This window comes from Oryza brachyantha, chromosome 6 (assembly GCF_000231095.2).
Source record: "Oryza brachyantha chromosome 6, ObraRS2, whole genome shotgun sequence".
Taxonomy (NCBI): Eukaryota; Viridiplantae; Streptophyta; class Magnoliopsida; order Poales; family Poaceae; genus Oryza; species Oryza brachyantha.
The window spans coordinates 5,958,556-6,028,815 of NC_023168.2; the positions used below are offsets into that span (position 1 = coordinate 5,958,556).

General features: G+C 39.0%; 5 protein-coding genes and 1 long non-coding RNA gene across 9 annotated transcripts; 3 read left to right on the forward strand and 3 right to left on the reverse strand.

The window, feature by feature from the left end:
- Positions 1-8,485: 8,485 nt before the first annotated feature.
- On the reverse strand, positions 8,486-11,130 carry LOC121054798. Its single transcript, XM_040525549.1, has 3 exons — positions 11,104-11,130; positions 8,838-9,122; positions 8,486-8,721 (listed from the first exon to the last, which is right to left on the reverse strand). The coding sequence occupies exons 1-3, from the start codon at positions 11,117-11,119 to the stop codon at positions 8,666-8,668; spliced, it is 357 nt and encodes a 118-aa protein (XP_040381483.1). The 5' UTR covers positions 11,120-11,130; the 3' UTR covers positions 8,486-8,665.
- Positions 11,131-18,850: 7,720 nt separating this feature from the next.
- On the forward strand, positions 18,851-21,952 carry LOC102711893 (exocyst complex component EXO70A1-like). Of its 2 annotated transcripts, none has more exons than XM_006655914.3 (2): positions 18,851-19,153; positions 20,186-21,952. In XM_006655914.3, the coding sequence occupies exons 1-2, from the start codon at positions 18,914-18,916 to the stop codon at positions 21,710-21,712; spliced, it is 1,767 nt and encodes a 588-aa protein (XP_006655977.3). In that variant the 5' UTR covers positions 18,851-18,913; the 3' UTR covers positions 21,713-21,952. The 2 variants fall into 2 exon arrangements, with proteins under 2 accessions (XP_006655977.3, XP_015693785.1); XM_015838299.2 differs by lacking the exon at positions 18,851-19,153 and adding an exon at positions 19,872-19,927.
- A 3,380-nt stretch (positions 21,953-25,332) lies between these two features.
- LOC102721850 (condensin complex subunit 3) lies at positions 25,333-31,943 on the forward strand. Of its 2 annotated transcripts, XM_040524819.1 has the most exons (12): positions 25,333-25,739; positions 26,112-26,315; positions 26,406-26,551; positions 26,659-26,924; positions 27,311-27,399; positions 28,977-29,124; positions 29,214-29,653; positions 29,806-30,320; positions 30,397-30,457; positions 30,555-30,827; positions 30,984-31,245; positions 31,339-31,943. In XM_040524819.1, exons 1-12 carry the CDS (start codon positions 25,341-25,343, stop codon positions 31,686-31,688), a joined length of 3,153 nt encoding a protein of 1,050 aa, XP_040380753.1. In that variant the 5' UTR covers positions 25,333-25,340; the 3' UTR covers positions 31,689-31,943. The 2 variants fall into 2 exon arrangements, with proteins under 2 accessions (XP_040380753.1, XP_015694177.1); XM_015838691.2 differs by lacking the exon at positions 25,333-25,739 and having other exon boundaries at positions 26,174-26,315; positions 27,314-27,399; positions 31,339-31,938.
- Positions 26,918-30,624, reverse strand: LOC107304491. Of its 2 annotated transcripts, none has more exons than XR_001550567.1 (3): positions 30,540-30,624; positions 30,379-30,439; positions 26,918-27,015 (listed from the first exon to the last, which is right to left on the reverse strand). It is a non-coding gene; the product is annotated as an uncharacterized LOC107304491 (long non-coding RNA). The 2 variants fall into 2 exon arrangements; XR_001550568.1 differs by having other exon boundaries at positions 26,918-27,021.
- A 38-nt stretch (positions 31,944-31,981) lies between the features above and the next one.
- Positions 31,982-37,054, reverse strand: LOC102712176 (THO complex subunit 4D). The gene is made up of 7 exons (XM_006655915.3): positions 36,688-37,054; positions 35,347-35,623; positions 34,703-34,846; positions 34,529-34,597; positions 33,232-33,428; positions 33,068-33,124; positions 31,982-32,484 (listed from the first exon to the last, which is right to left on the reverse strand). The coding sequence occupies exons 2-7, from the start codon at positions 35,578-35,580 to the stop codon at positions 32,289-32,291; spliced, it is 897 nt and encodes a 298-aa protein (XP_006655978.1). The 5' UTR covers positions 35,581-35,623; positions 36,688-37,054; the 3' UTR covers positions 31,982-32,288.
- A 21,006-nt stretch (positions 37,055-58,060) lies between these two features.
- Positions 58,061-62,817, forward strand: LOC102722131. The gene is made up of 6 exons (XM_040525099.1): positions 58,061-58,590; positions 58,704-59,039; positions 59,648-59,706; positions 59,823-59,951; positions 60,658-60,793; positions 62,142-62,817. The coding sequence occupies exons 1-6, from the start codon at positions 58,222-58,224 to the stop codon at positions 62,469-62,471; spliced, it is 1,359 nt and encodes a 452-aa protein (XP_040381033.1). The 5' UTR covers positions 58,061-58,221; the 3' UTR covers positions 62,472-62,817.
- The last annotated feature ends 7,443 nt before the right edge of the window (positions 62,818-70,260 follow it).

Sequence of the window (70,260 nt, forward strand, 5' to 3'; positions counted from 1 at the left end):
AACTTTATAAGTAAATCTAACTTATTTAACTCTTAGGGACCTGAACTCACATGCCATTCACTTTATTTTCTTAGCTAAGTTTGGTATCATTTTATTTGCCACAAAAGTATGATAAAAGTAAAGTTTTAGTCAATAATGTATGTTAATATTAGCTCTAACCAAATAGTCCCTCGGTCATTATGGCATTGCCTACAATCTAGCTTAATTTATCCAACCCATTCCAACTGTTCCACATGCATAGTACCATTAATTCCCCACCTTCATATCCTCATGGATTGCATTGGTTTTCTCCACTTCATCATCTTTAGTCAGTATAAACCCTATATGACATCCTACTTCCTCTGAGCATAAACATTTCACATTTAGAACTTTTGAAATGTTGACAATCATTTTCATATTAGAACAAGTTTGTAAAATCTAATAAATTCATGATATTCTGATATTACCTTTTGAGGTAAATCTATATATACCATTGATTTATTTTAAATTAAACATTTGGAAAATTATTGACGTTAGATTTTAAAAGCTTGATCGAATCTTATTCTAAAAATTAAATATTTATGATATGATCGAGGGAGTAATAGATAGTCATACATAGGCATTTGGTGTCCGCTGTTTTGGACAATGCTAAATCTAAATTTTAAAGTTTGATTCTAAGAATATGAAGAAAGAATAAACTATGCTTTACATCACTGTCAATAACACAATGTTGTGAGTCAACCGGACACTCCAATTAACAAACTTAGATATGTGTGAGCTGTATTTGTTGCAGATGCCCTGGCTAGGACAAGCACAGAGCGTGGCCGGCAGGATTCTTGGTTGGGATAAAACGAGATCTAATGCCACATGCAGGCCCCAGCCTCCTGGAACTGCAATCCAACGGTGTACAGATCAGGCTGGACATTATTATTAGCTGCTTTTGTACTCGGTTAGACTGTAGCATGTACCAAATCGAGTACCGGCAGCACACATGAGCGAAAAGATGGGGACTATATGACAGCCGGCAAGAGCATCTAGCTAATGGCACTCTCGTGGCTCTGTCTTTCTCTTGTGAACAGGAGTCGAGCAGTTATTGCGGTTGCATGCATGATTGCATCTCATGTCATATCTTCTTCTCCATGTTTCTTTTTTTTTTTCCAGCACCTAGGGATGATTGAAAGCTACACGGGTATATTTATAAATAAAAAATAATTTATACATAAAATTGTTATATATATATATATTGATCTAAAAGTCAAAATTGAAAAAATAAGCTATGATAAAAAACCCTAAAACATATTTCAAATTTAAGGTCGTAATTTAATTTGTGGCTTATAAGCATAAACACAAGCGAAAAGATATGACTTATTTAAATTTTGGCTTATAAGCATAAACATATTTTTGGTGCGATGCGATGAAAATTATGAGTACATTTACCAACTCTATGCACAATTGAGTAATCCATGACTTGCCTGTAATAAATTGCTTGTGTTTGTCTTTTAATTTAAGGATGAATATATTGCTGTTGACTGAAGCGACAGCGTACCAACGCATTGTGGTAGCTCCTCCAATTCTAAGCCCATTGAATCGGAGGAACTTTAAAACATCGTGTACTGATCCAGATGATTTGGCATGTCGGCACCATTAATCAATCATGCATGCTGACTATCTATCGATGAATTCAATAAAAGCATATCTACATATCCAGAAGAAACGGAATGGGGGCAATTACATGCGTAGTCAATGTTCTAGATTGAGTACTCAAACCTGATGTCAAAATAAGTAGGCAGTTTCGGTCAAGCACCGTTGCCCTGATGTCAATTAGTACCGTTGCACTAATAATGTACCTCTGGAAGTAGATCATTAGTTCGATGACATCTGAACATATAACTGCATAGGTCTTTTTGATCTCTGAATCAACGACCGTACTATCGTGATAAGACGAATACTACTTTAGAAGTATTATAACACGACTAGTAATTGTTGTTTGCTGACTAATGAAGTGCTGGTAGTAGTTGTTTTCAGTTAGAAAGATCCAGAGCCTTCTTGCTTCGCTCATGTTTGAAAAACAGTTCTACTTATAATTTCCTGTTACTTCGCCCATTTTGGTTATAAATACTCTCGGTTCGATTGAGAACTTTTAAAACTTTAATTATTAATTATTTTTCAAAATAGCCTGATTTAAAATCGAGCATTTTTAACTGGAAGGGGCTTATGATTTATCATTATATGATCATCGTGTGTTTTTATAGTAGGTATGTCTATATAAAATTTGACAGAAAATGTATCGCAAAATCAATCAGATTTTTCTATCACACATGGTCTATGTTTAACAACTCCGATTAAATAATTCTAAAATGATAGTCAACACATACTGGGCTAACAGATCCAATTACAATTCAAATTTATAAATAATTACATTAATACAATTGTTATATTTGTTAATAAAATTTATATAATTATATAATATACGAATTATTTTAACCAACGGAGCAGATCCAATTACCATTCACCTCTATAATAGTTACATAAATAAAATTATTGAAAATGTCTAATAAAATTTATGTAGTTATATATTATATGAATTATTTTTTATTTGTTGATCAATTCTACTGGTCATGCATAACCTGCAATGCATAGATACATGAGCTACAGAGCCCAAAACAAAATCCAATATTAACCTTGAAGCATATCCGAAGGTTACAGATTTGACTGAAAACATAGTAAAAAATCTGTCACATGATATCTGGCAAATCTATTTTATTTAGTACACATGTGTATACCTAACTCCATAAACATCTTTAGGAATTGGACACACCAAATCTTAAAATTAACGAAGTCACTCTGCATTCGATACATATGTCGTTTAATATTGAATAAATAAGTAGATGTAAATATGATTATGATTATGTGTGCTAAGAGCAGCAGGCTATAAGCCAGTTGTAAGCATATTTTAAAAAGATAAGAGTAGAGAAGAGAAAAGAGAGGTGTGCTACTAATTTATAGCCAGCTGCACATGGGCTCTAAGATAAAATGTGTGTATGACATATGGCACATGTATTGATGTTTTATAGGTAATTATTATATAAATTGTCTATTAGATTGACTATAAATTAATTGGAGCCGGTAGTTGGCTATACTTGAACTTGCTCTAAACATAGTTTAAATCTAAGTGGACAGGTTATACCACAAGCATAAACAATTGAGTAGCGTGGATTGCTACTATTCCGCGCTTCTGGATCTTGGAACGTACCCAACCGTCGCGACTTGGAGCATGCACGACTCGGCCCGTACAGCGCTACCTGCTGCAGCCGCGATCGAGCACCGACCGACCGGCCGGGCGACTCGGTGACGGCGTGAAGCCTTGGCTGGAAACGATCGAGATGGATCGATGTGACACGCGACGGCGCCGACCTCTTGCGGCTTTAATTTGCCGGTGCCGCGCGCGCGAGCTGTACTTCGAGCCGGGAAATGCCCTGTTTCTGGTCGACGTGTTGTGCGTGTGTGGCTACTGGCTGGTGCGTTTGATAGGGCGGCGCACGCGACGCGGACTGATCAGTGGTGCTGGTCGAGGCCGGCTAGTTCTCAAGATTTTTCTCAAGATTTTTTCCCCAAAAACATCGAATCGAATCTTTGGACATCTAAATAAAACATTAGATATAAATAAAATAAAAAAATAATTATACAGTTAGAGTAATTTTACCATTCTTAAGAAGGTAACAGAAAATATCACTTTTTATATGTAAAATTTGGTATCTCTTGGTACTAGAAGGTACCAAATTTTATGTAGAAACAGTGGTACCTCGTATTACTCCTTAAGAATAGGATAAATGTTCATCCAGTTATGGGATAAATCTTTGGACACCTAAATAAAATATTAGATATATATAAAACAAAAAACTAATTATACAGTTATGAGCGAAATTGCAAGACGAATCTCTTGAGATTAATTACTCTATAATTAGCCATAAATGCTATAGTAACCCACATATGTTAATGATGGATTAATTAGGCTAAAAAAAATTTGTTTTATGGTTTCCATGCGAGCTATGAAATTCGTTTTTCTATTCATGTCTAAAAATCTCTTCCAACATCCGATCAAATATATTTAATATGATATTCAAAAATTTTCTTTTCCCCAGCTAAACGCCCCCTAAGCCACACGTACCCCGGGTAAAAGCGGTTTGACTCAGCCAGCTGTGCGTAGATTTTGGTTGGGTCTTGACTCAAATGAACAAAAAGATCGAACACGAGAGAATAACGATCTGCTGTTGCACTTACCGGGTGTAAATTTCCAGCTGACCAAGACACACGTTTTTTTTCTTTCAATTTCTGTCGACCGAATCATCTAGAAACGGTTAAAAATTATGAAAACAAATTTGTTGTTATACCGATCATTTCTTATTTTTCCATATTTTCTTCGAAAATAATGTTTCTATATGTAATTAATGTATTGCTAAATACCCCTTCGTCCATGCGTTTATTTGGAGAACGGTTTACGTTTATCAACTTTTCAACCAAATTATTAATTTGGGTACATGGCTAACGGAAAGTTATAGTTATAATGTATGTAGTGTAAGCTTGAATTCATATATAGCCATGTTAAGTGAAATATGCGATTTTGTTGTTCATATGTTTTCAACATTACTTACTTTTTTGTCGATACCAGCATGTTTCCGTTTATATTTTTCTTTTTTTATATATTTCATTTCTAGCTATACCGTCTCTGACCATGGATTCTATACTTAGTAACTTTCCTTTCTGTAATCCAAAATATCACTTATTAATTAGTAGTCTTAAAAGACGATATACATCTCCAAAATATCACTTGTTTATGACTAGAGTCTAAATGGAGTAACGACAAGAAGAAATTGTTAGATAATTTAATTCAATCATAAACAATAGATTACGAATTTAAACCCTAATCAGCACATGATCACCGATTAATTCATATGCGGAAAACTAAATAAACCTGCAGATGAAGCCATCTGATTCCCTTCTTTTCTTTTCTTCAATTCCGTCTTCTTTCCTTCGTCTCCGGCAAGATTAGGTCGCCGGTGATCTGATTTGAATCTCCGACCTTCGGGTCTCCAACGGCACTGTCCTGGAATCGCCGCACGAAACCCTTCCAGCGCGTCTCTGATCGGGAGAGCTTGATTTCGAATTTCTGGTTGAGAGAATAAGAGACACGAGCGTCCCCGTGGGCTCCTCTTCTTTTATATAGCACTGGTGGGCCTCGGGGGCTTTTCCTAATCCGATTCTGACCCGTAACCACCGATCGCAGTTACGGCCCATAAGGGTTACGAATTTCAGAGTTAGAGATGGATTACGGATAGGATTACGGTGGTTATATCATTTCCTAAATATCGGCTAACCGATAAATCAATCAACATTCTCCCCTTGATTTAGAGGTTAATTACGAGTCCATCATACAATACAGCTCCCTAAAGCAATGTGTCACAACAACATTTCGCATCATTGTGACGACAAGACTTATAGTTCACAATATCATACGAATAAACCTTTGATTAATTAAGCGGGTGTTGATCGAACTTAATTGCCCCGGTTTCCAGGATCTTCATTCAAGGTCATTACACAATCCCATATTGGCCACATGTTCTTTGAACAAGTTGGGAGGTAAGCCTTTAGTTAACGGATCCGCAAGCATTGATTTAGTGTTTATGTATTCAATTTTGATTGTTTGATCCTGTACTCTATCTTTCACAACATGGTATTTAATGTCAATGTGTTTGGCAGCTTCACTTGACTTGTTGTAACTCATATAGAAAACTGCGGCCTCATTGTCGCAGTATATAGTTAGTGGTCTTTCAATGCTGTCAACCACTCGTAATCCCGGGATAAAATTTTTAAGCCATACCGCCTGCCCCGTTGCGTGATAACATGCAACAAATTCTGCCTGCATTGTCGACGATGCAGTCAGTGTTTGTTTAGTACTTTTCCATGAAATGGCTCCCCCGCAAAAGTGAAGATATACCCAGAAGTAGATTTCTTGGTATCTAAACACCCTGCGAAGTCAGCATCCGAATAGCCTATAACTTCAAGCTTATCAGATTTTCTGTATGTGAGCATGTAATGTTTAGTTCCTTGCAAATAACGCAATACTTTCTTTACTGCCTTTCAGTGGTCCATACCTGGTTTAGACAAATATCTGCCAAGCATCCCGGTTACAAACGCCAAGTCTGGTCGCGTACAAACTTGAGCATACATTAAGCTTCCGACAGCTGAAGCATATGGTACCTTAGTCATTTCTTTTTCTTCCAATTCATTTCTCGGACTTTGGAATGAACCAAACTTGTCCCCTTTCATAATTGGAGCAGGTGATGTCGAGCATTTGCTCATATTATATCTTTCCAATACTCTAGAAATATATGATTTCTGTGATAAACCTAGCACCCCTTTGGACCTGTCTCGGTGAATCTCAATACTCAAAACATATGATGCATTACCGAGATCCTTCATATCAAATTTCGATGACAAAAATTCCTTGGTTTCTCGCAGCAGATTCTTGTCACTGCTTGCTAATAAAATGTCATCTACATAGAGTACTAGTATAATGAATTTCCCACCTTTAATTTTGGTATAAATGCAGTTGTCCACCTTATTTTCCTTAAATCTGAATTTCTTGATAATTTCATCAAACTTAAGGTTCCATTGCCTTGACGCCTGTTTATGTCCATAGATGGATTTCTTAAGTTTGCATCCCATATGGCTCTTTCCTTCCACAACAAAACCTTCCGGTTGAGCCATGTAAACATTTTCATTTAAGTCGCCGTTTAGGAATGCTGTTTTCACATCCATTTGATGGAGTTCTAAATCATAATGTGCCACTAGCGCCATGACAATTCTGAATGAGTCTTTCTTAGAGACAGGAAAGAATGTTTCATTGTAATCAATTTCTTCTCTCTGCGAAAAACCCTTCGCCACAAGCCTTGCTTTGAATCGTTCGATATTTCCTTTGGAGTCCAATTTAGTTTTGTAGACCCATTTGCAGCCTACTGTTTTTACTCCTTTAGGAATTTCTACTAGATCCCACACTTTATTTTGGCTCATTGATTTGAGTTCATCTTCCATGGCTTGAACCCACCTGGATGAATTTTTACTGCTTATGGCTTCTTTAAATGAGGTGGGGTCGTCTACCTTCCCAATATCTTCACCCATATAAATTTCATAATAATCAGGGATGGCAGATCTCCTGTTCCGTTGTGATCGTCTTAATTCTTGATTTTCATTATTGACCACAGACGGTTCAGGATCAGGTTGCGGAATTTCTTCTTCATTATGTATCACAGGACTCTGTTGAGGCTCATTATTTTCATGGGTTTCAATATTTTCCTCAGCAGTAGCCGTAGCGCCAACTGTGGGAACTACAGTTTGTGGTACATTATGAAAAATAGGGACATTATTCTCTTGGATTTCCAGAGGAGAAGAAACACTCACCCGAATTTCCTCAAGATTAATTTCCCTTTCCTGTGAGCTCCCCATTTCATAATTTTCCAAGAAGACAGCGTGTCTGGTTTCTACAAATTTAGTGACACGGTCTGGGCAGTAAAATCGATATCCCTAGAATGTGACGGGTAACCGATAAAATGACAGCTCACAGTCTTGGGGTCTAGTTTCTTTAATTAGGGGTTGAATAATTTTGCTTCTGCACGGCAGCCCCACACTTTCAAATAATTTAATGTCGGTTTTCTTCCGGTCCACAGTTCATACGGAGTTTTCGGCACGGACTTGCTTGGAACTCTGTTTAGTATGTGTGCCGCCGTTTTCAATGCCTCAATCCATAATTTATTTGATAAGTTGGAGTGACTAAGCATGCTCCGCACCATCTCCATGAGTGTGCGGTTGCGTCTTTCTGCCACTCCATTTTGTTGAGGCTCCCCAGGCATGGAATATTGTGCAATAATCCCATGAATCTGAAGATATTGAGCAAATGGACCAGGACTTTGCCCAAATGGAGCATGTTTCCCATAGTACTCACCACCACGGTCTGATCTCACTATTTTAATTTTCGCGTTGTGCTGGTTTTCAACTTCTGCTTTGAATATTTTTGAATTTTTTGAGAGATTCAGAACGATCGCTTATGGGGTAAATATATCCATAACGGGAGTAATCATCCGTAAATATAATGAATGAATCAAAACCATCTACAGATGTCACTGGGAACGGTCCACAAATATCAGTGTGAATTATTTCTAGTGGACTCGTGCTCCCAGTGGCTCCTTTCTTAATTGATTTAGCAAATTTTGCTTTAACGCAATCTATGCAATGATCAGCTTCAGAAAAATCTAAGGGGAGTAATAATTCTTCTTTAATGAGACGTTCGATTCTCTCCCTAGAAATGTGGCCTAAGCGACAGTGCTACAATTTCGATGAAGTCTCATTTTTATCATTGCAGGCATTTATGACATTCATCACAGTATGATCCAAAGAGAGCAAATAGAGTTTGTCTCGCACAAAGGCAAGACCAATTACTTTATTTTGATGCTTAATGTAACAAGTTCTCTTGAAAAAATAACAGTCATATCCTGATTCTGCTAGGACTCTAACTGAAATAAGATTTCTTTTAACGGAAGGAGCAACTAAGACATTATTAAGTATTAAATTGTAGCCACTGGGAAGCTTGAGTGCGAGGTCTCCAACAGCCTCCACTTCAATCTCCGCTCGATCAGCTACTCTTAGGATGTGCTCCCCCTTTCTTAGCGTCTGGACGCCATTCAATCCCTGTAATGAATTAGTGACATGCACGGTGGCACCTGAGTCAACCCACCAAGAATTCCGGGAAAACTCAACATATAGGGATTCATTAACGTTGGAAATTTCATTAATTTCATTTATACCTTTACGGGCCAACCACTCCTTGAAGCGGGGGCAGTCTTTGTGCCAATGTCCATCACTGTCACAGAAAGTGCAGTGAGGATTCTTGAATTTTGGCCCAGCTGAAGGTTGAGCAGTTGATTGAGCAGCCTTACTCCCTCCTTGTTTCGGAGGGTGAGGTGGCTTGCCCTTTTTCTTCGATCCAGAGGCTTCTCCTTGATGGAACTTCCTCTTGCCCTTAGAGTTGACGAGGTTGAGCTGGTCAATGTGTTTCTGCCTTTTGGCCTTTTGACGCTCTTCCTCTTCCACTGCGTGGGAGATAAGCTCTGAAATGGTCCACTTTTCTCTTTGAGTATTGTAGTGAATTTTGAACGGATCATAATCAGAGTTTAGTGAGTTCAGGATGAAATGGACAAGATAGGCTTCCGAAATTTCCATGTCCATCGTTTTTAGTTGATGAGCCATGTGTGACATTTCCATGATATGTTGTCGGATGCCTTTCTTTCCATCATAGACAGAAGAGCACATTTTCATGATAAGAGTACTGGCATAGGTTTTGGTACACGCCTTGTAGTTCGATTCAATGTTTGCCAGGTACGTCTTAAGATTGTCAGAGTCAGCAATCCCCCCTATAATGGAAGGAGAGATGTTGCTCTTGATGTACATTAGGGACACTCTGTTTGATTTCTCCCAAACGGACCACTTTTCATCGTAAGCCCACTTGAGATTGGTGTATTCCTCATCATTCTCATCCATGAAGTCAGCTAATTTTGGCTCCACGGGTGGATCCTCTCTAAGTGCGAGAACATTTTCCAACGGCCCCAAATTCAGGAGCATGTTGTTTTTCCATTCAGCATAATTAGCCCCATCAAGTGGCTCAATCCTTTTAAGCTGTGACAAAGCTGCAGATGACAATTTATACTATAAAATATTTGATCAAAAATAAAATAATATGTGTATAATACTTCTCCAAATCTAATCACCGTTGGGCAGAAAAGACTTAGAAAAAATAAAATAAATCCTTAATTATATCACCGTTGGGCAGAAATAATCAAGGAAGAAATAATCAAATTTAAATTGACGTGAAATCATAAATAACGTTGGTCAATAAATAACTTCACATCATAAATTCTTTCTAGCAAACTTCCCGTTGGTTCCATTTGACTAGAAATAATTTTCTGAGCAATAAAATATATTTTATCAATTTTATTTTTTTTTGCAATTTTAAACAGCCCAGAACAAGGTATAAACTAATTTCTGGAATTTAAAAAAAATAATTAATCAAATTTTTTTTATTCTGGCCTATCCATTTACCGGGCTGGCCCGTTAGGCAGCGCGCGTGTAGGGGCACGGGCCCACGCGGCCGAGTCGGGCCATGAGCGCCGACGGCCCAAATAACGGCGGCGGCCCAGGAATAAGGGCGCTCGGCCCGTGGCCGTCTGATCTGATCGGACGGCCAGGATTTGGTGCGACGAGATCAAAAAACCCCGCGACCGAAACCCTAACCCTAGCCCCTTTTTTTCGACTCCTCCCCCTTTTCTCCTCTTCTCCGGCGGCGGGCGGCGAGCGCCCGGCGCTGGATGGCAGCGGCGGTCCGGCGGTGAGGGCATGCGCCAAAGGCGCGGACCATCACCCACCGGCTGGGGGGGCGAGCGCGCCCGAAGGCCGCGGCGCCCAAGCCAGCCGTTCCCGTCGGCGCGATGACCCGACGACGGTGATGGCGCACGCACAGCGGAGCTAGCGTGGCCGGAGGAGGAGAGCGGAGGCGGCGGCGCGCGCGCACGCGCGGGCCGAAGCCCGCCCGACGGCGACCGCGCGCACGCACGCACGGGGCGAAGCCCGCACGGTGGCGGCGGCGGTGGATGGCGGCCGATCCCCGGCGCAAATAGCGGCGACACAGGCGCACGCACGGATGGGCGAAGCCCACCCGACGGCGACGGCGACGACCGTTATTGCTCCGGTGAGCTTTCTTCAATCCGAAGCCGGATCAAATAGTTTTGGTTGACTGTAATTTGATCTAGGGTTTGAGGTTTTGATTTCTCGGTTTGGAATTCGAATCAACAACAGTGTATGCAGCTAACTCGAATCCTTCACCGATTAGATTAATTAATAGACCGAAAACAATCAATTGATTCATAATCAATCAGTGATGGGATCAAATACGACTAGGATTGGCTCTGATACCACAATGTTAGATAATTTAATTCAATCATAAACAATAGATTACGAATTTAAACCCTAATCAGCAAATGATCACCGATTAATTCAAATGCGGAAAACTAAATAAACCTGCAGATGAAGCCATCTGATTCCCTTCTTTTCTTTTCTTCAATTCCGTCTTCTTTCCTTCGTCTCCGGCAAGATTAGGTCGCCGGTGATCTGATTTGAATCTCCGACCTTCGGGTCTCCAATGGCACTGTCCTGGAATCGCCACACGAAACCCTTCCAGCGCGTCTCTGATCGGGAGAGCTTGATTTCGAATTTCTGGTTGAGAGAATAAGCGACACGAGCGTCCCCGTGGGCTCCTCTTCTTTTATATAGCACTGGTGGGCCTCGGGGGCTTTTCCTAATCCGATTCTGACCCGTAACCACCGATCGCAGTTACGGCCCATAAGGGTTACGAATTTCAGAGTTAGAGATGGATTACGGATAGGATTACGGTGGTTATATCCTTTCCTAAATATCGGCTAACCGATAAATCAACCAACAGAAATATCTTCGTAACCAATCCATGTGTGACTAATTAAACAAAGGTTTTTTTTAATTATATGTGCAGCAGATATGTTGACATAAAAAAGGTTGTATGCACGCATGCATAACATAATTGCTGGAACTTATAGTCTTCTTTTATAGCTAGTGGATGCAAATTTTCTCCCATATCGTGTTGATTGAATGGCCTTATCTCCGTGGACTACGAGCTCTGCGCGTGGTTTTAGCCTTTAGGAAATGGATAGGATACTAGCTAAAGTCATTTTATTCGACATGTTTACTTCAAGCAGAAATTCAATTCGCAGAAGTCTGAAACTAAAAAAAATAAATAAAGTCTAAATGGGATGAACATATAGTACACATTTTAAACTAATCTTGCATTTTATTAAAGTAATCCGCGTGCAAAGCGATCTGCAGAAGGGACGGCACCCAAGCGTGCAGGGACTGGACATTTGAGCCAACAGCATGTAAACAAAATTGAATTTGATCTACTACGCGTCTGGACAAAAACACAATAGAAGAATTAATGATTGAGAGATCTTGACATCAGCAAGCACAGGCAAACCATGATGAACAGGGGATCCATCTACGCGATGGGGTATAGTATAGTACTGATTTGGTTTGTGAGTCTTGGCGTGGTTGATCAATCATTTTTTTTTGTTTTTTTATGCTTACAGTGGCTATTTTTTTGGAATTTATCAGGAATGGATTTTTCTGCAGGAGTTCGTTTTGCATTTCTTTTTATTGGTTAGTAGTAGAAATTTGCACACTTCAGAATACTGTTGATCAGAATTGTCCCAGTTGTTTTGTTTTAATGCCAAAACCAATCGAGCCAAAATTTTATAATGCCAATTTTTAAATTTTCAATATTTGGTAAGGTAGAGTTATGTAAAATATGTTTGGTTGCTACCTTTAACAAAATATTGTGAGAGGAAGTTTATATAATCATCAAAAGTCTGTTGTCTTACCACTCTAAATCATACTCTTTGACTTAATTGATTTTTTGATGTACATTTGATCATTTGTCTTATTCAATTTTTTTAAATACGTAAAATTATAAGTTATGTTTAAAGTATCATTGATGATAAACAAATCACAATAAAATAATTATTAATTATATAAATTATTTTAATAAAAAATGATCAAATATAGATCTAAAATTTAACGTTGTCAAATAAAAAATTAGAGAAATTACCAAATTTTAGCACCACCAACCTTTGGAGAGGGGAACAAAACCAAACATACTCTGACCATTGGTATCCTACTAAAATCAAATAGTTTTGGAAGCTTACACTCTTAAAACTTTAATAAAATTCAGTAAAACTTCAAACCAAACATATCTCAACGCTACCAAACTTTGGTATTTGCTATTATCAAAATATGTTGGTAGGATTGATTTTTACAAGAAACCAAACATGACCCAAATTTTGGTAATGAAGAAGGCAATGCTGATATTAATTGTCGTGTTGACAAATATTGGCTACCAAAATCTAATAGGATTAGTTTCGACCACAAACCAAACAGACCATACTTTTATCATTTATGTATGATCATGACACATGAGAAAAGTTGTGATTTATGGTAAATCAAATTTGTAGTGATACATCGTGACCATATTTATGGCGCCCAACCGGTGAGGCCGATGGAACCAGAGAGCATACACAACACTAGCTTACCACCATCCACTACAAATCATAAGTGTAGTACAATTAAATGGACGACACCATCAAAAGTGACCAGACTAGCGTGATATATATCACAATTTCCTCCAAACAGGGCATATCGTGGTCCAAATGTTGGTTAAATTTAACAGGAATAGTTTTAACAACACGACCCATAGTTTTATCATTTATATATGACGCTGACACGTTACAAAAGTTGTGAATTATTGTAGCTAAGATTTGTTAGCGATACGCCGGTCACAACCGGTGGTGAGGCCGATTGAACAAGAGAGCATACACCACACTGACCAGCACTGCACCGTCCCCTCCAAACCATGAGAGTTGCAGCGAAGGGCAAGACGCCATCAACAGTGATCCGGCTAGCTTCGATACTATCCACGATGGGGGTGATTGTTTTATTTACAAACAAAAATAATTTATAATAAAACTTTTACATACATATTCTTAACGATCTAAATGACAATGTTAGAAAATAAACTACAGAGAAAAACCCACAAAATTAATTTTTAAGGTTAAACATTTAAATTTTGGGGCATTTAACTTTTTGTCATTTTTAAAAATAAATGATAACAAATTTATCACTCACTGTCTATGACATGTGGATACTTATATGTCTATCACGTGAGATCCAGTGATAAATCTATTATAACTGAATGACAAAATGTTAATTATTCATTTGATGTGGAGCCAAACACGCCACACGTCACACGTGCAAAACACACACAGCCCTATCACGTACTGATGCTAACTTGCCTAGTTGATGGCCGGAGCCGGACGTCGTCGTCGTCATCCCTGAGCTAATAAAACCGGAAAGCCAGCCAGGGAGACGGGTCCGATAACGACGGCGATGTGCAGCGAGTGGTGGTGACATGTTCAGGGTGAGATCAACACGGTGGATCGGTTCGGCGGTACACGCGGCCGGCGATCCCGCCGTCGGTGTGCTGACCGACGGACGGCGATCCATCACTCACCGGCGCGCGCGCGCGTGCTCTAATTATTTGCACTGCCGGCAGTCAACGGTCAGCGCTCTCGCGGATTGTTTGACTGGTCCAACTGCCAGTAAAGTAGTGGCTTTTGCTTTGCGAGCGAGTAGCTGGCTGGGGCTGGGCTTAAGTGTAACCCAACCGGTCGTTGTTGTGGTTGGTCTCGGAGTTAAATAGTGACTGGTTCCGGTTCCATAATAATTGTCATTTTGACAAAGATATTGCATAAAAAAACTACTTTGGCCATTATTTTATATTACAGCATATATAATATTAGTAAATATATAATTTTATTTAATTATCTTTTAAGTTTAATCTATACATTTATATCCTCGTCTTTTTGCTTATGTTTAAAATTTAAACTTAAAACTTATATTTGATTTTATTTTGTGATTCTTTTCAGCATAGTTTATTCCTTGGCATTTTCTTTTAATCGCTATCCATACATGTGTAAAAGTTCTACCATAAATTAAAAATTATTTTTCTTATGCTTACGAACCAAAAGAACGAGGCTTACTTTTAAAGTAAATATTTTAAAACAAAGTTCTAAAAGTTAACATTGGTTTTATCTAAAACAATAAGTATTATAAAACCGGAGAAACAAGTACTCCCTCTGTTTTATAATATAAGATATTTGACTTTTTTAATTGCAATGTTTGATCATTTGTCTTATTTAAAAAATTATGAAAATAACATTTATTTTGCTTGTGACTTACTTTATTATCAAAAGAATTTTAAGCATGACTTATCATTTTTTATATTTATACTAAATTTTTAAATAAGACGAATGATCAAACATTGTAACTAAAAAAGTTAAACATCTTACATTATGAAACGGAGGCAGTATTATGGAACCGGGGAGCAGTACAAACGGTGAGCTGGATTAGTCACAGTCAACCACATGATTTTCATCACTGTTCGTGCTGGACTAGCAGGATAGTGATAGTATTTTCTGCATTTGACTATATAAACATCTATAATAATTCGTATTTTTACAATAATATAAGCATTCATGAGCTAATTTTTATGGTGCTAATCATTGCATTATTCCAGAGCTGACCAATGCCGGGAAAGAGAATATAATCAATTATGGGATATCTGTTACAGTGACAACGAGCTTCTTTGGCAGCGGCTTGTGCTCTCGATCTCCCAGATGTCGGCGACGGCGGCTCCAGACCCAACGTTGAGGGGTTTTCACCGTCGGTGATAACTGTAAGGGCATCTAGCCATGACTTGGAAGGTTGTTCGTCATCAACCAGCTCCTAGAGTTTGTGCACCTATATAGTTTTATATACTTTTATGTTATTCATCTTTGTTGCACTTTATATTCTATTAAAGCGGTTTATTTTCTTTTGATTGGATGTTGCCCACACTGATTCCTTGGTGCTTGCAATCAATATGCGTGTATTTGGTTGAAACATTTTTCGCCGAGCAGTGAAACATTCTTCACCAATTATTGAAACATTTGTAAAATCTTTGTTGAAACATTCTTTATTGAGTAATAAAATATCTACAATATTTTTTGACAATACGCTATAACACTGGCCGATAATTTACTTCCTATCGGACGTCTGATCCTAGTCACGTCAAAGTGACTGGCAATTCTGTGATGGTTCGATTCCCACAAAACTGATGAAAATTAAAAATATCGACCTCCAAGTACTCGTATTTTATGGCCTATAAGAAGCCCAGTAGCAGAAGATATTGGGCCGACCTCTTTCAGGCTTTGGGCCCATTATTACATTGCAGTGACCAACTGGCCGGTGGGGAATTTTTAATTTTATTTATTAAATAATTTACAAATTTAATTTTGCATTTAAAAAAATCATAGGCTGGAAATGGCGACAGCGAATTTTGCATTTAGGCCCTTTCCGCCCTCTGTAGGGGCGGCAAGGAGCTAAGTGCAAAATATGTGTTGTCGTCCGAAAATTTTATAACTATGGTTTGATACATATACATATATGTATATGTATGAAATTGTTTAATCAATAGTAGTACTCAGTGGTCATCATTCCTCTCTTCTAGTTAGGAGACCTGAGGTAGCCCTGCGAGGATTTGACTCTTGGTCCCCAGGATAGAAGAGTGGGACGGTGACCACTAATCTAAGATAGTCCTTGTGATTAAAAATTACATATGTTATACACATATGTATCAAACCGCGGTTTAATCGAAAAATTCTCGGTTCAGAGGGTGGAAAGGGTCTAGATGCAAAATTCGTCGTGTCGCCGTTTCCGGCCGTTGCTCGTGACCGAGTGGCCGTTTGCCACGTCACCTTTCCGCCCTCCTAAAGGGCGGCAGGAGGTTAGTTTTATGATTTTTTGAAATACAAAATTAAATTTATAAATTATTTAATAAATAAAATTAAAAATTCAAAAAATTCGGCCGATGGGTGGGGTACTTTGATCAGATTTGGTCAAAATCTTAATATTCCGACCATATTTTTTTTTCAAATGCTTAGTTAAAAAGCGAAAGAAATGGTATACATTGATTTGGTCTGAAAAAACTATTATAATGTTATAAATTTAACAGAATTTACAATGTTATTCTAATATAAAATTCATGGCTAGAATTTTAAAAATTTATGCAGATTTTTGCCAACTTTAGATGAATATTTGCTAAAAGGATAGCTATCTAGGTTAGTTGCATCGGCTCTTGGAGAGTTTTGTGACGTTTATGTCTTTTTGTCATATTGTATTGTCTCTAACTATTTGTAGTTAATAATTTTGTAATAATTGGATGTAGCCTTGTTTGAAGCTTTCAAATCATATCCAAACCATTAAATATTTATGACCACTGGTAGTTATACAAAGTAAAAAAAAGGATTGAATAAAGGGTGGTGGCACAATGGATAGTAGTCCAAAAGTTTAATTCAGTGTTTATAATTTGAGGAGAATTTCCTTTTTCCACTCACTGTTTTCTATTCTCCCTCCCGACATCAAAATTTCTCTTTTACCATATCTCCATTTTGCCATGCCCGTTTTAGTCCTCGTAGATGTTCTAAAATAAAGCATCACTTGAAATTGTAACGGACACAAAGAAAATACCAATAAATCCAAATACTACCCAACTAAAAGATATTATATAAGAATGACTTGGCTCCTAAACCATAAAATAATTTATGCTAGAGAATAGTATACATTGTTATTTAATATTTTCTTATAATTTTAACAGCTAGTCAATATTTATATGTGGATAGAAAAGATATTTTATTTTAAAGTTACAAGTAAAACTATTCTAGCTAATTTAAAATTTCCCTAACATAAAAATGTATAAAAAAACATTTATTACTCTATATGGTAAAAAAACATTTATTACTCCAATATTTTAAAAAATATTTCTTTGGCTTCCGGTATTGCTAATAATTTTCAGTTCCATAAGGACGTAATGGTCATAGTGTTAAAAGCAGAAACATGTCCTTATGGAACAGTGGTAAAAGAGCAAAGCGTGAAATTTTGATGGCATAAAGGAAAGTCCAAGTTCAACGAAGTGGCAGAAAGAAAATTTCCCTATGATCAATATTTGAAAATAAAATTAACATTGTATTATGAAAAATACCAACCCGAAAGGTCGTATATTCTTATACCATGATAATTTCACGTATAGTACTCAGGTTAAAAATTTCACAGTATTTTCAGAATAACGTCACAAGCTTATGAGATGTGATATACTCCCTCTGATTTTTTTTTACACCGTTCACGTTTTGATTTATGTTTGACCCTTCGTCTTATTAAAAAAATTATATAATTATTGATTATTTTATTACGATATAATTTATTACTAAAGTAACTTTAAGTATGATTTATAATTCTGTGTATTTGGACAAAAAAACGTAAATAAAAAATTAACGGCGTCAAAAAAAACCGGACAAAGTACTTATCGTAATTTGAATTAACGGTTAAAATATCAAAAGTTTAGTTGAATTTGTGTTAAATATGTTATGATGGGGGAGTAATTTGACACATGAAAAGTATTTGTTGAAATAATCCCCTCTTCCTATATAGTTCACCCACAAAGATTGATTTCTAGGAGGCCACATCATCATTAAATCATAGTCGTCCAATCAAATCCGGTGAACTCTAGATTTTCGTTAAGTGTTCATAGATTTTCATCTTCAAAAGCCTGGGCCCACCGTCATCCCACCACGTTGATCGTGTTTAAAATTGCCGCCGCGTTGGTGGATAATATATGATAGTTCACTCACTTTGTTTTCCATTGATAATGTTTGGAGTTGCCGCAATTTCTATTGATAGTTTAATATTTCACATATGTACATGTAATGCTGAACTTTGTTTGGTAGCTAAATCATCAAATTGCTTCATTTTAGAAAATATATGCTGATATGTAATATTGTTATTTGTTATTTACAGAGGATGATATAGGTAAATTAGATGCTAATACTACAAACAAATACGGTTTATCCTTTTGTCCTCAAATAAAACTATAGAAGTCTAAAGTTGTCCTGCATTATTATGTTTTCAACAATATCAAATATATAAGATCTCCAATATTTTTTTTTCTCAAATTCTATTTTACTCATTTTTATCCCACAGAATTATACCCCATAAATATAAGTTTTGCCAGCCCGCGGCAACGCGCGGGTACGGTGGGGTTTATATGAACATGGAAACGAAATTACACGGGCTGCAGTGGTCGAAACGCGCTAATATTCTCCGTGGACTCGGAGTTGAGCGGACTTGTTGCAACCTTGCAGCTGAAGCGGCGGAAATGGAGGTGCAGTCCCCGGTAGCCGGCGTTGTCGGGAGCTCCGGCTCCGCCGCCGAGCTCGGCCGACGGATGCTGGAAGCTGCCGAGGAAGCCGTGAGCAGGTGGGCGTCCCAGGAGGCTGCTGGGGATGGAGGTTACGGCGTCTCCGATCTCGCTGGGCTCGTGCCGGCGGTCAGGGATCTCATCTCCCTCGCCTCGAACGGCGGCGCCTACAGCCAACGCGCTAGGTTTGCTTTGGAGGTAAGCCCGTATGTTTATTTACGTATTATTCTGTAGTTCAGGGCTGTGTCCACTGTACATGATTGCGTTGGGGAATTTTAGGGTTTGTTGGATCTAGGCATCTAGCTGTAAAATAATGACTTGTTAGTGTGCTTTCAGCAAAATTAGAAAGGTTAGGTATAAATTTGGATATCATTTTGTATTCAAGCAGACAGCTGAATTGGTATAAAATAGCCAGGGTGGCATTCCCAACTGGAAATGTTGCAGTGAAAGTCTGACTGTCTGAGATGATGCTTCAATATTGTGTTTGGGAGTGGCCGAATGACAAATTCAAAACAAATCAGATTCGCATTTATACATTAATGAGGTAATTACCAAAATACAATCGCTGTGCAAATGGCGTATTGTACTTTGGCAAGCTGAGAATCTGCGTGGATTGTATGAGAGCAATTACATAGAGTGCATGCAGCCAAGAGCAAAGCAAATATTCATAACTGTGCAGCACATTTCCGTCAAAGGAGATTGCTCACCTACCACTTAGAATTTGATGAAATATTCTTCGTTGTTTTTGTACGGAGTTCTTCAAATGTGAAGTATATGTATTTCCTGTTTTTATCTGCTCTTTGACCAAAGAAAAAATAAAACCAAGAAACAGTGCTACACTCACTTTGCAGATCTGCATTGCTTTGTGAAATCAATGATAAACCCCCTTGGATTGAAGCTCTCCCTGCCTGAAAATCTCCTTTTGCTTTAAACAGCTCTATTCTTCAATATTTATGGAAATTCTTATTGTTGGTAAGATATTACAATTTGAAAACAACATATTAGTTCCTTGTGATTTCTTGAATAAATTTCCGTTCAGTATGAAGGCATAAGAATCGTAGTAATGCCTGCAGTACCACAAATTTATGAATGCAAGTATTTCCTACCATAGGTTACATTCACTGAATATATGACACCACTATGCAAGACTAGGCAAATGCAATTTCTCAAAGTTTAATCCAGTACTTCTATATATTGCAAATGTTTCAGTAACCACTATTTTTCCTGCAGTTTGCAATGGAACACCTTGAGGATGACTTCCGTCAAGTTCTTATTTCCAGCACATACTTTCATCCTCCTGACAATCTCCCAGCTTCACTATATGACAGCATTGCGCTGCCTGTCCGGTCCTTCTCTTTCTCATCAATAACCAACTTGGAAGCTGCCCGCTTATCCTCATTCACAACAAGCTCTGGTGATGATAGCCCAACATACTCTACTGGACACAGCAGACATTCTCTATCCCTGGAGAAGGTACACCTGTATCTCATCGACCCTGAAGCTTCGATAGTGCTAAAGGATATTGCTGAGCTTATGATGCTTGCTGGATACGCATCAAACCTTTCTCGTGTCTACGGTGAAATCCGTAATAGGACATTAATGCAGTGCCTATGTCTGCTTGGTATTCAAATTGAGCTTAAGAGCTATAATCCAACATCAGCTCCTGTTGAAAGTGAATGCAATATGCAATTATATTTAGACCAACAAAACATGCAAATGTGGATCCAAGCTCTGAGAGTAATTGTTGGCATAGTATTTCCTGAAGAGCGTCAGGCTTGCACCCAGATTTTTGGGTCCGACAACAAGGTGGAGGTAGATTGCTTTGCTAGTGCCACTACTCGTGTTATTCAACAATTACTTGCATTTGGAAGCTTGATCACCAATGTGAAAGAACAATATGAGAAACTACCTTTACTAATACAAATGCATGATGAATTTGTAAGGCTTAAACCAAGTATGGAAGCCTGGTATGGTAATGCCAAGGATGTGATCAGCCAGGAGGCAGGCGTGCTTCTTGACAAGCTTAGGGAAGAAGCACTTCGTCTGCTATTCAAGCTCTCAGATGCACAGACCAACCATGAGTCGTACGAAAGGATAGTGCTCGATGGCAGTGTCCTGCCGTTTCCTCAGTATACCATGGGTGTTATCAAACAACTTGCTAGCTACAGTGACACACTCAATCTTATTTTACCAGTTGAGGTGGGTGGTGATGGCACTGTGACTATGAACCCCTGGAAGACCTACGTGCTCACGCTGCTCACTCAGATGCAGTTAAATACTGATGACAAATCCAAATCTTACAAGGATGAACGCCTACAGCACATATTCCTGATGAACAATGCAATGTATGTGCTTGAAAAGTCACGGTCTCCTGATCTGAAGATATTGTTTGAAGACAGATGGATCACTGAACAGCTTACCCAGGTGGAACGGCACGCAACAGCCTATCTCCGAGCTTCGTGGGCAGGAGCTCTGTTTCATTTGAGTGACGCAGACTTCAGACAAAGAAACGATCCGGCAGGAAGACTTAAGAGCTTCAATTCAACATTCAGAGAAATAAGCAGGGTCCAGACGACATGGAAAATCCCCAACCCTCAGCTTCGACAGCACTTGCGCCTAGTTATACTGCAGCAGATTATTCTGGCTTACCGGACATTCCTGAAACGGTTTGGTAATCTTCTGAAGGATCCCTCAAAATCCATAAAATACACTCCTGAGGATATAGAGAATCATGTGTTAGACCTATTTGAGGGCTAGGATTGGGTACCAAACATGCAAGTCTCGTGCTATCACGCACCGAGTACTGGAGATTACAAGTGTATTGATCAACCTCTGGTAGAATAGAACTCATTCAACACATTAATGTGAATATACCTTTTTCAGATAATTTAATGTAATTGTGTATATACTATGCTATAAGCCTATGGATAGACTATATATTAATATGTACATGCAAATCTATGTTACATATGTTCTTGCCTGTACGTGGGTTTGTGACTGAGGCCTTGTTTAGTTCCTAAAATTTTTTTCTAAAAACATCACATCGAATTTTTAGACATCTAAATAAAGCATTAAATATAGATGAACCAAAAAACTAATTACACAGTTATGGAAGAAATCTTGAGATGAATTTTTTGAACCTAATTAGCCCCATGATTAGTCATAAGTGCTACCGTAACCAGCATGTGCTAATGACGAATTAATTAGGCTCAAAAGATTCGTCTCGTGGTTTCTGGGCTAGCCGTGAAATTCGTTTTGTATTCGTGTCCAAAAACTCCTTTCGACATCCCGTCAAACATTTGACGTGACACTTCTTACAAAAATTTTCTCAATCTAAACACCACCTTAACAACTACTTCCTCCATCTCAAAATAAACCAATTTTTCACTTTTTACCTTTAATTTTTGACTCTGTCGTATTAAAAAAATTTTGCGATTGATATTTTTGTTTTTATTAGATGATAAATCATGAATAGTACTTTACGTGTGACTAATTTTTTCTAATTTCCTGAAAATTTTTCAAATAAGACGGATGGTCAAATGTTGGACACTGAAACCGAAAAATTCGTTTTTTTGGGATATAGGGAGTATTTGCAATGATTTTAAACTGTACTGTAACAAAGATGTAGTATTACACATTGTGGTTCATGCGGATGTTAGCTCAATCTCTTGCAGTGTGAACATGTGACCAGAAAGAGATTGACGAGGAACATCCGCATTGGCGTGATCTTTTGAATATCATTTTAGATCAGGCCACAATGAGAAATTTCTCCGAGTAATACAATTCCTCGTCAATTTAAAACCATGGGAGCAGGGGATAGGCGTCGTCTTTTAGCTTTGAGTGAAGTGCATCAGTGGTCTCTAAACTTGTATGTATGTATCATCTAGGTCTCTGAACTCCTAAAATATATTTTTGGGTCCTCGAACTTGTCCGGGGGTGTCATATAGGTCTAAACCGGCTCCAACCCACTCCATTCGCTGATGTGGCATGCCACGATAGCGTCTACGAGAAGTGAGAGAAAAGAATAAGGAGAAGAGAGATACTGACATATGGGACCCACATGATCCCACCAACACGTAGGCGCCACCGTGACATGTCACATCAGCGGATTGAGTGTGTTGGAACCTATTTGGACCTATATGACATCTCCGGACAAGTTCGAGGACCAAAAAAATACATTTTGAGAGTTTAGGGACCTAGATGACACATGCACACCAGTTTAGGGACCACGGGTGCACTTCACTCTTTAGTTTTTTAGGGGAAATTATAACGACATATTTATAAATTAAAATAATTTATGAATAAAAAATTTATATACATATTTTTAATTATCTAAAAGCCAAGACTAAAAAATAAAACGCGATAAAACCTCAAAAGTAGCTTCAAATTTAACATTAAAAATCTAAATTTTGTCTTATAAGTATAAGTATAAGTGAAAAAATAAGCGTGCAAATGATGATCCTGTTAAGTGCTCAATTTGGCGTCAAAGTTGCTCAATCGTTGGAAGAGAGCCCTTGCAAGTTTTACTTACGGCCAACTCAACTCCTCTAGGAGGTATCGATCCTCAGAGAAAGCCGAATGTGATCTCCATAATTGTGGATAGTAACAGCTAAACTTCTGACTATTTTTTTTATCACCTTAAAAAAGTGACTAGCAATTGGGTGATAAAAATCACTTCGATTCCCATAAAACTGAAAAAAAAAAGAAAAACTGTAGCACGGGGTTCCGTTCGGACGGGATAGTTAAATGAAGTTTTTGCTGCACGCATCATTTCTGCTATGACGCACTCGTCTCTCCTCCCCTACTTTTCGCCGTTCGCATCTCCCCGCGTTCACAAAACGCACCCGTGCACGCGAATCTCCTTCTCTTCGCTTTTTCCTCTCCCTCATGCGTGGCTACCGGACAGCGATGGGTTCGTCGGAGGAGGAAGGAGTCTGTAGTCATCCGAAATTTACACTGGATACCAAAATTTACACTAGTTGATACCATCAGTTATCATCCGGTATCATCTGATACTTGTTTGATACTAAGTGATATTAATAAGTATCAATATGGTATCATCTAGTGTAAAAATTATAACATGTGTATATATGTTGGAATTAGGTGACACCTTCTGGTATGATGTGATACTACAAAGTATCTGCTGATACTAATTTTATACTGATCAGGCATCTGGTATCATATGATACCTAGTGATACTAAGTGATATCAACACTTGTTCCATATGATATCATCCAATGTAAAAATTATAACTTATCGATACATGCTAGAATCATGTGATACCTTTCGGTATCATGTGATACCACTAAGCACCTAATGATACAAATTTTATACCCAGTGATACCATCAATTATCATCTGATACCTTATGATATTAAGTGGTATCATCAGTTAACATGTTATTACATATGGTCTGACGGTGAAGTATCACAGACGGATAAATATCAACAATGACGGTACGGCGAGACCGAGCAAGGACCGTGCGTCGGCGTGGTATTAATGATGGCGACCAATGATACCAAGCAAGAACCGCGTGCCGTCGGTGAGGTAGGAGCAGCGGCGGTCAGGTGGCGAGGTAGACAACGGCGGTGCGACGATGAGATATCGATGACGACGCGGGGGAGTGCGGCAGTCCGCCGAAGTACGACGGAGAGAGGGAGTGCGCTAGCGGAGTGTGATGGAGAGGGGAGTAGCGCTAAGACGCACACGGCGCGGTGGCGTGAACACACATGATGCGGAGGACCCTCGTATATTAACTGTACCGTCGGTACGGAATGCCCTACGCCGTCCTTAAAAAAAAAAGAGCCAAACGTGCTACTGGTATTTTACAGCCCACGTGAAAAGCCCATTAATATGAGAGGTTGGGCGAGCCTCTTGCAGTCTTTGGCCCATTACGAACGCTAACAAATTATAATTCCATTTCAAAACAAAAACAAACCTTAGGAAAGTTTTGACATTTTGGAGTATTTTTGGCAAATGGATTTAAACACTAGGATAAAAAAATGACAACTTTGTATTTGACATTTAGCAGTCTAGAGTAGCAAATTTCATCAAAAAGCGTATAGGGATGCGGACCATCTCACTTCTTTTTAAAAAAATGGTAACTTTTGCGTGGCTCTAAACACCAAGTTGCAATAATGCAATGCCAAAACTTTTGTCATTTGCCATTTAGTATTTCAAATGGATCTAAACAAGCCCTTAATTCAACTGTACAGTACAGTATCCGACTGACCGGTGGGCCCACGTCTCGGCGACTCAAGTACCCAGCCCAAACCCCGATCTCCTCTCGTTTCCCTCTCCGCGATTCAAATCTCTCTCTCTCTCTCTCTCTCTCTCCCCTCCCAAACCCCACCACATCCCCGCGCCGCGCCTCCTCCTCCTCACCCATGGCGCCCGCCGCGGCCGTCGCCGCCGCCGGAGCCGGAGAGACGGGGCGCCTGGCGGGAGAGGTGGCGCGCGTGCTTGACGAGTGCCGCGCCTCCCTCGCCGTGCACCCGCGGAAGTTCAGGGAGCTCGCGGCGCTCCGCTCCTCCTCCCCCTCCGCCGGCGGCCGGTTCCTCCAGGCGTTCTGCGCCGCGCTGACCCCGCTTTTCGACCCCGTGAAGCGCTCAGCCGCGGTAGAACGCGTCGCGCGCTTCGCCGCCGCGTTCGCCTCCGCCTCCGCTGCCGGGGGCGGGGCCGGGGGCGGGGACGGGTTCCTCGAGGGGTTCCTCAGATTCCTCCTCGCTGCCTCCGCTGCCGCGCACCGCCCCGCCCGCTTGCGCTCTTGCCAGATCATTTCTGAGGTGAGCTGAGAAAACCTCTGAAAGATTTTGATTCCATTTGCTTTAGTCAGTACCGGAGAAATTTATTATTTTGCATACGAAGCTAATTTTGTGTTTAATTCTGCGATTGTGTTCTGCAATTTTGCAAAAAATTAGCAAGGGAGTACAAAAGAAAATCCTTATATACCTACAGCCTCTCTTCCTAATTGTTTTCGGTCAACTACGATTTCGTATTTTCGTTTTAGATAATTAATTTTTGCATGCTGAATTTCACTCTGGCTGTAAGAAACCCTGTAGTTTCAGTAGTTCTTACTACTTCATAGTTCAGATAGGGTAGGGAGGATCACTTTTGACTTGTATTACTGAATTACTAACATCAAATTCCTCATGTAGATAATAATGCGCTTGCCGGATGATGCTGAGGTGAGCGATGAGATTTGGGATGAAGTGATTGATGGCATGAAGGCTCGCGTTCAGGACAAAATCCCTGGAATCCGTGTCTTTGCCGTGCGTGCATTGTCACGCTTTGCAAGTGATGGGGAGGACAGTGATATCGTTGATCTTTTTCTTGAGACCTTAGAAAAAGAACAAAATGCCGTAAGTGAGATCATTTTTATTAACTTTACCTATTATGAATGTTGGATTTGCAATTATTGCATCTCATTAGGGATTGCCCCATATGTGAAGGAGGTCCGGAAAGCAATTATTTTGTCTCTTCCACCTTCAAATGCTACATTGGATATTGTCATTGAATCATCTCTTGATGTAAGTGAATCTGTTAGGAGAGCAGCATACTGTGTGCTTTCAACTAAATTTCCCCTACAAAGTCTTAGGTGAGTGGTCTTGTCCACTGGACACTCGATATATAATTTATCTATATATCTGAATGGAACGAACAAATTAATGGTATAGAAGTGGATTGATGGCTTCTTTGTTTCAGCATTAAGCAGAGGACAAGTCTCCTTCACAGAGGTCTCTCTGATAGATCTGCATCAGTGAATAGTGAATGCCTGAAAATGCTCAAGGATGAGTGGCTTATGAAATATTGTAGTGGAGATGTCATCACCCTTCTCAGGTTTCTTGATGTTGAGACTTATGAGGAGGTAGGAGAAACAGTAATGGGGGTGCTTATGAAAGATGGTTCTGTGCGCGTGCAAGATGGGCAGACTATTAGGCAGTACTTCACTGCAAATACTGAGGATGAAGGTAAAATCTAAGAAGAACATTGGTACATTTGCACTGTCATGCATATTTCCTTTAATTATTATGCCCAGCCTTCATGGTGAAATCTGAATATCTGCATCTAAAAAAGAAAATATGAATATCTGGTCACCCACCAGGCAACATCACTTCAATAAAATAACTGAACTTAACAGATAACGTTGACCACAATGCACAGAACTGAACAGATCTGTTGAAGTATACTACTGACTGCAAGTATCTATTATCGGGCTAATCAATTCGTTAAACTATGTTCAGTGGTCATCTAGTCCCTATCTCTTTGGCCAGATACATCGTGGTTAATTTCCACTAATGGAAAAAGAGTCACTTTTTTCTGTTTATTGATGCCATTATCTGTGCAACAATTACAGCAGAACAGGTTCCCAAAATTCAGCTTATGGATGCTGAGGTTGCTCTCTACTGGAAGATTATGTGCAAGCATTTGCAAGCTGAAGCTCAGGTCAGCACTTTACCTTAACTTTTATCTGCAGTATATAAGTTGTGCATGGTACTCATTCTTGCAGCTATTTATATATGGGGGCAAATCCTGGAAATCACATTATAGAATGAAAATGGCAGTTCTGGCTTTTGTATGCTGATCTCCCTGAACTTGATTACTAATGCTGATTTCTGAGCATGATCGCCATGTATATGGATTATTTAGTTTATTCCCACTTTTTTTTTCCATAGTCAACCTACACGCTTAAGTTTTGTGAGATACCCATACTAGGGGTATCCGTAATCTGTACATATATGTATAGGTTCGGGGGTACCCAATAGGAAGGCAATCGTATTTGTACCGGATGGTTAGGGAGTTTAGTAATATCCGGACCGCATGTTGGGAACACTGGATCCTAACTATATCCGATAGGATAGATCTTGGTTTTGTTAGATTAAGACTCTATCTTAAGCTCTATCCCCACTATATAAGGGGGTAAGGGGCACCCCCAAGGGACAAACACACATTATCATCTACATACACCAAATACAATACCAAGCAAAACTAGGGTATTATCTCGTTAGCTGAGAGTCTGAACCTAGGTAAACATTCGCTTTCATACTAACCGTCATTCTCTACACCTTTCTAGCCACCCCATATATTATTGCCGGCCTAGATCGTCGACAAGCTTATTGTTATGCATGTTATGACCAACATGCAACACTTTATGACTTGGGATATGTAACCAAAGCTAAATGTAGCAATGTGTGGTAACTGACTAAATAACCCTGCACAGGATTCTTCGGTGGTAAACAAAAAAGGAAAAGTTGCAAGGCTGCCATTATAATTTTGCTAAATTGGAAATATGTCATCCTGACCCACGTGTAATTAATTCATGTGTGCCCCACATATCATTGAGATACCAGTGGAATGTCTCAAACTTTACAAAATTGTAATGCATGGTTGCAACTCACGAATCCAGATTGAGATTGAGGAATGGAACTTAACTAAGTTTTCGAATCAGTGACTCAGGTCCATTGTCGAATCCTACTCAGCAATTGTTGAATTATACTCAGCCAAAAAAAGGGACTTGCTTGTCAAAAGATTTTCCAGTACAAACATCATATGCATTACTCCTTCTGTCCAAGAATATAAGCACCCTCTTTTTTGGAGAGGTTAAGGTTGATTGATTGCGATGGAGAAGTAGGTGAGGAAATTAAATAAGATGGTTGTGATTAGTTGAGATGGGGAAGTGTTTTTTATCAGACAAATTTCAATCTTTCGAATGCTTATATTTCTGGACAGAGGGACTAAGGGAGTATGTCAAAATACTCTGGTATGATACGGGAATATGCCAATGCTGGTGTTTGAGTATTGGACTCACAAACAGATCGAACTTCTTGTAATTGTGTAATTGTTTTTGTTCCTGAAGTAATCTTGGTTCACATGGCCATCCTTAGTTTCTACTCCTATTCAGAGGATATGTTTGAAACTTAAAATTCAGCACAGGGGTAAGGCTCTGTTAGTTTATAATGCACTGTTCAATGTTTGCTCGATTGATGAAACAATTGAATTGATTGTCAGTAATTCTTTTTCAGATCAAAGGCTCAGAGGCTGCAACAACTACAGGCACAGAAGCAGCAGTATATGCTTCTGAGGCTTCTGATAAAAACGATCTTCTAGATGGTGTTCTTCCTAGCACAATCTCTGATTATGTTGCTTTGGTAAAAGCGCACCTTTCTGCTGGTAAATTAACTTCAAAGACAACATAGAATTATAGATTGAGCATTCTAATTTGTCCAAATTAATTACGTTGCCTGTATGTTCCATTTCAGGACCAAATTATCACTTTGCATCACGGCAACTACTGTTGCTTGGTGAAATGCTCGACTTTTCTGATACCATGAACCGTAAAGTTGCAAGTTCATTTCTACACGAGCTTTTGACCAGGCCTCTTGAACATGAAGTTGATGAAGATGGGAATAAGATGGCCATTGGAGATGGTGTGAGCCTTGGAGGGGATAGGGAGTGGGCCAAAGCAGTAGCAGAATTGGCTAAAAGAGTGCATTCTGCTGTTGGTGAATTTGAAATGGTGGTTGCTACTGTGGTTGAAGAACTGGCTCGACCATGCAGGGAGAGAACTGCTGACTTCATGCATTGGATGCATTGTCTCGCTGTGACAGGTCTTCTCCTAGAGAATGCTTCATCCCTGCGGAACCTCCAAGGCAAAGCAATTGAGCCTCCAGAACTACTTCAGTCTTTGTTGCTTCCTGCCGTAAGTCTAATTATTCATCATTCTTTTAGTGTACAAAATTTGTATGCTGGCATTATTTTGACTTCCAGGTGCTAAGTACTAAACATGTATGCTAATGTTCCTCTTTTAAGTCCTGGTCGTGAATTTGCCTACATTGTATATTTTTCCTGCAGACAAAGCAGAATCATGTTGATGTACAAAGGGTTGCTTTGAGATGCCTTTGTCTTTATGGAATGTTAGAGAACAGACCAAATGCAGACTTGGTGAAGCAATTGCGGTTATCCTTCATCAATGGACCCGACCTAGTTAGTGCTATGGCATGCAAGGCCTTGATTGATCTTGTAACTTGGCATGGTCCACAAGAAATAGACCAAGCCATTGGAATTGATTCATGTGATGCTACCAGCGAGAAAGCCCAGTTTACTATAGTAGACATTTCTAATATGAATGATGACCATCTGAATGTTGGAGTTCTTGATATTCTATTTTCTGGTTTTCTTAAAGATGACTGGGAGTTTACTCTGGAAGGTGACAATCATGATAATGTCCCAACCATTCTCGGTGAGGGTTTTGCAAAAATTCTTCTTTTGAGTGAGAATTATGCGAAGATATCTGCTGATTTGCATCCTGTAGTCCTGGCTCGACTTGTCAGTTTGTATTTCATGGAGGAAACTAAAGAACTTGAAAGGTGAATTACACTTTTTTTGCATTGTGTTATTTCAAGTTTAGTCTTGCAGCACTCTTACCTGCACTTGTTTATCCAGATTGAAACAGTGTCTGTCTGTCTTCTTCCAGCACTATCCAGCCCTTTCAGAGAAACACAAGGCAAGTTTCACGTATATAATGTATCCCAGATTAGAAATATGTTATGCAAGTTAAAATTTCAAACTAAAGTTACTGATGGTACCTTATCTTTTTGCAGAGGTGTGTCTCCAGCGCATTTGTGCCAGTGATCAGAACCATGTGGCCAAGTTTATATGGTAATGTTGGAGGTAGTGCGCATGTTGTTTCAAAAAGGCGAAAATATGCTGTCCAAGCAGCTCGTTTTATGGTTCAAATGGTACAAACTCCACTCTTTTCAACGGAAGCTACAGAGGAAGCTAGTACAAGTCCTGAAAGTCAGTCAACTAAACCAGATATGTCAAACAATTTTGACATTAGTGAGGAAGGGCTTGCCATCCGTATTGCAGTTGAGGTAATACTGACAGGCGATAGTTCTTCAAATCTACGCATACTTCTAAGACAGCATTACACTGAACTAAATTTCATCCGTTGCCTAATGTGGATTTTGGTAATAATATCTATTAAGAATTGTAGGATAAACTGACAAAGAATGCTTGGAAAATTGTAGGTAGCAAATTGCCCAGAAAAGAAGACAGCAGCTGGGAAAGCATATTGCTTGGCCTTGTGCAAGGTGGTTGTGCTTCTAAGGTTCCGGCAATCCGAACAGAAGGCCATCAAATGCATGAGAGGATTGGTCAATGCATTGGCTGCTTCGGCTGCATCCGATAAGGAGCTTCTGAAAGAGCTAACCCAGATGGCATCCCGTCTCAGATCACTAGATGAGCACCCAGAAGAAGAGTTGCCACAAGAGGAAGCTGAAGAAATATTCAGTACGTCCATCGATTCGTTTCATCGCCATCCTAACACGCATCCTCGCCATCTCTTGTTCTTAATGCCCGTACCATGTTTTTTTTGTGCCGCAGAGAAACTAGGATTGGACGGTGGCTTCAAGTTGGAGACTACTTCTGTGGTGCCACCGACACCGGCGCCACGGTCAGTCCGGCCACCTCCCAGCAGAAGAGCGAGACGGCCGTCATCCTCTAGCGATGACAGTGACATCGATGGTTTCGAGAGAAAATTGCACGCGACGTCGGTGAGCCGGGTTGCGGCCACTCCGGTGATGACCGGGGCGCGTTCGCAGAGAGCAAGCAAGACGGCGGCGATGTGCAGGATGACTGCGAAGCCCGCCGTGGCGTCCTCTGACGATAATCAATCGGATGACCAGTCAGGCGTGACATCTGATGAAGATTCCTCCGACGTGGAATCATCGTAAATGATATTGTAGTTTCTCTCTTAGATACTGCTGGTGTTCTTAACCGAAAGAACCCAGCAGGAACCCTAAATTATGGTGATGGCTTGGACATGTCGTTACCTACTCATCTGTGTTTTGTATCATGTATGACAGCAAACTGTCCAAATTCGAGGACATGCAGCCTGCTTACGCTGCATTAATGCTTATTACGGGTGAACTTGTGTAGAAAACGGAGATTATCGATATCGGCACAATTGTAAAGCGTCTTGCGACATAGGACACTGAATCCAAGTTGAAACAGCTTTATACAGAAAATTGGCTCTGGCTGATAAAAAAAATGTGATGCGCCCCCCAAACAAGCACCCTTTTCAACACTGGGCAGAGAGAGAAATGAAAACCACCAGAAGCATGGGACCAAGCAGTAACCAGCGAATTTTATAACGGAGTAACGACTAGCCTAGAACTAGAATTTGCAGTTGGAAACTAGCAATAAAGCTAAAGGAAAGACAAGTCAGATGCATAACTGACATGATACCAACGATAACTCGGCAGTAAATGCAAACAAGCTACAAATTTCATGGCTCTGCCGAGTTCCAAATCCACGCAATTGGCCGCAGCATCTTAGTCAACGTTCATTGCCCCAGAGTGATAGTTATCCAGCTCCTTGTCCAATTGATCGACTGATTTCTCCACAGGTCCCTTCCGACCATACCCATGACCACGTCCGCGGCCGCGCCCCTGACCGAAGCTAGTACGTCCACGTCCGCGACCTCGTATTTGGCCCCATCCTCTTTGTGCAAAATTATTTTGCTTCCACCTGAGAAAATATTGCCCAATGTTAGTGCAAGCTAACGTAATTGCAACCAAACATGCTACAAATAAGAAGTCCAACGACAATATTTCCACACCTATGATGAACTCTCATTTGGCATTTTAATCTCGCATCGATTTAGAAAGACCTCCACAACCCCAAGCATGCCCAGATCATTTGGTATTTTATGTTTATAGCATACAAAAATACAAAATGATTTTACAGATATCCTTTAGCATGATCACACAACAGTTCCTCCCATGTATGTACAAACTCATAAGATGCATAGGACAACCTCAATGAACAAAAGCATACATGGCCATGTCTGCGCTACCACACAAGGTCCCAAATGTGCAGCAACAATACCAACATATAAAGCATAACACCTGTAATTAACAGGAAATAAAACTTGCAGAAGATAACAAGAGTATTTGAAATTTAAGCTTTGCTGCCACTGCTACAAGAAGATTTTTCCTAAATGGCCATTTGTGGGTAGTTCTTTTCACCGGTAATAGGACAGGAGAAAAAAGGGAAATTACTGGTAACTTTTTTCAAGGGTAAGCAACTAACAGACAGAAAAAGAACCTACCCAGGAATGAAATTAGATGAACCAGCTGCGCCTCGACCAAACCCACTTCCACCAGGCCTGGGAAAAAAAAAAAACATTGCAAACATCAGAGACAGAAAAGAAAAAGTCCCAGTAGGTACAACTTGAATGATATATTCACTTGCAATAGGAAAGAAGACCCATACATCATTACAACTTCTCGCTGTCCTCTTCCCCTTGCACCAGGGACAACACTAATACGGGGTGCTGAAGGAGTAGCCAGACCCAAATCTGCTCCTATCACTTCAATCTTCATTGCCTTCCCATCAAGGCGCACATTATTATATCGTTTTAAGGCCGCAACCGCTTCACTCCTCCGAGTGAATATCACCTCGGCTGAACCCTGTTGAAGAATATCCATCAATACATAACCACATAATGGTTAGACAAGTGGAACGGTATTAAAGTTCTACTGAAACAAAATAATCAGGTAGCAATATTAGAATTATCTGCATACTTATTTTAAGCAGAAACAGGATGCAGTAAAAGATGGATTGGATGCACAAGAATTGCCATAGTGCATAAACAACATACTTTTTTTTAACCTCAATTAGTTTATTAATCTTATAGGTTCGTGCACCTACAGTCATGTACTAACTGGACTAAATTCTACAACATTGCATGAAGATAATCCCATCACAACCATAAATTTCATCATCCAGCTGGTTTAAGTAGATCACAGAACTGTATAATCAGAGATTAAACTTGTTTTAAGTGGTTTGTTCCAGGTAAAATACTGGATAGAAATATTGCCATGACATGACAGTAAATTGTAACATGGCATGGAACACAAACACATTTAGCTGCAAAATCACTTATTATAGATCAGGGTTGCTTGTGTTCCATTGCAGTGTCCCCACATTCGCAGGTGGGCCATATGACTGACATTTACTTTACTCTTTATTGTTTCCTAGCACAACCATGATAGGATCTATACTCCAGCATGCAGACACTTTATTTTGCAGCTGCCTTGGCAACTATATCTGTCCCACATGGTGCTGTCAACAGGAGAAAATTATGAACAGACAAAGCCCAGGTGATAGATTGCAAATTCAGTAAGCAGTTTAATAGTAGTGGCCATTGTCATGTGTCATTTATGTGCAAACCAAGCTATGATGTACACATCAACATGGCATGACATTGGCTGTAACTTTGGTGCACCCAATGACTTTGGAGAGCAATTCCTAATGTAAATATGACCTAGATATGCTGTTTGCAAGCTTGGTCATAACTTGGAAAAGTGGACAAGATAAGTGGCCCCCCAAGGCACAATTTACTCAACAAACCATGGATGTATGACCCAGTTTATTTTTAAGCCAAAAGGCATTCTCTATATTTGGAACATAATATGAAAAATGTGTATAGAAAATTAAAAGAATAATGCTTAATTCTGAAATATGCATACTGTAGAAAAGACCTAGATTGGACGGATAATAGACTTACCGTTGGGCGTCTATTATTGTCATAGTGAACAGCGCAGTGCTTCAAATGACCCATCTCAGAAAAAAGTTCCTGAAGCAGAGTTGTCAACAAAGAACATCAGCTTGAAAATTCCCAATGTGTGTGGAGCAGTCAGATTCCAGCATGCATAAGTCCATAACACAGAGATCTAGCTACCTGTATATCTTCTTTTGTCACTCCATAGTGCAGGTTGGAAATATACAGCTTTGTACTAGATTCTGTTCCAGAAAGACCAGCAGCAACCATGCTATCCTCAAACAGATCTTGTCTCCACACAATATCCTTGGATTTGTTGAATGACTGATGATATTCCACAGCACACATACCCAGATGATGAGAAATAGTTAGCGTCAAACCACAAAACTCATCAATCCATGGTACTTGATGAATCAACTAGCATCAGCAAAACTATAATAATCCTATACCATTGCATAAAATGGGAGCTATTTCTGTATGAATTGAAGATCTTAATCCACAGAAACAAGTACCCAATCAGTAAATACATCAGCATGCCAGTGAAGGAGAGCCAATGCTTTCAGTTTTGAAGCACAAACCAGCCGAACTAACACAATTCTGCCATGAAATTCTCAGCGGAAAAGTGCCATTTCTCAGGGTGGTCTCAATTTGAGAAACCTGTCAGATCCTCTCTGAAACTCCACAGTTAAAAAGTGGCAGATATGGTCTGACATGAACCCATGGTCTGTCTGATTTCATTAATTTCCTAGCCACCTCTTGTGTAGCTCCCTAACAATTCAGATTCTTGAAGGTACACAGAAAAATAGCAGTAAATTTGTCCTTGCCTTGGCAATGGCATATGATGAAGACCGAGTATTAACACCAAGTGGCCTTCGAGAAGGCACTCCAACTCCCCTTCCACGGAAGGTTCCAGCACCACGTCCACGCCCTGAACCATAGCTAAACCTTTGGCCATCACCTCTGCCTCGAACTCCTCCCTGTGACCTGCCCCTTCCTCTCCCCCTTGAACTTCTGTTCTTAATCATATCATCTAGTGACATATCCAAAGAAGTCGCCATTCTAAAAATAAATCTGAAGCTGAAGTTCAAAATGAACTAAACCCTGCAATCAATACAGATAGCTTTAATACTTGTCAATTGCTCCATCATACTGAAGCTAAGCAAACAAGCAGTCAGGACAGTGCATGCACATACAAATATAAATTTAAGTTTAAATGAATTTTTCAAAGCCTTTCTATTTTTTTTTAAAAAGAAAACAGAAGCAGTAACAACGCTATGCATTCTTAAGGGCTTTCCCAACGGAAATTTCCCTTACATAAGGGATGGAGATGGTATTACTTTATCTGAAAAAAACCTATAGGGAAAAATCGAGGGGAAAATAAAATGGAAAATTCTCTTCAAGAAATCTTTCATCTAAACAAAACAAGTCTTTTCATGCCATAACTCTCTATAGCATGTTGAATTGTTGGAATTAATTAAAATTAATGTAATTAATTATTAATGAGTAAATCTCAGCAGACCCCAGTTTTCATAATCGAATTTGAAAACCAGGGGTGTTATTATTTATGGCACATAACCTAGTTTTTATGGTCTAAGGTTTATGAAATTAAAACCCCACTCCAAATTTAAGCTAATTTTTACATATCTGAAACAGTACTGTTCAACGTAAGTTGAAAGAATCATATTAATCTCTAATGGAAGTATTATGGCATGAAAGTTTAAATAAATATGTGCCAGAATTAAAATAGGGGTATGCTTTTGTAAATGTTTAGGACTATTATACCCAGGGTTATGTAGAACACATCATAAATGATAAAACCTAGGTTTACATGGGCCTTATTATGAAATTTCATTATCATTCACCAGGGGCGGACCTAATGTGAGACATGGAGTTCAGTTGAACCCCCAAACTTTTGGGGAACAAAAAAAAGCTGTTATTATTCTCCCTTAGGGTTATTAAGGCAAACTAAGCAAGATCGATAAGAGAACCTAGGGTTAATGCAAATTCCATAACAAAATGTCGCCATGTCAAATCATCTCATCAAAAACTACTTCCCCGCATCAAAAATTAATTCTTGCTCATATCTATTAATTCGTCACATACTAAATCAAACAGATCTGACGATATAAAAGAAAATCCAGAGCTAGGGTTTTGGGTTTCCTTACCTTGGCCACGGACGATGACGGAGGCGACAAGGACGAGTTGTAGCTGGCCGATCCCTGGGCGCCGCCCTTCGCTTCTTGCTGCCGCCCTGCTTGCTGCTGGCGGATGCGACGACGAGAGGGAGCGACAGAGAGGAGATGGGAGGTCGCGGCGCTGTGAGGGAGAGAGAGAAGAAGAAGAAGAGAGAAGAAGAAGAAGAGAGGATGAGAGGAGGCTGCGCCGCTGCTCGGATCTGGAACGCGGTCGCCGCCGCCGCCTCCCTCGCGAATAGGGAGAAGCTCTCGGAGTCGCCCGAGGGGAAAAATCTGGATGTGATCACCGCTTGAGGACCGCGTGCGGCTTGACTTGCGGGAAACGATGTTGGTCCGCGGCTCGCCGCCCTAGACGACGATGCGTTTGTTTGGCTGGATATATCTGTTATCCTTTGTTTTTGTTTTCGTTGGCCTTGTTTAGTCCTAAAATAATTTTCCAAAAACATCACATTGAATCTTTGGACATCTAAATAAACATTAAATATAGATGAACCAAAAAACTAATTGCACAGTTATGGAAGAAATCTTAAGACGAATCTTTTGAGCCTAATTAGTCCATAATTAGCCATAAGTGCTACAGTAACCAACATGTGCTAATGACAGATTAATTAGGCTCAAAAAATTCGTCTCACGGTTTCTAGACTAGCCATGAAATTCGTTTTTTCATTCGTGTCCGAAAACCCCTTCCGACATTCGGTCAAACGTTCGATGTGACCCCTTTAGAAAAATTTTTGCCAACTAAACAACCCCTCCGTGCCTCCATGGCCCCGTTCGGCAGGTAAGATAACTTATCTTATCTTTCTCGTTTTCCACGCGCACGCTTCCTAAACTGCTAAACAGTGTATATTTTGTAAAAAAGAAAGTTGCTTAAAAAATCATATTAGTCTATTTAATATTTTTTATAATTAACAATTAATTAATCATGTACTAATCTATTGCTATGTTTTCCGCGCCAGATAAGTTAACTTATCCACCAACCTCACGAACGCGGCTTATATATGATATCTATTTTATATATAGACGTCAACTATTTCTTAATATTTTTTATACGACGTTATTGATTTTTATATTTAGTTCTGATCATTATCTTATTAAAAAATAACATAATTATTAATTATTTTTATAGTTTAATTTATTATTGTAAGAACTTTAAGTATGACTTATAATTTTACATATTTAAATAATTTTTTTAATAAGATGAATAGTCAACGGTACCATATAAAAAAATATGAAGGAAGTATTTTTACTCATCATACCTACTTCATTCATTATTCTTCAATCCGACGATTGAAATCATCTTCGTAACATCGGACGGCTAGGACGAACTCCATCTCTCTTTATTTATATTTTTCATATATCAGTTACTTTCTAAATTAGAAATTATCTTACCGATTACGGAGTTTCCATATATTAGAAATATTTTCTAAATCAATGACTTTCTTAATTAGAAAATATATTTCCAAGTAAAAACACTTTCTATATATTAGACTTTATATAAATATATATTTTTTAATCTTAAATATCTGCAAATATGGAATGTATATCTTTAGAATCAAAGTTCACTCACCATTTTTAATCGTGTCTTTAGAACACATACAATCATATCAATACAATAAAGGTGGTGATCAACCCAAATAGTATTTACAACACCGCCATTATGCTAAACATAGATCGATGAAAGCTCTAGACCACTATTATTGGACACCTAAACAGTCTTATCTGCATTAGACAAAATGAAGTAAAAACATTTCAGAATTGCAATATCTTTTAGTATCTAAATAAAAATAGTAAGAAAAAGAAGAAATATGGATTGATTTGCGGCAATAGATGTCTTTCACATACAACTAGAGAAAAAAGTAATCTCCTTTTTGAATGGCAGGTCAAAAAAAGTACTTCGGTGTCAAAAAAACATATTCGTAAAAATCTTTGGAAAAAAAGACTTACTTTTTCATAGTACAATCGTATCACTAACAACAATAATATCATATATAAATCTATGATAAAATATGAATGAGTATCTGGTGTTCTATAAAAATTTTGTTAGCACCATGTTTTTATGTAAAATCAGTAAATTTCTTGATATGTTAAATGATACATAACTGTATAATATTTTTAAATCATGGAAAGACATATGCACCTACGGATAATAATAAACTGAAAACATAACTAATAAAAAATCATTAGTAATTTAACTTTGATAAAACTGTCATATATTTTTTCAAACTATAAATAACTTGTGTGATAAATATTTGCTATGAATTATATGATAACTTAATATTTGATTTAATTTTTTTTATGTAATACGAGAAAACACGAAGAAATTTGTTTTTGAACTCATAATAAATTTTGACTTGAGAGTTGTGCGGTTGTTTTATACTTTTGATATATTCAACATCAACAAAATTTTATTATTATAGAAGAAGGAAAGTTGTATGCGATGCAACTCACGCTTGTATAAAATGATTTTCATTAAATTTTGTTTTATAGAGTTCAAATTTTATGTTGTTATCAGATAATGTGAATAAATTATTTAATTGAAATTATTGCAATATGTGAACTTGATATTGTAGTGGTTCTAAAATTATCGTATCAATTTGTTGTTGCCGTGTTTCTTCAAATTAGCATATAAACATGACCTTATAAGTTCTGCAATTATTGTTCAAACTAAAAACTCCTAATTTATTACAATGTGGTCCACCCTATAACTAATTATGCAAAACTATAATGGTCATCGTCAACGGGTGATTTGCTACTATTTTGTTAGAGTTTGTTTAAATAATCAAACTAACAAATATTTGAAAGACAAACAAATTCGAATCTTTGGTTTATATATGATTGCATAAAAATATTTATAATATCTCATTTACATTATTAAATTAAGTCGTAGCGTTCGCACGGGTATATTGCTAGTGATAGTTAAGTTTATAAGAGCATCTCTAGGAGAACGGTTAAAAACCTAACTCAAATTTATCTCAAAAGATCATATTTTTCCAACTTGATGTGCACCCTAAGAGACTCTCCATTCCCTCTCTCTAATTCCTAACAACCGGAGGATGACTTGTGGGGCCAACCATGCGGAACCCACAAAGAGCAATACTGTTGGGTGAAAGGATGACTTGCCATATTTAGCCATAGGGGAGTCTTGCTTAGCCATTTAAATGACGGTAAGTTAAATAAGTAGTCTTTTGAAGAATAATTTTTTAACATAACTGCTAAATTTTGATATGACAAGTTAAATAGGTAGTTTATATGAGATGCTCTAAATTTGTTTGGTTGGTGGACGAATATAAATAATGTAGAGTGAATATTTCACAAAGATGTTGATGATTGTATGCGGATAAGTTGGTCGTATGAGTTGATCCACCTTCATTAAGAGTCATTATTAGTGATGGTTTATTAATTAGCATTTTTATTATTAATTGTTTATTATGAATTTTAAATTAGTGTTAATTAGAGCTAATATGTATATTTTATTGTTAATTGGTATAAATTGGTGTATTTTATTATTATTTACTTGTAATTCAATCTGCTCATTGTATCACCCTTATTCACCTATCAAATATAGAATTAAATCACCATATCCCTATCAATATTGATGTATTGAGGTTTATATATCATCACACCTTCATTGCCAACCAAATATACCCTTCATTGCCAACGAAATATACCCCTACTTTCTTTGAACCGATACATCCCAAATATTGGAGGTATATTCCCAGTAGAGAGTAGTTATTTGAAAAGGCTATCTCACAAACATCCGCACATCGGTGGACTGCGCAAATTAGTTCGAACTTTTATTTTGGTCACTATTTTTTACTGGCCTCACTTTTTTCCACTTTTAGTAGTGTGTTCCTTGCTAGGGAATGAGCTTCATATGATACTCTGAATTTGATTTGGGGCCAAATGCTGTGGCCCAAGACCAATGTTTCTCCTTTTTAGTTTGAATATTTTTTTATTCGTATAAATTTTTACACCGAATTTTTATATGTATGAATTTTCTATTGTTTTGTTCATATGTATAAAGTTTCCATAGTTTTGTAATTATATGTATAAAGTTTTCTACAGTTCATATTTTTTATGTAAAGTGTCTATACTTTTTATATATTTTGTTTTGTTTCTGTGTATAAACTTTCTGTACTTATGTTTTTTTTATAAAGTTTCAGTTTTTTTGAATTATTTATTACATTCAAAGTTTCTATCTACAAATATTGTTTGGATACAATTTTTATTTGAACAGAAAGTTGATATCAAAACACACTAAGGACATTTTTACATGCAGGTTATGAGGCTGAGTTTTTTTCTTCAATTTAGACACCACTAGTGGGATTTATTTGAAGGAAAACGATACCGGATAGTGGGCTTTTCTTATTCAAGCTTCTTCCCTCGTGCACGTGCGCGAACTAGACCTCCTGTAATACTTAAACCAAATACCTAAAAACATGTTTAACCCCACCCTGTCCATCCCATCCCTAGAACCAAACATGCCCCTTGATTTTCAACTAGAGTGAGGGGCCAAAACCCTAGTCATCTCGGCCTCCTCAACCTCAAGTTCATGAATGTGGTTGCACTCCTCGCCTCATGCGTGCGCCACCTCCCCTCCCACTCCCTTTGCAACTTTCCCCTTGTCCCTCTTTTGCGCATGTCATTGTCGCATCCCACTCCTCCTCTGGCCATCCTCACTGCTGCCTACAAGCAAGGAGGCTGACATGTCGAGGTTGCTGAATCTAGCAATGTCGGCCTCCTCCCCAGTGGATTCGACTACCTTGATGTGAGAAGGTCAAGCGAGCTGGTGCCTCTGTACGTTGTGGTGGAGGTTTTATGTGCGATCTCCATCTCCATCTTCTCTGTTGCTTCATTCTCATGGTCTTCTCTTTATTAACCCTTAATCGGATTCATGTCATTATATTTTTTTCCTATTTAGATATATGTCATTACAATTCACAAAATTGGAACCATGTCATTTTGATTTTATAAGGTATCCAAGATGTGCCACTACTTATCCCTTCAAAGTATAATAAAAATTTTCTTGACCCAAACATCCCTTCTTCCTTTCCTTCTCTATTCGTAGCTCCACCTGGAGGTATAGGAGTGAAGCCCACCCACCCGGATGGACTTGGCCATCCTTGCCACAACACACATAAACAACGACACTAGAAGACACGACAGTCGGGGGACGACGATGACTCATGACAGTGAAGACGCCGAAACATGGGAGAGAGCACACCAGAGAAGAGGGAGGAGATGAAAACAAGGGGAGGAAGAGGGCAGCAATGGCAAGTGAGGCCCTTTCGGTGATGATAGCGGCTTGGAGAAAATATCGGAATATGCATATGATCAAAGCAAACCTTACTACCAAACATGGATTAGTGATCAACGGAAACCTTCGAAGAATCTACATGCCATATATTTAAAGGACGTAGAATTATGGGAATCATTATCTTATCGACAGAGGTTGGTTGGATTACCAGTAACAAAGGTGTAGAAAGGTGATGTGGGTGGGGCTGATACGCACGCAACCATGTATGATTTGGCCGCCTCACTAAGATAATTTGCATCTAGAGACTTCGAATAGCACACAAACTCTAAATTCCCAGTATATTGGACCCTCATTTTGGCCCATTTCCATGTCCATATGTTTTTTTTTGTTTATTAAGATATGTTTTGGCCAACAAAAAATGTTTTCTTTGTCTAACTCAGATGTGTTCTTGGTACAATATGTAGTATTTTTGGCCCACCAAAAGATGTACATACAAACTTTATACTCTCTCCTTCCAAAATATGAAAGTCCAGTACTATAATTTAAACACCAAGAGTATATAGCAACTTTACGCATACAACCTCTATACATATAAAATTTTATATATACAAACTTTAAACATTCAAAATTATATATATAAATATTTATATATATATATTTTTTGCATATAAATATGTCAGCATTAAATTTCCACAAATAAATTTTAAATAAATAAATAAACAAGTTCAAAGAAACAAAACAGTCCTAGGGCCTTCACGGCCACGTGGACTAGCTGCATCTAGCAAACCACCGCTTGGATTGGTCTTCATGACCTACTAGAAATCAAAAACCTAGTTTATAAAACCCATGAAAGAAATAAAGGACAATTGCATAACTGATTTTACTTTAGAGTCTAATTATAGATTTGGTCTGATTTTTTTTACTTCGTTTATTTAGCTCTGATCTTTAAAATCGAAATTCCCGTTTGACCAAAAAATAGTTCAAAAAGAACAACAATACCCTCTCTACTTTTTAACCCTATCTGCCCCCTCCCCTAGTGAGAACGCACGCACTAGGGTTAAACGGCGGCGGCGCTCCGGCGGAAGGGCGCGCAGCGAGCGAGCAGGTGCGCGGCGGCAAGGGCGCGAGGCGGCTCGGCGGCCAGTGCGAGGGAACGGGGCGGCGGCGCTCCGGCAGCAAGGGTGCGCGGCGAGCGAGCAGGCGTGCGGCGGCAAGGGCGCGAGGCGGCTCGACGGCCAGGGCGCGCGCGCGGCGCAGCGGGCAACCAGCGCGAGGGAAAAGGGACGGCGGCGAGCAAGCTATGGCGCGCGGCGGCCCCGCGGCCAGCGCACGGAGTGCCGGTGAGCATATTCCCTTCTTTTGATCCACCTGTGTCTGCAGAGAACACTAAACTGGTTTATGCTTGCTTATCTGTGTGCATGTGGTGATTCTGGAAGACAGCCAAGCGTATGTTGTTTACTTTAACCATTATTTGTTAGCACTGAATGTATATGATTCGTTACCTGCAAACATCTCAAACTGCATGCTATTTTGATATCCAATTTGTTGCTAAGCTAGTCCTCAATTTTGTCATTTGGTCGGTATATTTCTTGTTATTTACCTGTCATATATGTTGGACAATTTTCATAGTTCAGGCACTGTCATTTGTCAAACTGCCTAATTTGCCGATGAAATGCAGTATATATGAAAGCGGCATAATACATGCTGCTGTGTTCTGACGACAGCTAGCTAATTAACCTCAAAACTGAATTTTGTTCAGATCATAAGTTTTCATCGGCTCGAGCAAGAATTGCAGGGGAATTTAAGGCTGTTGCTCGCGGGGTAAGTGACAATGCAAATCCAACTGGTTGGTACTACTGCCTGATGTAGTAGCTTCATGTGCTGCATGAGAAGAAAAAGAAGAAGAGAAGAATTCAGGGACAGGACAGAAGAAAATTTTCCATCTGCTGTCTATTGGTGATTACTGATCAGTGGTCAGAAATCTCAAGGATCACTGCTGGGTGGACCTGATGGATGGAGACCATCAAGCAGCCAGCCAGCCAACCAATCATCAAAGCACCACAGCGAAATGTCTGCCTGCCTGCATTACTGCTGCCTGTACAAGAATTTCCTCTTCTTTCTCCTCAAGTTGTCATATTTTTGGGAATACAATAATGCTTTATTTTTTATAATAACTTAATTTATGAGTGGACCGATGTAATGGATATGTTATGTCATGCAAATGCGATGTATTTTTTATATGGTTTAACCTTGTCTGAATACAATTTTTTTCCACTTGTTAAGTGTACAAAAATTTAGCGCGTATATATGTTGGTTTGCAGTAATTATTTTGTAAAAAAAAGGCTAAATCATGTCAATTTTGTTTACCACAATTTTTAATCGAATGTATTTTAAATTTTAGTCAAATTTATCAAACTTCACTCAAATATCAATCAAAACCGACTCAAATATGTTAAATACAAGTTAAATATTACAAATATTTATTAAAGTAGACACATGTGTAAAAAATTGACCAAATATGCAAATAATACTAACAAAATAGGGTCAAATGTGCAAGGGTAAAGACGTCCACGTTTTCCTCACTTAACACAGTTAACCTAACTTAACGGAGTAGGGCTAAACGTGAACTTCATTTTTGAAAAACGGGGCTAAATATGCAAAGTGAAAAAAATAGGGCTAAATCTATAATTAGACTCTAAAGTAAGACCAGTTATACAATTGCCCCAAAAAATAAAGTCTATGTTGTCGCACATCCGACCCCAATAAAGAAACTTGGGAAAGATGGGCTTAAATTTCTAAAGAAATTGCGTCGCAAGTCCAGGCTGTGTTTTTTACTCTCTCTTTGTCTTTTGTGCTGGCTTCTTCGACAGCTAAATATCATACTTTTTTTAATAAAAGGTTTATAGTGAAGTTCATTATCTCGTCAATGTAAAATAGATTTATAAATTTATAGTCGCTAATTTCATTCTTTACACCATTAAATAACTATTATAAAAATTATATAATATTTTATCTTAACCTAAAAAATGTAAACACGTAAGAGCGAATACAATAATTGATATAAAGTAGGCTCGAACTATATTATATTTATGCTTATGTGGAGAAGAGAGAGCAAAAGAATAGAGAAGAAAAATGAGCTATAGATTTATATAGACAAATACTAACATAAGTTCCAACTGAGTGTGTATGAGAGATGTATCATATATTAATGATATAATATGTGTTTATATGTAACTATTGTATAAGTTAGATTTATATTAACTCATATTCTTTGATTTTGCTCTAAGGATTCACGAATCAGACTTCTCAATATTCGGTAGGAACTTATGCATGGCAGGAAACCATGAAAAAGAAGGGTGTTGATAGCAAGGAAAACATTTCCAAGGTCGGGCTTGATGATATCTATGCGCCACTGTTTTTGTGTTACGAAATTCCAGATTGGAAATGCCCGTCACCCAATACGGCAATACCTATGCAAATCTAATAAGAGCTGAGTGGAACTCTGATATAATTTTTGATAGCATGAACAACGGAATGATGGTAAAGCAGGTATAATACTAGATTATAAAGACAGTTCTAATAAAAAAACTGATACGGTTGTCGTAGTATAAAATAATATCTATGAAAATCATTTTACACACTAGGGCTGTCTTAGAGTAATAATTGTTTTCTCTTTCTCTCTCCTAACTCTATATTATTTCACTAATAGTGAGTGTGAGGCACTAACGCATGCCCATTAAAAACTAGCGATTTCTTCCTAGCGACGAATTCATGCTTTCTTGGTGTATTAGGTAAAGAGACCATCTTCTAAGTTTTTTCCTCCCTTTATTCATTAATTGCATTGTTATATCATCATTTTACTTATGTGGAAAGTCATTTAATGAGAACAGAAACCGCTATTAATATACCATTGGAACTACCCTAAGGTAGTTATAAATATATTTTGAGATAAATGAGGAGAGAGAAGATTCATGGGCTACAGATTTATACTAGTCAGCTACAACACAGACTCCAAGATACATGTGTGTATGACAGGTGGAACAAATATTAATTATATAGTATATGTTTATATGTAACTATTGTATGAATTGACTATTAAGTTAACTATATATAATTTAGAGTCAGCGGTTGGCTATACTATTAAACTTGCTTTTAGTCACATGGAAGATTTGACACATTGGATTTAGGGCAACACAGAGGAAAAGGAGAACAATGTTATTCATTGATTAATATTTGGTTCTATAAAGACCCGCAACATCATGGGATGTCATCAACGAAAGATGAAATATTTTCAGATTTTTTAGTTATTTAATTATATAGAATGTTAACATTAATCATGGTAAAGTAGAAAAATCTATTTTAAGAAGCGAGATGACGAACTTATATATAAAGATAATTTATAAAAAATAAAATGCTTAGCCATTTAGGATGCGTATAAAACCAAATAAAAAAGAATAAACTGGGTTGAAGAACCCATCTTTAGTACATGAAACAAACTGTTGTAGCATTTTTAACATTGTAATAAATTACTTGTATCATCAAACCAAAATTATCTAAATCGCTCTAATGGACAATCAGTTATTAAAAATTTGCTTGATTTTGTATAGTCTAAATGTATAATATGGATGCTAATGTGGATGAGAGAGGAAAGGGTGAGGAGAGCCGATTATCCGCTTAACCATTGGCTTACCACTGATTGTAGACCACAATGCTTATCTGTGTAAAAAAAATTATGAGTAAAATTTTTGAATATATTTCTTTAGCAATTTATAAGTTAATGTTAAAAAAACTACGATGACAGAGAATGACAAAGACATTAAAACAACTCCAAAACTAAGTTAAAATTTAAAATTTGTTAGTAACTTATAAACTGAAAAGAAAACCATGATAAAAGAAAGCTTCTTTTTAATGGAACATTACTCTAGGCTTCTCTCGCAAACTCATTTTTTTCCTTCTACTTATACTTATAAAGTCAAATTTGACTTTTCAACCTTAAATTTGAAGTTGATTTCGATATTTTTTTATTATAGTCAGGGTTTCCTTTACTGCATTTATCGCCCTGGTAACCGCACTAACCGGGTCCTCTACCGAGATGCAGTAATGGGACGGTGGCGGTTTGGAGTTCAAATTTGAGAGAATTAAAAACTTTTGAGGAATTTTTTTAAAGTATATGTCGTAGAGGTTGATATATAGTGCGGTTTTGTCAAATAAATTCATAAAAAATGTGTTTCCGGCACAATTAAAAATCATAAGTGAGAAAATCAGAAAAAATTAAAAAAACATAACTATTTGTTGTAAGGCCATCGGGGCCCAAGCAACACGGCGAGCGGTTCCCGCGACAGGTTGGGCAGTACCCGACTGCTCTTGCCGTGCGGCTTCATGCGGTAATCGTTGTTTTCTTTGATTGCTCAGGTTTTCAAGTGTGCGCGGAAACCATGATATTGTTGACGCTAAAAATAATAACAATGTGTTACACACGTAGGCCTAGGAGTTACTCTAAGACCACTTTAGTGCAACACCTAATTCTTAGAATGTTGGGCGTGGCAGTCAATTTGATCCTGTAACTAACAAGATATAACGTAAAAAAAAGCAGTTAAACCTAAAATCGCTATCGGCTGGGTAGCCGATACCGTTTCAGGACCCTAGCTGATGAACTAGACGATCGGCTTTATAGGAATTTTGTGATGATAGATGTAAATATGCTCAATCGGCTAAATCAGAAGTAGGATAACCACCAAATAGATTAATCAACCAATTAATCTTAAAAGATAGAACTTAACCGATATAGTTTTAGGATTAATCAGCCGATCGGACCGATCTAGCACTTATCGCACATCTAATCAGAAGCCGGTAGGAGACTGAACATGGAATTCGAAATAAACCGGATTGCTATACCAATCACTAATATAAAACAATAATAATTAACCGCATACATACTCGCGCTAAACCTAAAAGATCGGACTCAACCAAGACAGTACATGTTTAAACACAACCATGTATGAAATCAACATAATATTGTAGCATACGAGTAACAGGATATCAAACCAGCGTAATCTATCAACTTATTCACTAATCTCAACCGAGTAACATGATTGCAAAATTTGAGTTGTTTTGAAAAAAAAGGTGTCGAGTCTTTTGTTTTGAAAATTTAGCGAGCATACTTGCTTCTCAAACCTTGATCCCTATAGATGTGTGTCGTCCCATCGACGTAACTTGTGCCTTCGTCGCAGAAGTCCCCAGCAACTCCTTCCGATCAAGTGTCAAGACCGAAGATTCAAGTTCTACCAGAGGTGAAGAGTCCGACCTTCGCAACTCAAGATGAAGACCGAGAAGATCAAGAGTCCAGCCTTGCTTCCTCAAGCCGTCGCAGCTTTTTTCGAGCCGTAGACGTTACCCTAGCATCGCCTTTTTAGTCGTTGCTTGGTAGTTTGTGTGTGTAGGTTTGCTTGTTTTGGGGTTAGCGGTTCACCATAACAAGTAGTAGCGTTATGGTTGTACCACCAGGAGTTGAGTGCTCTTTTAAGTGTTTTAATCAAGATTAGAAAATTTCAGTCGAGTAATTCAGAAAAGCCCTTTGCTTAGTTTTCTTCTCTTCCTTTGTTCTCTCCTTCTGCTCAGATGGTGAACACAAGGAACGGTAACCGCAACAACATTGGAGCAACTGGAAGTCAAGAAAACCATGAAGGTTCGCGCAATGGATCACCACCACCGCAACAAGAGGACCCGACGATTGCCCAAGTTCTAGCCAACCAGGCTCAGATGATTACCACGATGATGCAACAGATGCAACAACAACACCAACAGATGATGCAGTTTTTGATGAATCAGCAGCAGAATCAACAGCAACAGCAACACCAAGGACCACCGCCAGCACAGTCAAAGTTATCAAAGTTTCTTCGAGTTCGACCGCCGACGTTTGCAAGCACAACCAACCCGATGGAAGCAAATGACTGGCTACATGCAATCGAAAAGAAGCTGAATCTTTTGGAGTGCAGCGATCAAGAGAAGGTCACTTTCGCGACTCACCAACTGATGGGACCCGCCTCCGCTTGGTGGGATAACCTTTTGGCTACTCGGACTGCCACTACAGATATCACTTGGGCCGAGTTCTGCAACAGTTTTCGGAAAGCCCATGTGCCAGATGGAATAGTTGCACAGAAGAAGCATGAGTTTCATGATCTGCAACAAGGGGACATGACAGTTACAGAGTATCTCCATGAGTTCAACCGCCTGGCACGTTATGCCCCGAAAGATGTGCGCACCGATGCTGAAAGACAAGAGAAGTTTCTTGAAGAATTGGATGACGACCTGACCAAACAGCTGATCTCAAGAGATTTTGCGGACTTTGAGAAGTTAGTAGACAAAGCAATCTGCCAGGAGGACCAGTGCAACCAGATGGATCGCAAGAGAAAAGCGGAACAAGTCAACACAGGAAAGAACCAGAAGCCACGTTTGCACTTTGGACAACAACAGAGGTCTTCGACACTGATTGTTCGTCAACACCGACCTTTCAACCCAAGCAACTACAACCCCCCTGACAACAACAACAATGGAGGACAACTGCAGTCCTTACCAGCACTGCCACCGCCAAGCCAGACAACACCAGCTCAGAAGCCAGGGGTTTGTTTCAACTGCAACAAACCGGGTCACTTCGCCAAGGAGTGTCCACAGCCAAGACGCAACAAACCAGGATTCATGCAAGCACAAGTCAACCAAGTCTCAGCCAAGGAAACTCAAGTCGCACCCGAGTTTGTTTCAGGTAAGTTCTGCCAACTCTAGGCTGCTTATCTGCACCTCTTTAACAGCTCCTCTGAATCTCGGAGACGAGATTCTGTTAAGGGGGGTAGATTTGTCACGCCCGAAGTTTTATCCTAAGCCTAAATTCGTAAAAGAAATTCGTAAATAATAATTGGCTTAATTAACTCAGGAAAAATCTCTCTAAAGAAAATTAATTTAATTAAATCGTGGTTCCAAATCGATTAACAGGATTTAAACTTAAATTACAGAGTATAAAATTTTGCCAAACAAATTAATTTAAAATTCGGCAAAAGTGAGGCTTTCCTTTTTCCCCTCCTTTTTCTTCCTTTTTCTTTTCCTTCCAAAATTTTTCTTTTTCCCCTTCCTTCCCGGGCCGGCCCAGCCGAGCCGGCCTACCTCCCCACTCAGCCGGCTAGCCGACCGGCCGCCTCCTCTCCCGGGCAAGCGCTTCCTTCCTCCGCCTGGGCCACGGCCTAGCTCGCCCACGCCCGCACTGCGCAAGTCTGCGCCGCCTCCCCCGGCGTGTCCGAGCCGGACACCGCCGCCGCCGCTGCAACCGCCGCGCCCGCAACGGCCGCCGCCCGCCGCGCCCGAGTGTGTGACTCGGTCTCCACCGGCCACCCGCCCTAGCCGACGCCTTCCCCCCTCAAAACCCCGTCGTTCGTGTGCTGCCGTCACCCCTTTCCACACGTCCCGAGCCGCCGCCGCGCCCCGTCGTCTCGCCGTCGTCGGCCGATCTCGCTGCTGAACGCCGCAAGCCGCCGCTCGACCGTGTCACCACCTCCGCCTCGCCCTCGCCGATGCGCCGCCATCTCCGTCACCGGCGGTGAGCGCTTCCCCTCCTCCCTCTCCTGTTCCCTCCGCCGTCGCCGCCGTGCCCTCGCCGTGTCGCCGACGCCGGGCACCGCGAGTCGCCGATCGTCGCCACCTCGTCATCACCCACCATCCTCGTCGCCTCGGCGTCACCGCCGCGTTGCCACCGTTCGCCGTCGGAGCACGCCCGTCATCCGCCGCGCCGCCGTCGCTCGCGCCGTCGCCGCCATGCGGAAGAGCGTCGTCGTGCCGTCGTCGCGCCTTGACGCCGGCTATCCGCCGCCATCGCCCCTCCCCGTCGCTCGTTCCCACCGTCGTCACCCTCGCGCCGCCGGCCATCGCCGTCGCCGCCCTCCGCCACCGCTCGGCCGGCCATCGCCTCCCTCCTCTCCCGGCTGAACTCCTCTCCCCTCCCTTGTTTTCCCCCTCTGCCGTGTGGGCCCCAGCCGCTAGCCGGCCGACCCTCCCCCCTCTCTCCTCCCCTCGGGCCCGCCGGTCAGCCTTCCTCCCCTCTCCCCCTCACTGACAGGTGGACTCCACCTTTCGGCTCCGCCCTCCTCTCCCCTCGCTGACGTCAGCAGCCCCATTAATTGCGCAATAAATCATTAAGACTTTTTGTTTAGTTTAAAACACAGATAATCTTCTAAAATTCATATCTAATTCATCTAGTCTCCGTTTAGGCCCATTCAAGTTTCATTAAATCCAGAAAAATGTCAAGAATCCATTAAAAATAGTCCCTTTCTCTGTTTCAGTAGTTTTATAGTCTGTTTTGCTTGTTTTGCCTTATTTGTCGTAGGTTTTGACCCCGTCGCAGCGCCGTTCGTTCTGGAAGTCGTTGCCGAAGTTCCTCGTGGGTCTAAGCAAGGCAAGTGGCACCCTTCTTTGATCATATTGAACCGATGATTATAAAATCCCTGCTTTATATTCAAACATGCATTGTTTTATGCAAATCTATTTATTGTAGTTATCTATTGGGCATTTACCTTTATACCCGTTGGTTCCCATTTATTATTATTGTTATCCCAGGGTTAATTTGACTAGAATTAGGGCCATGCTTAGTTCAACTAGCTCACCAATTATCCTTTAATTACTGTTACACTTTTTATAGACCTTTAATGGTTGTAATCATTATTAATCTCCCGATGTGGATTAATAATAACTAAAATATTATTTATGGTGGGCTGTGGGTGCATGGTTTTGAGAGTCGTGCCCATGACAATTGAGGACCAGTTCTCGGGAAACCCTGGAAGTCTTACACGTACTAACCACAAGCCAGAATGGGCAACGGTGAGACTTATAGTCTAGCTTGTCCCTATTCGACGTACCCAGGCAAGGGTGGGCGTGATGGAGTATGGATGGGAATCGTGGTGTAACGATGGTCCTATGCTGCTTCCGGATTCACCTAGGCACAAGAGGGAGCTGCCCGACTTAGTGTAAAGGAGGGGGCGAAACCTGAAATGTGGTGCGATTGTCTAGGGAGGGTTAGGTGAAAGGTCTTATCATGGTTTCTGTACTGAGGTATCATGGTGATACATTGGGGCATGGTAACATGCTTGGGAGCCATGTCTTGTGGGTAAAGTTGTACACCTCTGCAGAGTAAAACTATTCGAATAGCCGTGCCCGCGGTTATTGGGTGAACTGACAGATTCACTAGGATTAGTTGAACCTTTTTATAATTGGATTAATCTTGGAACTGGTTTGACCCTGCGCAACGTGGTGTAACGTTGGCAGTGGTTTGGGTCTGTCGCAACGTGGTTTAATGTTGGCCAGAGGGTTGACCCTGTTGCAGTGTGGTGTAACGCTGGACAGTGCTTTGGGCCTGTTACAACGTGGTGTATCGTTGGACAGTGGATGATTATTTTAAATGTTTACTTTACTTTTTGTTTAGTCTGTTTTGCTAAATTACTGCAGCTTTTATGCAATTTAACCTTAGCATGTTCCTTGTTATCCAATTGCATTCATTATTCTTTCTCTCTTGGGTGTTACTTGTTGAGTACGGTCGTTTGTACTCAGCCTTGCTTAATTTTCCCCCCACCAGAGCAAGTGCCAGAGTTTTAGTCAGAAGGTCGTCCGCAAGGTTAAAATGAGGTTCAGTCCGCCGTCGAGAATGCTTGTGGTGTGGAGCCATCATCGCCAGCTGAAGCTGAAGATTAGATGGTTTAGTTTGTTTTCCTTTTTCGCTGCATTTCGATAGATAATTGTTTTAATTTGTTTTTAGGTCATGAAACTGTGTATTAATTTGTCATGGTGTGTACTCGGGCTGAATCCTGGACCGAGATTCAATGCATGCTATTGTTCAGAAATTTGGTGTAAATTTCTGGGCGTGACATAAACCAACAGATTACTTATGATAATACCAGCTAGAACTCGAGTGATAAGCCCCCGCGAGCACTCGATCCAATTCGACAACATAAATCCAGCCACTTAAATTGACCGGACCAAATCGAGAAAGAATCAAGTTGACTAAATTCGTGCTAACAAATTGAACAAAGGAACTCGCGAGGATTTGATCAAGAACTACCACTAGTTCAAGCTATAAGTAGATTAAAGCAATAATAAAACTCAGCCCGTCGATCAACTAGGCAGGAGATCGGACTTAAACGAGACAGTCTTGTTCTAGCTAATCGACGTGTTTGACGAACATGAACTTACATTGCGAAGCTGACAAACCTCGCACCGAAAGTCCAAGCAAGTCGAGAAGGTTGGAGATGCGTCAAAGATGTGTATTTGATCTGATTAATGATTTATAATGACCCCGAGCATACATATTTATACCCTCGGATCTAGCTAACCTAATTGGATAAGGATCCGTATTAGTAACTAACTTACTACCCGAACTTTAATTAACTCTAAAATCCTAAACAAACTCTAAGATAAAAGCTAACTAATTTACACAGTCTCGTAACTAATACCGAATCTATCTCTAAGTTCTGGGTCCAATCGGACTCCAATTCCTGTCCGACTCAGACTTTATCGGCTGCATCCGTGTAGTTTTCAATCTCCTGTCTCCAGCCGATTCGCTCTTTGTTGTTCGGTTCAGTTTTTAATCGCGTTTCAATCCATAACAGTGATTTTCCTAAAATCTAGCGTTAACAGATATATCCCACGCTTACCATGTGCTCCGGCGAGGTTTGTCGACACAAACAAGAGGTTTCTTTTAGTATGGTGGCTGTGGACAAATTGTGTTGCATCTTGACCTATTACAACTAAGATTTCGTAAGAAGATAGATCAAAATATTTGTCGTGTAGTCTTTATTAATTTGCAGTAGGCACATGTTGGATAAAATGTTGAAGTATATTGAGGATCTAGGGAAAGTACGTATAGAGAAAGATTATATGTAAATGTTAATGCATACATTGGTGTGAATGATTTTGGTGAATGGTGATATGAAGGTTTATCTTTTGCAAAAGTGCAGCTAAACTATATATGTGAGCACATGATTGTTTTATTTGTTCTGTATGTAACTGAAAATAGTAGGTAATTATGTGACGTAAAATTGGAAATGAATTAATCAGTAGTGCTTCGTAAAATTAGGTCATGTTTGTAACATGCCAGTAATTAACTTAGTATGCAAATTCATTTGTTACATATTTTCCTATTTTTGTTTTTGATTTTTTTTCAAATTATTTTGTATTTACATATCTTGGATTGTACACTCTACGGTTACCTCGAGAAACTACGGTTACCGAATGATTTGAATTTGAATTTTTTGATTTAAATTCACACGGTTTCGGTAGTGTCCGTGGTAACTACGTGAAAACCATGTTTTCCCCATCCCATGGCACGGACCGGATGCACGGAAAAGGGAACTTGATATAGTTTGTTCTTTGTCTTAACTTTAGATCGTTAAAATCAAGTACGTAAAAATTTTATTTATAAATTGTTTTTATTTGCAGATATGCGGATCGACAGCCATCTCGCCTCGATGATCAAAGAAAGAACACGGGAGGTCTCGTCTTCAACCCCGAAGTTTTTTCACGAGCACGTCTTTGAAAGACAGCACTGCATGATCCGATAATTCCCGACCAACGCTGGTGTTCTGTGATGTCCGCGGGGAAGGAAAAGAAAAATCGCCCTCGTTCGTTACGAAAAACAGCCTTCGCTTCGAAGGAAACGTTGGCGGGCTAGCCGAGCAACGTCGCACGCGGAAGCGCATGTCGTTTTGCTGGTGGTGTGATCTTTTCCACCGAATTATTCTCGTCTTCTCTGCCGCTTTCTATGACGAATTTTTTATAAAAATATTTTTATACCTAAGTTCACCATCTCACCTATATATATTATAATTTATTTCAACGATTATACTATTAAATAATTATTAAAAATCAAATAGTCTTTTGTTTTTTCATTTCAACGACTATACTATTAAATAATGATTAAAAAATCAAATAGTCTTTTGTTTTTTCATATACCAGAACAGCACAAACTAAAAATCGATTATACTATTAAAAGCCTATTAAAAAAAATCAAACGGTCTCTTATGTTTCATCCAACCAAAACAACACAAACCATGGTTATCCTAGCCAGCCTTCTCCTCGTACTGCCCACCGGAACCATTTGGAAACTCCACGCGCGCAAGTCGCAACATCACCAGATGTTTACCAACGCAAACGGCAGCTGCTGCTAACATTTTTATAATGAAACAGTCCCCTCATTGTCCAACAAGTTATGTGAGAGTGTTACCCAAACAAAAAAGTTATGTGAGAGTATTAAACATCACATCATCGAATCTTTTAAGTATTAACCATAGATAAAACAAAAAACTAATTGCACAGTGATACGAGAAATTATGACACGAATCTTTTGAGCCTAATTAGTACGTGATTAGCCGTAAGTGCTACAGTAACCAACATACGCTAATAATAGATTAATTAGACTCAAAAAATTCATTTCACGGTTTACATGCGAGCCGTAAATTTTGTTTTTTCATTCGTGTTCAAAAATCCCTTTCTACGTCCGGTCAACCGTGATAAAAGAATTTTCATTTTAACCGGTAAACACCCCGCGGGAGTAGTTGGCACTGGCTCCGCGTTCGCGTCACTGTCCACGGGTGCCTGTCGCGCATGCATGCAGAATAGCAGATGTTTGTATTATTTTGCAGATGCAGCAGATCCAAGCATCAGCCGTTCAGTGACGTATTTAATGATGGGAAATAATTTATAAATAAAATTTCTATATACATGTACGCGGTGATCTAAAAGTAAGACTAAAAAATAAATTATGATAAAAAAATTTCAAAATAAACTTCAAATTTATATTATAAACATAAGCAAAAATAAAAAAAATAAGGGTATAGAACTTTTGGTTCCCATCTTTTCGGTTACCCATTTACTTATAAGCAAACAATTAAATTTTAAAACTTAAATTCAGGTAAATTTATGGTTTGTTAAGTTTATTTTGTAGCTTTTGCGTTTAGATTACTAAGAATATATATATATATAAAGATTTATCTACAAAGGTAATAAGCCGTTTCATTACAGCGAAGCAACGAGTCTAATGGTCAATGTCATCTTGCACTAAGAAGTAATTTCTTAATGGGAAAAAAAATGGCCAATGGCCAAGTATTATTGCTAGTCTATTGGCGGATGGAAGCAGTTTTTTTAGCACACGGAATGTCTACTCGTTACTTGTATGTCATTTAAATAGTCATAAAAAATATAAAAAAATTAGATAAATATGAGTTATATCAACCCATAAACATGCAAGTTTAAATTCAACTTCTATAAGTTGTAGCAAAAATAACAAAAACAATTATGAATATGTGTATATTTGGTTTTAGTTTTTTTTTTTGTTTTTTCATACAACTTATAGAAGTTGAATTTAAACTTATATGTTTGTAGAGTGATATAATTCATATTAATATCAATTTTTTTATATTTTTTGATAATTATTTACATAGCATGTAAGTATAAGGGTGGAAAAACTTTTTCCCGCGGCGGCACGCAGATGCATGAGTCCCAAAGCAAGCATCCAATCGGCACTCGCGACCCATTTTAGTTGACAAGGAAGGAAGGCACAGCCAGTTCATCTGGGGCATTTGTCTTGCTGGATCAAGCACTCCGTATATTAAACAGTACTAGTGCCACCATAATTGCCATGTTATCAGTTCAAAAAAAATGAATAATTGCCATGATATACGGGCCAAGTTAGCATTCTCTCCAAGCTGGCGATGCTAATTGCTCTATGACTCCGATTATGCGCCACCTTGTGCCTGTACTTATCCTCGACTCTCAACTGCTTGAGCAATTTGTTTATGACGATGACATCTAACCTAACCAATAATGATACATCAGAGACTACTAAAACACGTAAACACTGGAAACTACAAAATGCATGTAATATTTTTGCGCGTTTAGAGTGCACAATCAAAAAATAATAATCAATACTATCAAATTTCCAGCCAACAATGGGGGTGATTGTTTGACTTTTTCATAAAAAAACAAACATCATATTTGCAAACAAAAATAATTATGAATAAAAATTTTATATACATATTCCTTATTGTTTAAAAGTCAAACCCGAAAAATAAACTTCGATGAAAAAACTCCGAAAGCAACTCTAAATTTTCTAAATTTAAGGTTGAAAATTCAAATTTTAGTTTATAAGCATAAACAGAAGCGAAAAAATGAAGGTGAATATTTATTGGGACTCCAAAAATCGTGACAAGTATTTACGATGAAAACAAATTGAAATGTAGCATACTATAAATTTATAATTGCACTATAACTATTTTTTTAATTTCTACATGACTTATAAATTTAAAAACACACATCTAAAGGTTTTTTCTCTTTTACTGGCACAAAGATGTTTTTTTTAGTTCTCCCCACACCAATTCCGTTGTGATGTAACACTCGGTAATTACAAAATCAATATACTTCTCACTATAATTTACTGTAGCTACATCTGATTGTTCGAGAAAACATGCATCAGTCTTTTAGCAGTTCCCTATTCTTTTAATTTAATAGAAAAATATACTGCCTCCGTCTCATAAAGATTATACTTTTACACTATTTATACTGTCTGTTTTATTTTAAAAGCTTTATGACGATAAAATATGAATAGTTTTTTTATGGATGTCTATTTTTTTAAAAAAATTATAACTATTTTAAATAAGACGAATAATCATACTTAAAGTATACGACCATAATTATATTTAGATTTCGATGGAGACAGTAATAGGAATGTACATTCCGGTGCTTCGGTACAGACTCGTGGTGGGAATTGGCTAAGGTCGATTGGTTCTTTTATAACTTTAATTAACTCTTAAAAATTTTTAGTTAAAAACTCTATACAATTTTATTTTCATTTTATTTTAAACCCGACTCTTAAATTTTATAGGTAAAATGATTACACCCATTGCCATAGGTATACAGTAGAGCCGTCGTCGATTCATCCAGCTGCTCTCGGACGACCGCCTCCGCGTAGAAAAAGCGTAACGGATACAAAGCGTTTTAACCCCGTGCGCGCAACAGCTCAGCCCCTCCCCTCACTGCTCACTCTGCCCCCACCACCCCCAAGCTCGTGCCTTCCGGAACAAACAGCGCACCACCAAAAAATAAAAAGTCGAAATAGACCCGCGACGACGACGACCAAAACAACAGCAGCAGCCGGCAGCCGGAGGGAAGGAAGGAAGGAGAGCGGCCGCGGGGAGAGCGGCGCGGCGGCGGCGGCGGCGTGGATGTCGGTGTCGTGCGGGCTGGAGTGGGTGGTGTGCCTCGGGTGCACGCGGTGGGCGTGGAAGCGGCTCACCTACATCGGCGCCTACGACAGCGAGACGTGGCCGCCGGCGGAGCCCGCGGACTTCGAGGCCATCCCGCGCATCTGCCGCGTCATCCTCGCCATCTACGAGGAGGACCTCTCCAACCCCAAGTTCGCGCCGCCCGAACGCGGGTACGCCGACGTCGACCCCGCCGGCGTCGTCAAGCGCGCCACCTACGCGGACGTCGGCACCGCCTGCCCGCCTTACATCGTCTACGTCGACCACCTCCGCAAGGAGGTCATCCTCGCCATCCGTGGCCTCAACCTCGTCCGCAACGCCGACTACAAGGTCCCGTACCGTCCGTCGATCGTGACCGATCCCCCCCCCCCCTCCCCCGGAGCCGATGATTTCGCGGGCAGGAATGCGCCCAGATTTCGAGGGACTGACTCGATTCCCTGCAGGTTCTGATGGACAACAAGCTCGGGATGCAGATGTTCGACGGCGGCTACGTCCACCACGGCCTGCTCAAGGCGGCGCAGTTCATCCTGGAGAGGGAGACGGATACGCTGCGGGAGCTGCTGGAGAAGAGCGGGCCCGACTACAAGCTCATCTTCGCGGGGCACTCGCTGGGCTCCGGCATCGCCGCGCTCGTCACGGTGCTCGTGGTGAACAACCGGAAGATGTTTGGGAACATACCCAGGAGCCAGATACGGTGTTACGCGCTTGCCCCGGCGCGGTGCATGTCGCTCAACCTCGCCGTCAAGTACGCCGACGTGATCAACTCCGTCGTGCTGCAGGTAAGCGTACAGCTTGTGTGGTGAAATATTTATTGGCCGTTGAATTCACTGTCTTAGAAAAAATCTGGCAATTGGAGTCGTTGGTGGTAGAAACATTCGCCCATTGGAGTGGTTGGAAAAAGGAGGGGAATAATTCGGTCAATGTGCTTTGCTTGTCGCGTGATTGGAATGCCTATGAAATGTGAAGTAGTTTGATTGTCCAGAACGGAAAGAATCATGTAGCTGGAATTTGCGCTCTCAAGGAAAGTAGCTTATAGGAAGTTTGTCAAATTATTTCATGTTTGATTAGAGAAGCAACTAAGAAAGGCAGCAATTTCTACCTGTTTCCATGTTGTTGGGTGAATTCACTTCATGTAGCAAGTCAAATTTTTATTTAGTATAAAGTGTGTAATATGCTATTTGTGGTGGGACAATTAATTTATGCCACTTCTAAATGTTGCATTATATATTTTGCCGTCTTGTTTTAACGCTGAACAAGTTTATGGCTCAATGAATTAAACTAATCCTGTGTTCTCATTGAATTTCAATGTTTACCACCATTTAAGGTCCTAATTACATTGCGATCTCCTCTGAATTTCATGCCCTCAATGCATATTACCTTTTTTCAGGATGATTTTTTGCCAAGAACGCCAACACCATTGGAGTACATTTTTGGGTCTATATTCTGGTAACTTTCCCCAGTCACTTTTCTCCAACTACCTGTGTAGTTCTACTTTCTGTTCAAAACAAAAGAACTACATGCAATGTTTAATTTTTTTCACCAGACATTTCTGCCTTGGACAGCTTGCCCTGCTTGTTGTTTATCATGTGCCTGAGAGATACATTTAAGCAAGACAGGAGAAAATTTAAAGATCCAAGAAGGCTGTATGCTCCTGGACGTATGTATCATATAGTCGAGAGGAAATTTTGCAGGTAATCAGTGCCTTTGGATAGAAGCTACTAGTTGTTGCTTATGTGAATTATGGCACACTGGTATGCTTGTGCTATAGTTAATAAACACAGTCTTTGTTCATGTTCTTCTAGAACAAAGAGGTTTCGGATGTTCTGATTGGTCATACTTCAAAGTTTTCAGGCTCTAAAGAAATGAATCAATTATCAATTTATTTTTTGGAAAGCAAGCAGAAGTACTATCTGTTTGTGCTTTATAAGACCTGGCCATGAATATCTTGTTCCATTCTTGTCTATGACATGCATATTTCAGAGATAGTGAGAAGTACATCTAAAAATTGATGCCTGATTTTGAGTTATTCGATTAGATGGAACATGAGCTAAAAAATATCCTGTTTTTTTAGTTTCCTCTGCAGTTTAAAAAAAAAGCCAAAAAAAAGAAGCTTCAGGAGCCAAAAGCATAGTAGGCAACTAGGCATATCTGTGTCACATTAGCTATAGATACCCAGATGATACAGTTCGAATAAAATGACTCATTTCAATATCTATGATTGACGTATTATCCCATAGCCTGATCTGGTACATGTGCCGTTAACAAAAAGTTTAATACATGTATGACCAGTATAATTTGTGTCCTTGGAGAAAAATGCTAGATTTTTTTTTTTTTTTGTGAGAGAGATGTCATATACTGTGCCACATTGAAAATAACTGGGTTAGTACTCATTTTTAGATGCGGAAGATTCCCTCCTGAGGTGAGAACTGCTATTCCAGTGGAAGGCCGATTTGAGCATATTGTGTTATCATGCAGTACTACTTCTGATCATGCACTTGCATGGATTGAACGAGAATCAGAAAAGGCTTTGGAGGTAAGTGTATTATGCTAAATATTGCTTATTTCTTCCAGCAATATGAATCTTTGGAGATGTTTTGCATAGTTAGCGAATAATTTGTGGCCTCATTATTTGATTAATATCTTCCTCTGTTATGCTTTGATGTTGAATTGTTGATACATCATACATCATACATCAATCTACTGTTTTATCAGCGCTTTGTATCATGAATCTGGATCTACCAGATTCAGCCAACTTTCATAGTAAATACTCCTTTTTTTAATTTAATGTTGTTGACTTTTAGATCTACGTTTAACCATTCATCTTATTCAAAAAATTTATATAGTTATTAATTATTTTATTATGAATTGATTTATTACTAAAGAAACTTCAAGAATGACTTATAATTTTGTATATTTGCACAAAAATGTTGAATAAGACGAATGATCAAACGTAAATTCAAAAGTCAATGATGTCAAATAAAAAAAACGGAGGGAGTAGGAAACTATGAAAAATGTAACAAGTTGTGGCTTCAACCTGTGCTGTTAAATGAGAAAGGGCCATTTGGTAATGCATAATGTCAAGCAGACATGTGCCTGGGATGTGCTTGGAGGATGATGAGTTGGAAGTACGGTTAACGAAATACAAAAGTCTACTTAGTACCATAAAGAACTTAGCCAGGAATCATCCTATGTTGTTGAACATTATCACTAACATGGATGTACACTCACTGTTGTAGGCTTAGTGCTATCTTGAAACATTAGTTTCTTGTTTGTTTACTAGAAGCATCAAGTAGAAACTTTTTATTTCTAAAAAGATGCATGCATGCTTGACCAATACTAATGCAATTTTTCTAGTCTCTAAAACACAAGGTTGGCAAAAATGTTATTTCTGTAGATCTTTTGGTTTAAATCATGTCTAGATAATTAACCTTGAAGTGGCTTCCCCTATACATATTTGATATTTGACTCTGAACCTTTGTTTCTTTTTCTGCACACTTTGCTTATGTAAGATAGTGCAAGAATTTAGAGCTAAAATTGTTTTACAACCACGGTGTTTTGTACTACAGTACTATTTGTGTGTGTTGTGTGTGTTGAGGGGGGGGGGATACTGAATTGACGTGAACCAGAAAGGGATTTCAAATAAAATTTCAGACTTCTCAACCACAAACAGCTCAAAGCCCCTATTAGCAACATTAATAAAGGAAAATTGTACGCTAGTGCCAAATTGCCTACCATCAATTTTTGTGTTCTCACCATTTCCCATCAGCTAAATTGAACCAATGGAAAGAAAAACATTCTCTGGAATTTTACAGTTGCAGCACTGATTTGCTAAGTTGCAAGGATAACATCTACTTACGATTATAGCTACACCTGTTTTGCAGCTTATGAGAGAAAAGGAGAAGCCAACAACTCCCCCTGTGCAACAAAAGATGGAAAGACTGCAAAGTTTTGAGGAAGAACACAAGGACGCCCTTCAGAGAGCAAAGACCTTAGATGTTCCTCATGCGGTTGACTTGTCTGAAGTGGAAATCCAGGAGGAGGGTGCTAACTCTACACCACCCTCTGATACTCATAGTGAGACCACCTCGGAAGCAAAATCTGCAGGGAGGACAAGTTGGGATGAGCTGATGGATAAGCTTTTCACCAGGGACAAAGGCGGGAAGCTTGTTGTGAAGAAGGACATCAAGGAGAGGGACATTGTTATTGAGTAATGCCGAACCTCAGACTTTTGATCTGGTAATTGATTCTTTTGCGTCCATATACAAAAGTTTTAGTACCTTGGTGAAAATGCATTTCTTTAGGTCGAGCCATTTTGCGATAGGAAAACTGTTGTAAGCAAAACTAGGCCCCCAATTTTTTTAGTGTTCTCTCCTGTGTATGTGTATACATCTACCTGTGCATTCTTGAATCCCCAAAGTTTTTTGATTTACCGGTAAATGTTTATAGCTTCTCCGAGCAATAAATCATAATTTATTCTGTGTATTTTTGAATCCCCAAAGTTTTGTTGATTTACTGGTAAATGTTTTGTATCGTGTCCCCGAGCAATAAATCATAATTTATTCGGACAAATTTCATATGCTACTTGGATTTTGGGAACTTCAATTTCTCATATGCTGATGAAGGTCTAATTGGTACTCTACGTGCTTATGAAGCTGTATGATGTATTGTGGGGCATTTAAGTTTTTTCACTGCTACAACACCGGCGTTTAACAATCTATCCCTCGTATACCTATGGCATGCGGTTCTTGTCATAGACACATAGGTGGTTCATCACTAAACATCATTTTTAAAATCTTTTTTTCTTAGGTTTATTGGCTTAAGTTTTTTAAGCGGACTTACTAATATATTTTATAAGCCGGTGGCTTAAAAGATTCAAATTTAATGACGTGAGTGTTACTTTTATTTCAAATAAGCCAAAAAAAAAAGCTAATCCAATATAGCTTTTGGCATAGTAGAGTCACTCGTAGCTTCACAAAACCCAACAAAAAGTTGTACGTTTGTTTAAACTTTGTGTTTTTCAAAAACTTACAAATTAGTTTGTAATCCTCAACAAAGATGACCTAGGATGTGTTCGATTGGCTGGATATGCCTGAATGGGATATAATCGTCTAGGATTTTGATGCGTTTGGTTTATGGACTGAATAGGGTGGTCTAGAAAGAAAAATATTCTACGAAGATGCTAGATGCGTATATCCGACTAAATTGGCTGGATGAGCTCATCCACCCTCACTAACAGTGATCATTAGTGTTTGTTTAGTGATAATTAGCTTGTTTTGTTATTAATTAGTAATTAATAAGTTTAAATTAGTGTTAATTAATAATGATAGATATATTTTGTTGTTAATTTTTACTAATTATGATAAGATTTATGATGATTAATTTATATTATTATTTATTAGTAATTTAATATGCTTATCCTATTTATTCCCATCCATCAAACTAAACAAAAATTAGATCATTCCATCCATCCAATCAAATATAAAACTAGATCACCATATTCTTAAAAATATGGATAATCATATCTCATCTCAGCTTGACCACCAACCAAACGCACTTAATGGTGGGTGCTACCTCTAGTTCAAATGAGCCTAAAAAACTACTTGAACCCAACTTTTGTATTAATAGTGCAAGAGTGACTCGTGATTTTAAGAAAACCCAATAAAAATATTCTTGTTTGTTTAGGCTTATACTTTTCGGTTTAAAAGTTGTCTGGTGAGCACAATCAAATAAGGCCTAAGAAATATAAAGCGTTAAATATTCAGATCCACGTGGCTATGAGTTACTGCTACGAGTATGTCGAATGGCAAACACATGCATAAAAATTTTATTTAAAAAATATTTTTCGTTTATAAATATATTGCTTAATTTTTTTAAAAAAACGAAAAGATAACCCTCCCCACACACAACCCAAGACGGACGAACGCACCGGCCGACACCTGTTAGAGCTAGCTTATAATACACTTACCTCCGATGCCTTTTTTTGATTCCCGTTCAATCCATGCTATAGCTAGCTTATAGCCTACTATTATACCTGCTCTTACGATCGACATACATTTCAATTTCTTTTCCGCCTGCTTGGTTTCCTAAGTTAATAGGGCGAGTGAATGTAAATGTGATTCCGAGATAAAATTTTAACAATCACAATTAAATAAAGAAAACGATCCCTATTTCATTGGTGGGGCCGAACACAATGGACCTTTGCCAATGTCCACCGTCAATGGCACCTTTGACGTGCCAGTTTTCATCTCTGGTTCTTCTCGGGCACGTTTGAAGTTGAGAGTGCCGACTAGTCTAATCACCATACGTAAAACGAAGAAAATCATTAGCATATGATTAATTGAGTATAATTTTTTATAAACTTAACAAATGGATTAATCTGATTTTTAAGCAACTTTTATATAATTTCCTTTTGTAAAAAACATAATATTTAACAGTTTGGAAAGTGCGCACACGAAAAAGAAGAAAAAAGTTTTCCACATGTCACTTGCGAAGACGCCCCTCTTTTATTGAATGTTAGCTTCAAAATTTTCACTACAGTTGCCACCAACAAGATAAATTTGGTGAGTAACCGTGTAGTGGGTCCAACTCAACCAGCTTTATGCGGGAATGCAACATTCTAGATGGTGTTATTGTAATTCATGAAACTGTTCATAAGATGCATCAAAGCAAGAAGAGTAGGAGTCTTCAAAATAGATTTTGAAAAGACCTATGATAAAGCGAAATGAACTTTTCCTGTTTCAAACTCTATGAATGAAAAGTTTCTCACCAAAATGAATATCCTGGATCGAGTCCTTTATTTCGGAGTAAGTGTAGCAGTAAAATTAAATGGTTCTGTTCCTGAAACATGATTTGGATAAGACCAGTAATTTGAAAATATTACTCAATGTTTTTGGAATAGATATAAAATAATACTCCATGCTGATGAACCTATCTGGTGTCCTACTGTCCTGGACAGTTGTTTCTTGGATTTTGGAACCGGAATTTTGGCTGTCAAATATGCATTCTTGTATTGGTTCTTCGAGCAGACTCTGTCATCTGCTTCACAAATAATGCTGAAATAGTTCAATGAACCATTCTATTTAGAGTCAATCTAATAGCTAATTTATACAATAAGTTACCTGCAAAACATATATTACGTTATTCTATTTGTCATACACACATTACGTCTTCGATTCCATGCTGTAGCTCTCTACTCATTGCTTTTCTCTCTTCTTTCTTGTCTCCCTAAAATATGTTTATAGTTAACTTATAGTCTACTATTATACCTGCTCTTACCTTCTACATTGACTAATGAGTACAGATGACTACTATTGCACAGATCTTGTCCAAGATCAACTTGAGGGATAAAATATAATAATCAATAGTCTACAGTCATATGATACTGGGCGGTATAGAATAACCCTATCCTACATATATGCATTGTTATATTCTTTTTCTATGATCCACTAGATCTCGAATGTGCAAAACAAATAGTAATGCCCCGCCCTAGCTAGCCGATCCATTTACCCAGATATGGATCGAGCCACTATAAAATTGGCGATTCTGGGTGACACATTCGAAAATCGTCGTCTAATAATTACAAATTACTTACCTCGAGCACATCTCATCACTTCATCGATCCTTGATCCATCACGTAGTGTCATCAAGAGCTGACGAGTCATAAGAAAGAAAGAACGAAAGAAACAGAAGCAAAAACTGTGATCATTCGGTGATCGAGTCACGGTCACCATCATCTTTCGCTTTTATTTATAGATATAAATTAACTAAAATTTGAATTTTTTGATTTAGGTTTTTTTAACTAAGTTTTTTTAAGCATTGTCTTTTAGATCGATAAGAATACATATTTAAAAATTTTACTAAAAATAATTTTTTATTTGCGAATATGTCGTTTGATTTTTTTTCCATAAGCAAGGTCAGGTCTGTTTCGTTAGGGAAAATTTTTGAGTTTGCTTATCACATAGGATATACGGCATATACATTTGAAGTATTAAACGTAGTCTAATAACAAAACAAATTACATATTTCGCCTGGAAACCGCGAGACAAATTTATTAAACCTAATTAATTTATCATTAGTAAATGTTTACTGTAGTATCACATTGTTAAAACATGGCGTAATTAGGTTTAAAAGATCCGTCTTGTAATATAGGTAGAAAAGAAACAGAAACAAAAACGGTGATCGAGTCACTGTTATGCAAGGAGGGCTAATATCATTGCAGAGTGGAGTTGGATGAGACGGAAGTAATGGCACTACTCAGCTGTCGCTGACAGTGCTGGAATGAAATCATATGGGTTCCGTGTGTTTGGGTTTGTGGCGCTGTCCGACGTCCCAATCCACATGTGGCGCGTGGGCACGTCGAATGTGCATGGACGCATGCACCGCCGCATTGGTGCCCATTCCTGACCCCAGAAAAATCAGTTGGGTACACGATAAATTGCCCATTGAAGTACCAAGGATATGCCCCCTTTTTTTTCACCGGCTTAACCTTTTAAAGTTATAGACAAGTTCACTTTTAATTCCTCGACTATGGTCACAGTTCTGTTTTTTTCTCCGCTCAACTATCAAACTGTTCCCTCTTGGTCACTCAATTCTTTCCGTTTACTTTTTGACACGATCAAACAACACATGACAGTGGCTACCAAGATTTTTAGTATAGACGAGGCGGTCGAACTTACATATTTTTTTAAATATCATAAATATAATATGCAATATATAATAAAAGTATAAAATTGATCAAAAGAATATCTTTTATATGTTAATAAACAATTATTTTCTCTTTACACATGAGATATTTTTCTTCTCTCGGTACAACCCTCTATATCCGCCAACGAGGGGATATAGAAAAGAAGAGAAATAGGAGACAAACTTGACAGGTAGGTTGCAGTACTTTTTTTTTAATTTACTTATTTAATTAATTATTAGTATGCTGATGTTATGATCACGTAGATGTTGCATCATTTAAAACCACTATGGTTTTGACCAAGTACCAAAAGTTCACGGTTTCAAAAGTTGAGAGACAAAGAATAAACGATTGGAGTAAAGGTTAAGTAGATCCACACCATTAAAAATATATAAGTTTCGAAATATATCATTAATGTCTATGTAGTTATCACGATAACATAGCCGATTGTTGTAATATTAGTAGTGCCACCAAAGTACATATTCTGTATGCATTGGACAAAAAGGCCCGTCTTCTATCTCTCATCATCCTTCCTCTCTCCTCCGATGGTGTGACAGGTGAGGATCGAGCTCGGCTGCTGCACGATCTTGAGCTCGAGCATGATGGCTGGACCGATGACACCCCCATTCATGCGTGCCACTAGCTAGCGCTGACGATCGACTTTGCATCCCCATCCACGTGTACCACCCGTGGCGACGACAACCTTCCAAAGTTGAGGTCATCAATTCGCTAGAGAGCTCATCGGCTTAGCCTAACCTGCTCGCCACCAGACCTCTCACCGCTTCGATCTCCTGCTCGATTGATATGCTGCCCCCCACCGGATCCAGGAGAGGATGTCATAGGAGCGTTCACCGTTGTCAAGCTCTTTGTGCTTGCCTTTGCCAGTGGCATGAGCAGCAGCAGATACCCTCCTCGCGGCAATGGCTCCCATCATCCTCATTGCCAATGGCTTGGTTATGGCCATCCCAAGACTTCCTCGCCCTCCTCGTTATGGTGACCCCAAGATCTCCTCATCCTTCATGGCCGAGGCCTTCCAGACGTGGTTCTTAGACCAGTCTCAATATATATTTTATAAGGGTGTCATGCACATTAAATAGGGTGTCACATCAGCAAATTTATTGACTTAACAAAGTCATTAAATGAAGGAGTTTCATAAGATGAGAGAGAAGTTTCATCCCCATGAAATTCATCTGGCTCGATTACATAGTTTACATTCTTGATAACTATACCATAAAACTATGCACTGAGACTGGCCTTAATGACTGGCGGACCGACAGTGAAGAGCAGCAACGATTTCCGCACCTGAGCCCTCATAGACGTGTGTCGCCTCTATCACTGCCAAGCTTATCACCGGTCCTCGAAGTCCTTGCCAACCGAAGAAGGGAAGGATGCGAAGAGGAAAAAGAGGGGAAATGGGCAATTTGATCAACAGAGATTTGCAAATGCATCCAAGGGGTAAGTAGTGGTATATCTCGAACATATGTAGAATTATAATGGCAGGGTTATAAATAGTTGAATAGTAGTGATATTTTTCACAACCTGCATATTTTTAATGATATGGATATAACTAACCCTTGAAATATAGACTCTTTTCTCTTTAAACTAAAATGACTAGTAAATAGAGGGCCTAACCGGCTACCTCGACTACAACAATGAGAGTCCAGGGTCATAACTTACGATTTTAAGATAAAATTTTAACTTACACAGTAGCCCAAACTTTCGATCAGCACCATAACATATGATTCTGAAATAAAATTTTAATTGACATGATTAAATTAAAAATATGATATACTTTTCCTTTGCCACTAATGATCTACTTCTATTTCATACATAAGACTAGAGTGCACAAGTTATGGTGGAAACCATGCAAACAACAAGTTTTCAAAAATTCTATATACATAGATGATACTAGAGAACCATACAAACATGCAAGACCAAACTCAACTTTATTTATGACTTATAAAAATAACAAATAGTGGAGAAAAGGAGAAATTTCAGGAATAATGTTTTTCATAGCAGCTTTTTTAACTTTATATCTCACAAACAAAGTTTGAATTTGATCATGTAATTTTATGTAGTTCTATAATATCATCTTACCTATACTAATGATTTCTTTAATTTTTTTAAGAACTTTTATATAAGAGCCTCCATCTTTCACTACATATTTTCCCGGCTAAAGTAGTTGTGAAGCCATCTGTCGGTCTGTCCTATGGTGGCCCTACAAGACCCACTGCTAGGGGTATAAGTGGGCCGGTCCGTGAATCCGCTTATAGGTCAATTAAGTGGGTAACCCGGTGGGCAACCCGCTTAATTGGCCTATAAGCGGGTTAGCGGGCCGGCCTCCTTACACCCTTACCCACTACTATTGTTGATTTGTTGCTATTGCCTCCATCCACGACATACTAAAAAGTTATCGATCGCCAACGAACAAACGTGCTCTGCGCAGTTTATTATCCAAACTCGAAGATGTTATTGGCATTGATCGGGCTTTTTTTATCCTCCTTAAAACATATCTTGAGCAACTAAAATTTTTAGTAGCTTAAGGTAAATTGTATCTGAGAGTACTAAACTTTTATACTAACGATATGATATATTGAGATACTTTTTTAAAAGATAAAAAGATCCTCTGCGCCACCTATGTTGAACCAGTTGCCTCAAGATTTGGTGAGAAACTGCCCAGTTTCTCTCATTATCTATACGTACCCTGTGGAGATCACAAGGTCACCGTGGATACATATGATCGAGCAAACCGGTACATACACTCGATCATCTATTAAAATCTAGAGCAACTCTCTGGTACATTTTACTGGTAGTATTATATTACCAGTAGAAAAAATGGTATTTGTGTACTTTGTTAGTTACTTAATTAGCAATATTTTGTAATTTTATTTTTTTGCAATAAAGATCACAACAAAAATGACGATATTACCCCTGAAATTTCTATTGCACCTAATATTATTGGTAGTATAATTTAATCATAGCCGTCCGATAAAAATATATCAACGATATAGATTAAGTTCTACTATAAGTACTATGCACCGGAGTCGCTCACTAAAATCTATATTCCTGGTGAAGTGTTCTGCTAGCACGTCTCTCTGGCACAGGTGCAGCCCTTCCACACTTAGTCTCATGTAGAATCTGCAGTACCTATCGTGTTGTTGGATATGTCCTTTTTCAGCTTTACCAACCGTCCGATGTCTTCTTCAGGAAAATTGTGTTCTAGTATAGCGCACTTCATATCGTTCACCCCTAGGCAATACCGCGGCACCGAGCGGGGTACCAACTAGTTCCTTTTATTTTCGGTTGCGCTGTTTGTCACT

Bases quoted from the DNA above. Each gene is read 5' to 3' on its own strand.
- LOC102721850 (XM_040524819.1), top strand. From the start codon at position 25,341: ATGGCGCCCGCCGCGGCCGTCGCCGCCGCCGGAGCCGGAGAGACGGGG. The intron at 25,740-26,111 runs GTGAGCTGAGAA...TTCCTCATGTAG, and splicing joins CTTGCCAGATCATTTCTGAG to ATAATAATGCGCTTGCCGGA. The intron at 29,654-29,805 runs GTAAGTCTAATT...TTTTTCCTGCAG, and splicing joins AGTCTTTGTTGCTTCCTGCC to ACAAAGCAGAATCATGTTGA.
- LOC102722131 (XM_040525099.1), top strand. From the start codon at position 58,222: ATGTCGGTGTCGTGCGGGCTGGAGTGGGTGGTGTGCCTCGGGTGCACG. The intron at 58,591-58,703 runs GTCCCGTACCGT...GATTCCCTGCAG, and splicing joins TCCGCAACGCCGACTACAAG to GTTCTGATGGACAACAAGCT. The intron at 59,707-59,822 runs GTAACTTTCCCC...TGCCTTGGACAG, and splicing joins ATTTTTGGGTCTATATTCTG to CTTGCCCTGCTTGTTGTTTA.
- LOC102711893 (XM_006655914.3), top strand. From the start codon at position 18,914: ATGGAGGTGCAGTCCCCGGTAGCCGGCGTTGTCGGGAGCTCCGGCTCC. The intron at 19,154-20,185 runs GTAAGCCCGTAT...TTTTTCCTGCAG, and splicing joins GCGCTAGGTTTGCTTTGGAG to TTTGCAATGGAACACCTTGA.
- LOC121054798 (XM_040525549.1), bottom strand. The intron at 8,722-8,837 runs GTATAAATGAAA...AATTCATTACAG, and splicing joins GGAGTGGTTGGCCCGTAAAG to GGATTGAATGGCGTCCAGAC.
- LOC102712176 (XM_006655915.3), bottom strand. From the start codon at position 35,580: ATGGCGACTTCTTTGGATATGTCACTAGATGATATGATTAAGAACAGA. The intron at 34,598-34,702 runs GTAGCTAGATCT...ACTCTGCTTCAG, and splicing joins TGACAAAAGAAGATATACAG to GAACTTTTTTCTGAGATGGG. The intron at 32,485-33,067 runs GTAGGTTCTTTT...ATATTTTCTCAG, and splicing joins TCATCTAATTTCATTCCTGG to GTGGAAGCAAAATAATTTTG.